A 70,669-nucleotide genomic window follows, 5' to 3' on the forward strand; every position below is an offset into this window, starting at 1 on the left:
CTCCTTGCAGTCATTCGTGGCATGGGTGAACAAGTGGTGCCACTTGCAATACAGTCTTCCCTGCAGCTCTTTTGCTGTTGGTAGCTTGTGATTCTCTGGGAGCTTCAACTGCTTTTCCTTGAGCAGTAAGTCAAATATCTGCTCTGCCTTGGCCACGTCAAAGTCAAAGCCCTTCACAAGCCCCTTCTGTTTGACCCACTTGCACGGGATGGGGTTTGCTCCCCGGGTCCACTCTGCTACGGCCACTTCTTGTTCCTCACCAGAATCATCAGAATCACCTGCTTGGGCCACATTTACGTGGCGCTTGAATTTTTCCTGGTACAGATCAGGGTGGTAGTGTTCATACGCCGTGAGCTTCTGCACCATGTGTGCCAGAGACGTGAATTCCAACTGAAAAGCCAGATCCTTGATTGGCTTAGTGAGTCCCAGAACTACCAAATCGACTGCCTCCTTTTCTGTGATGCACGAGGAGTAGCATCAATTCTTAACCTCTCTGAAGCGTTGTACGTATTCTGACACACTTTCCCCTCGCTTCTGCCTGACTTGGGCGAGGTCAGCAATCCCTGCTTCAGCAGCCTCTGAATGGTACTGGGTGTGGAACTGATCTTCCAGCTGCCTCCAAGTCCGGATCGAATCTGGGGGCAGTGATATATACCACCCAAAGGCTAAACCCGTGAGAGATTGGGAGAAGAAATGGACCCTTAGAGGATCCGACACTGAGATCATCCCGAGCTGCGTTAAGTATTGGCTCACATGCTCGATAGAGCTGGCCCCTTCTGACCCGCTGAACTTGGTGAACTCCGGAAGCCGATACTTGGGTGGCAATGGGATCAGGTCGTAATCACTTGGATACGGCTTAGAATAGCCGATCGCCTTTCTCTTGGGCAGGAGCCGAACTGGTCTCTTAATATTGCACTGATCTGATCCACACTAAGAACTCCTGGGGCCGAGGGTTCAGCACTCGGCCCGGTAGCGTACTTTGCCAACCATGCCTATTTCTCCGCGTCTGCTCTTGAGGCTCCAGTACCCACCAGCTGTCCTGCGCGCGTTGCACTGATGTTGTCAGGTATGTACAGGCACGTGTAGCCATGCGGGATCTCCTTAGGCGGCTCGTTCAGGAACTGGCCTTCTCCAAGGTCACCGCCGATCTTGTATACGACGTAGATCGGTGAGCTCTGCTGTCCTGCTGCCGCGAGTGAATATGGTACTGGCGGCCTAGATTGCAATGCAGCCTCTCCCCTGTGGCTTCCTAGGATTGGTCCCGATGGGGAGTACTGGTTCTTGATCACCTCCTGGACAACGCGATGTGCCACGCGCTCAAGCTCGTTCACCAGGCTCTCTGAGTGCCGATGAAGCGTATGAGCCACCATGTAGTTCATCTCCTGGTGTAGGGCTCTGGTGCGCTCCTCTGATGGCACAGACAGATCAACGTTGTCGAGAGCGCCCTCTGGTGAGAACCCCTTCCACCTGATGCCATGGTTGCGGGTCCTCTCGAAGGAGCCGATGAGATCGGCTTCGAACTGAGCTTTGACCTCATCATATTTTTGCTTGTGTTCTGGAGACAGCTCTTCATATGTGACAGGTTTGGTGACCGGCGGAACCGGCGCTTGGTCCTGAGATCCTGTCATCTCTGCGACGGGCGTTGTTGTTGATGATGGTCCCACCAGGCGTGCCAGAATGTGTTGTTGGTCAAAACCCATCGGCGAGTAGCGACAGGCAACACGAAGAGCCAGGAGGTCACCGGGGCGCTGGCAGGCACTGCTTCCTTGGACAACGGCCCGCAATTCGGCACACGCCGAAGATTCTGGAGAATGTAAGGCGTGCCACCTGACCAATACCCGATCAGGAAGGTGCGAACGTGCTTGCGACGAGTTGCCTGCATACACAAACACGTGGAAACGTAAGTCCGAGCCGTGGTCGGCTCCCCGGGATGACTCTTGCATCGGCTTAAAAGAGCCGATCGAGTCCCGGTGTCAGCTTGGATCTGCATCTATCCGGGTATTGATGAATAAAATAAATAATTATGGAAAACTTGCTTCAATTAAATCTAGCTGATCTAATCCATGACGGTAAAAGCCTCACTGCTAGATCGGAACATCCTACACGTAACTAGGCCTAGCGAACACAACAGATAACTAAACCATAACCAAAAACAGAGGCCTAAGAACTAGCGAGAGCCGATTCCAGGAACAATCCCTATTAAGGCTAAAATAAAGCATCTATTACATCACCGGAACATCCAATCCGTTTGCAGGGCCTAACCTAACAGATATTGAGCCAATCCTTATAAAATAAGAACAAACCATAACAGATCGGATCTACTAGATAGAAAAAGAAGCAAGGTGTTAACTCTACGCAACTAACCCTCTGCAACGAGAATTAGCTTAAGATCAAGCATGAATGCATAGAGAAAAACATGATATTCGTAGTTGGTAAACAATAAGAACATGGTAGATCTACTAAAAATCATGCTACGAACATCAAGATAGCTAGCATTACTCGCCATCAAAAACGCTTCAGTACGAGTAATACCAAGGTAAAAGCAAGAACAATGCTGCCCTGATCGCAAGAAGCGATCAGGGCAGCATGGCGCTTATTTGGATGAAACCCTAGAATTAGGGGTGGCGGTGCGCCGAGAGTTGTTGTTGCAAAACGTGATGATGTTTTCTTTACAAATGTCATAAGGTACATATTTATAGTCCGGAGACTTCTTGCCGTGCAAGGCAACCTCTAAACTCTTTCCTAAACGAAAACTAGAGATAGATTACAACTCAATAAAGACTCGAAGATTAGATAACTTGATCTGGACTCTTCCCTCCACCGGTCCAGATCTTCATGAAGCTTCCAAATATCAGCCGAAACATGCCGTATAATTGTGGCAGATTCTGGTCGTCCTATTGTTTCGGCAGTTCCCGTCAACTCCGAGCGAATCTGGACGTGATTCTAGTTGTATTGGAAAGTTTATCTCCTTAGCTTTCCATGCATATCTAGAACATCCAAAACGGAGTCCATATGTGGCCTGGGCATCCATTTTTGTGCGGCCTCTTCCTGCAGTCCGAACCAGCCTCACGAATAGACTGGGCTTCAACATGGATTAGGCCTGTGACCCCATCTCAGCTTGACCCTTGAGTGCCCAATTATCATTGTATTTGGCCAAACTTATGATATAAGCCTGGCTAAGTGGACTCCTTTACCGTGGGCTTCTTCTGACATTTGGCCTACCAATCCTGGTCAAATTCTGGCGATAACACAAGGCGAGTAAGGTGTCCTTTAATTAAGGACTGGAGTAATCCTTAAGGCAAAACTGTTAGGTACGAACCCCGTCGGGTTGTCCAAGATGTAAATGCCAGAAAGATATCCAAAACTTACTCAAGCGAGGCGAGTAAGGTGTCTAACTTGTAGACTGGAGTAACTACTAAGATTGACCTGTTAGCGCGAACCCCGTCGGGTTGCCCAAGACGGACAAAATGTAGTAGTATCCATAACGTACTCGAGCAAGCGAGTAGTTTTGCATTGACAGTAATGCTGGAGTTCCTCATAGTTGACCTATTAAGATGAACTCCGTCGAGTTATCCCAGATGGACAACTAGTAAGGTATCCATTCACCTTCTCGAGCTAGGCGAGTAGGTTGTGCCCTTTAAGGGAAAGGATGCAGTTTGTGTAGTTGTTCTGAAGGAAAACTGTGTAAGCTTATCCTGAACTGGTGATGCTGTCAGATTGCGTTTAATGTAGTCGATATGCCAATAAGAATCCTCACTTTATTAAAGAAATCCACTAACACCACTAGCTGCTTGGATCAGGGATAAAACTTGTGCAAGTGCTCGACGTTCCAGGAATTCGGTATCTCATTGCCATCTGCATCAGTGATTCTGTATGAACCCGGTCTTGTAACCTTAGTTACGATGAAAGGACCTTCCCATCTGGAATTTAACTTGTGCAATCCTGTCTCATCCTGAATCCGGCGAAGTACTAGATCTCCAATGTTGAAGGGTCTTTGCTGGACGTTACGATCATGATAGCATCTGACTCCTTGAAGATATCTAGCCGATTGAGTTAAGGCGTTGACTCTGGCCTCTTCGACTGAGTCTAACTCAAGTTGTCGAGCTTCATCTGCTTCTCTTTCTTGATAGGCTTCTACACTTGGATATTTCCACATGATATCAGCGGGTAGTATAGCCTCTGACCCATAGGTAAGGAAGAAAGGAGATTGTCCAGTTGCTTTGCTGGGTTGGGTTCGCAGCCCCCAGACTACTTGAGGTAGTTCTTGGATCCACTTGCCGCCTTTCTTGGTGTTGGAGTCGTAGAGTCTTTTCTTCAAGCCGTCGAGTACTAAGCTATTGATGCGCTCAACTTAACCGTTTGCCCGAGGGTGAGCCACGGAAGTATATTTGACCTCGATGCAGGAATTGTCGCAGAAATCCCAAAAAGATTGTGACGTGAAGTTGGAGCCAAGATCTGTAATAATGGTGTGAGCAAAACCAAACCGATGGATAATGTCGGAGATGAAGTCCACTGCTCTATCTGATGAGATCTTGACAATGGGCTTATACTCGATCCACTTGGTGAACTTGTCGACTGCAACCAGCACATGATTGAATCATCTTGGAGCGATGGTTAATGGTCCGATCATGTCCAAACTCCAACTGGCGAACGGCCATGATGGAGGGATTGTTATCAACTTGTGTGTTGGGACGTGAGTCTTCTTGCCAAAGAATTGGCAACCAGGGCACCGTCGGACTAGGTCTTCTGCGTCCGAGACAGCTGTTGGCTAGAAGAATCCTGACCTATACGCCTTGCCGACTAGTGTCCTTGATGCAGCATGATTGCCGCAAACTCCTTCGTGTATTTCTCGGAGGATGTCTTTGCCTTCTTCAAGGGTAACACACTTCATGAGGATGCCTAAAGCAGAGCACTTGTATAGGTTGTCGTCGATGAGGACGAAACCCTTGCTGCGCCTGGTGATGCGGGCAGCTTCAGCGCTTTTAGGATCAACATGTGGTGGAACCTTAAATTCCTTGATGAAATCAATAAACTGAGTTCGCAAATCTTCATCAATCATCAGCACTTCTCTGACTGTGGCCGGAGCCTCCGAGTCAGTGGCTTGTTGGCTTTGTTCCTTGACTGATGGGTGGTGAAGTTCATGGACAAAAATTCCTGGTGGAACAGCTGCTCAAGTGGACCCAAGTTTGGAGAGGACATCAGCTCCCATGTTGTTACGATCGACGTGGTGGATTTCCAATCCTGAGAACTTGTTTTCGAGCTTTCTGATTTCTGCAACGTATGCGTCCATTGTATCTTTGTTGACATCCCATTCTTTATTGACTTATTGAACGACGAGTAGAGAATCGCCGTAGACGAGTAGTCGCTTGATGCCGAGAGATACTGCTAGTCGGAGGCCGTGTAGCAATGCCTCGTATTCGGCTTCGTTGTTGGAGACCTTGAACAAGATTTGGAACACATACTTCAATTGTTCTCCCTTGGGGGAGATGAACAAAACTCCTGCGCCGCCTCCATCGATCTTGAGTGAGCCATCGAAGTACATCACCCAATGCTCTGGAATGTTCTGGGGTGCTGGAATTTGGTTTTCTCGCCATTCAGCCAGGAAGTCGACTAGTGCATGTGACTTGATTGCTGTTCTTGGCTTGAAGTTGATTTCTAAAGCTCCCAATTCAACTGCCCACTTTGAGATTCGTCCAGTGGCATCCCGATTGTGGAGTATATCCCCCAATGGGAAGTCAGTTAGGACTGAGATCTTGTATTCGTCGAAGTAATGCCGGAGCTTCCTGGAGGTGATTAGAATTCCATACAGAAGTTTCTGAATTGATGGATATCTAACCTTTGATTCAGAGAGTATTTCACTGATGAAGTAGACTGGTCTCTGAACACCGTAAGCGTGGCCTTCCTCCGGGCGTTCGACTACTATCGCCGTACTGACTACATGGGTAGTCGCAGCGATGTAGAGGAGTAATTCCTCACCGGGTAGTGGAGCTGTTAGAATCGGTGGTGACTGGAGATGATGCTTGAGATTCTCGAGTGCTTCCGCATCTTCTGTAGTCCACTCGAATTTATCTTGTCGCTTTAAGAGTTTGAAGCAGGGTAACCCCCGTTCGCCAAGCCTGGACAAGAATCGATTCAAGGCTGCCATGCAGCATGTAAGCTTCTGGACGTCCTTGATGGTAGCTGGAGCGTCCATGGCCATGATGGCATTGATCTTCTCTGGATTAGGCTCAATTCCTCGGTTACTGATGATGAATCCGAGTAGTTTTCCAGAGGGTACACCAAAGACGCACTTGGTTGGGTTGAGCTTCCAAAGGAATTTCCGGAGGCTGTTGAAGGTCTCTTCCAGGTCAGTAATGAATTGATCCTGGGTCTTCATTTTGACAACGACATCGTCAACATAAGCTTCAACATTGCGATGTAGCTTATCGGAGAAGCACAGTTGTATCGCACGCTGGTAAGTAGCGCCAACATTTTTCAACCCGAAGGACATCGTCTTATAGGCGTATGCCCCGTAAGGGGTGGTGAAGGCCATCTTGATTCGGTCTTCTTCTTTTAGAGCGATCTGATGATACCCTGAGTAGCAGTCGAGCAAGGATAACAGGACACATCCTGTTGTCGAGTCGATTACTTGATCGATACGTGATAGCCCGAAAGGATCCTTCGGGCAATGCTTGTTTAGATCAGTGTAGTCGACGCACATCCTCCACTCGTTGTTGTTCTTCTTCTGGACGAGCACAGGGTTGGCCAACCAATCAGGGTGGTAGACTTCCTTGATGAACCCAGCTGCGAGTAGTTTTGCCAGCTCTTTCTTGATGGCTTCTCGCTTGTCCGATGAGAACCGCCGTAACCGTTGCTTTTTTTGTGTTTCTTTAGGTTCGACCTTCAAGGCATGCTCGATCAACTCCTTGGGCACCCCTGGCATATCCGCTGGTTTCCACGCGAATACGTCTTGGTTGGCCCTAAGGAAGTTGACGAGCTCGAGTTCCTATTTGTCACCCAGTCCTGCTCCGATGGTGGCTGTTTTGGAGTCATCTCCCTCTTGTAGCTGGATAGTCTTGGTGCCCACACCATTGGTTGGTTTAACTGATGATTGGCTTGGCCTCTTGGAAGGCATCGGCTCCTTGAGTGAGAGTTCTTTAGCAGCGGTAAGTATTTCACTGACAGAGCTAGGAACCCGGATAGTGGAAGCATGATCTATTGCTTCCTTGTCGCACTCGAAGGACTTGAGGAGGTCTCCCCGTAGTGAAAGGACTCCTTTGTTTCCTGGCATCTTGAGGAGCAGGTAGACATAGTGCGGCTAGTGCAGATCTTCCCAAGATAGCATGATAAGAGGACTCGAAGTCGGCTACTTCGAATTTGATGTACTCTGTCCGAAAGTTCTGTTCTGTACCAAATGTGGCTGGGAGAGTAACCGAGCCAATTGGAGTAGAAGAATTTCTGGGGACGATGCCGTAGAACGGGGCCTTGCTTAGAGAAAGCAGACTCATATAGTTGAGGCCCATCTTTACCAATGTGCTTGCAAAGATTAGGTTGAGCCACTTCCTCCGTCGATGAGTACTCGAGTAAGCTTGGAGCCCTGAACGACTGGATCGAGTACTAGCGGGAACTTTCCAGGTTCAGAGAAGCTGGTCCACTGATCCTCCCTGGAGAAGGTAATGGGGACCTCGCTATATTTGAGTGGCCTCTGAATTGCTAGTTCGACTGAGAGGATCTCTCCGAGTAGGAACTTCTGAGCTCGCTTGGAGAAGGTAGAATCTCCTCCAAATATGACGTTGATGACGTTTTACTGCTGTTGGAAACCGTCACGGTCTTTCTTGTCATCTTCATCATCTTTGTCTTGTTCTTTCTTTGGAGTAGTTGCAGGTGCTGACTGGAAGGATTTGCGCAGGATCGTGCACTCCCACATCGAGTGGTTGCTCTTGGGGTGGATTGGACATCTTTTGTTGTGAAGTATCTTGTCGAACTGGTCCTGCGGTTTGTCGCCCTTCTTACCGCGCGGTGTGCGATCCATAGTACTGACAGTGTCATCAGGCTTACGCTTACGCGTAGGATCCCGCTAGTTGCTGGGCCCTCCACGGTCATTGTGGCGCTTCCCGTTGTTGTCGCCGTTGTGACGGGGAAAGCGACTGCGTTCTTGCTCCTCTTCATCTGCCCAGCACTGCATCATGTCACGTAGGTCTACCACCGTTTTGGGCCGATTACGCCCAAAGTTGCGGTATAGTGACTGGACGGTGGTGCCGCTCTGGAAGTAGTCGATGACGTCGGCGGTGGCGACGTTGGGGATGGTGGCTCTTGTGTCGAAGAAGCGCTTGACGTAGGATCTGATCGACTCGCCTTGCTCCTGCTTGATCATGGACAGGGCGTGTCGAGTAGCTACACGGTGTAGCGACCCTTGGAAGTTGTCCATGAAGGCCTTCTTGAGGTCGTCCCACGAGTGAATGGACTCGCGCACCAAGCTTTCGAGCCACGTGAGGGGTGCGGGCTCCAGGGCCATCGGGAAGTAGAGGATCTTGGTGTTGGTGTCTCCCCCTGCAACACTAACAGCAGTCGAATATAAACGTATCCATTGAGCAGGTTCTTGCTTTCCGTCGTACTTCTGGATGTTTGTTAGCTTGAAATCCTTTGGGTACTCGACGTTGTCGAAGACACTGCTGAGGGCGGAGAAACGATCGGAGTTGTCTGCAAGCTGTGCTCTGCGTCTTGCGTTGATGATGTTCCGTGCGTCCACAATGGAATCGGCTACTTCTTCCCTGTTGTTCCCACAGTTGTTGTTGCTGCGGTTTGGCTGAGGGCCAGGAGCTTGATTTGCTCGTGGTTGGCCACCTTTGGGACGATGACTACTTGCAGCTTCCTGATCCTCTTGGTTTCTTCGGTTCTGCTGTTCCTGCTGCTGTTGACGCTAGTGGCCTCCAGGGGTACGGCTTGCTTGAGGTATTACTGTTGCAGTAGCCCTTGATCGCGTACCGTGAAGCGAGGACAGGGGGTTCTGTTTCTCGAGTTGTTCAACAGTGCTTTGGTGAGATTTATGACTCGTTCCAACTCGGGATTCTGGGGCATCGTCATGAGTCGCAGGGTTGCTTCTGTCATTGCGGTGATCGGTGTTCTGAAGATGGGATCCGCAGCATTGTTGAATTCGTTGTTGAGGTTGCGTGGCGGGAGATGAGCACGTTCGGCCGCACGAGTCCTGCGCACTTCTTTGCGTTGATTCCTTCCCCTGCGGGCTGTACGAGTAGCTTCATCTTCATCAGCTGGAGCGTCTTGGGTCAGGTTGTCTGCTGAGATATGAAACAAGGCTTCGTTTGGATCATGGTGGCTTGGAGCACCTCCGGGCTGGATGATTACCGGAACCAAATGCTCGTGAGAGAAGCTTTCCAGGTCTGATTCGTAATCAGCTAGGACAGTTCCACCAGAGCTAGTTTCCCTCTCAGTTTCGAGGGGAGTGCCGTGTTGAAACGGGAGGTCATCAATGCTGGCGACTTCTCACAGGTTGTCGAGTAGTTCTGCGAGGGTATGAACTCGGCAAGACTTGAGTTGCATCTTAGCCAGCGTATTGGTGATGAAATCCAGGTTGTCTTGAGGTCACTCGACTGGATCTGGGTAAACGTCAAAAACGAATGCCTCCCGGCTAGCGGTGGCTGATTGGTTTTTGACGAGAAGTAGGCGATCCAGGCTATTTTCATAGGAGGATCTAATCATCTGTTTGTAAACAGACGATGAATTGTGCAAACCAAAGATGGGTTGCGCAATAAGAGTCCCAATCCGAGTGGATTTCGGTTTGTGATAAATCTGAGTCCGAGTAGAACTCGAGTTGTTTTCGAGTTTCGACTCGATCTCCTTGGCAAGGTCAGGAAGCAACATGACGCCGCGATCATGAGATCTGGCGAGCTTGTTGGAGTCTTCCGACGCGGAGCTCTTCGGCATGGGAGTGTTGGTTAAGTAGCTATCGAAGCCGCCTGAACCAATGGCGACGCAGACCCATGAACCGAAGATGAAGGTGGCGCCTCTGGGAGGCGTCATGGTGCTGAAAGCGAAAGTGGCCATCGAACTCGCCGATGAACTCGCCGAGTCCCCTACCTGGCACGCCAGCTGTCGGTGTTTACCGCCAAGCCTACTCAGGGATACCCTTAGCAGTAGGGTTTGTAGGTAGGGATTGACAGCTCTGGAACTCGATGGTGCAACGAACAAAAAGATTTAGACAGGTTCGGGCCGTGAGTTGCGTAATACCCTACGTCCTGTGTGGTGGTTTGTATTGCCTTAGGTGTAGATGTGTTTCGAGCGGGTCCCTGCCCGCCCTTATATATCTGGGGGGCAAGGTTACATGGGAAGTCCTAGCTGAGTACAGTTGGAGTCCTTCTACAACACGATCGGGTAGTTTCCTTGTACTGCAGTTAGTTCTACGCCTATTCGGGTAGTTACAAAAGAGGTAAGTTACATCCATGAGCTATCCCTTACTCTAGAACATTCTTTGTCTGTAAGCAGTCCCGCTGCCCCGGGTCTGACAGTCTGGGCCTCGGAGCCCATGTAATAAGTTAGTACTTGTCGTAATAGTACTTTTGGATTAAGTAATTTGTTATCGTAAATCGACAGTGTGGCCCATCGAGGCCCTGTGCGCTCGAGCCTTCGCTTTTTCCTAATTAACTTCTGTGTTCTCATATGCGTCTTAGATAGCTTTCAGCGAGGAAGTTCGCGTTCACAAATGACTTAGGCGTAGGGAGGTGAGTGGGGATGCCGTATCCCGGAGTCGTTTGCGCCTTGCGTTTAGCTTTCTAAGTATACGAGAAGCTTAGATACGGAAATTTTTTGAAAAAACATTGGCGATTTTTGGGGACGTTCCGGGGTTCCCCCCGTAGTAGCCCCCGAGGGAGGCTTGGCTTTGCCGAGGGTAAAGCCAGATGTACCTCAGTGTTCGTGCGTACCCGAGCCCCCGAGGGTCCAGAAGGTTCCCAAAAAATAAACAAGTAAAGCATACTCCTTTATTGTTTCAGGAAATCTTAAATACGAGTACAAACTATGTACAAATAGCTTCGAATTCTAAGGATAGAAGTGATGTAGCTAATGTATGTTCCAAGCATTGGTGAAGACTTCGACGTTTTCGTTCGCCAGCTTGTACGTGCCGGGCTTGAGCACCTCGGCGATGATATATGGGCCTTCCCACGATGGTTAAAGTTTGTGGCGCCCCCTGTTGTCCTGTCGAAGCCTCAGCACCAAGTCGCCCTTGTTGAGGTCTCGGCGTCGAACTCTCTGCGCTTGGTATCTTCGTAGGGACTTCTGATAATGCGCAGAGTGTAGGAGCGCCACGTCTCGAGCCTCGTCCACTTAATCCAGCAAGTCCTCGCGGGCTTGCTGGTTCTGCTGCTCTTGATAGGTCTTGAGCCTCGGTGACCCGTACTCCAAGTCTGTGGGGAGCATGGCCTCGGCGCCATAGACGAGGAAGAATAGGGTAAAGCCCGTGGCTCTGCTTGGGGTCGTCCTCAGGCTCCAGATAACCGAGGGCAGCTCTGTGAGCCACCTCTGGCCAAACTTGTTCAGCTTGTTGAAGATCCCTGGCTTAAGGCCTTGGAGGATCATGCCATTGGTGCGCTCCACTTGCCCATTCGTCTGTGGGTGCGCCACTTGCCCATTCGTCCACGCGTATGTGGTAGCTGTCGTAGAACGCCAAGAATTTCTTGCCCGTGAACTAGGTGCCATTGTCGGTGATGATCGAGTTCGGGACCCCGAACCTGAAGACAATGTCAGTAAAGAACAGAACAGCCTGCTCGGATCTGATCTTGCCAATGGGTCGAGCCTCGATCCACTTGGAGAATTTGTCGATTGCCACCAACAAGTGGGAGAAGCCCCCGGGCGTCTTCTGTAGCAGGCCAACGAGATCCAATCCCCACACTGCAAACGGCCACGTGATGGGGATGGTCTGCAGAGCGTGGGCCGGGAGGTGCGTCTTTCGAGCGTAGAACTGGCAACCTTCACAGGTCCGCACGACGTCGGTGGTGTCGGCGACCGCGGTGGGCGAGTAAAAGCCTTGCCGAAATGCGTTACCCACGAGGGTGCGTGGCGCGGCGTGGTGACCGCAGATGCTAGCGTGGATGTCCCGGATCAGCTCCTTGCCCTCGGGGGATCGGGATGCAGCGTTGCAAGACGCCCGAGGGACTGCGCTTGTACAGCTCTCTGTCGATCACGATGAAAGACTTGGCTCGCCTAGCGACGCGTCGCGCCTGTGCGCGGTCCGAGGGTAGCACTCCTCGGTTAATCCAGTCGAGGTACAGGTCACGCTAGTCTTGCGAAAGTGGAGCCTCGTCGATCTCCATTGCTTCAGCCTCGTCCATGGAGGAGGTCTCGAAGTCAGTGTCCATGGGCTCGGCCTCGTCCGCCGAGGGGTTCCCGCTGGGGGGCTCGGCGTTCGAGGGGCCCAGTTCCGCCGGATCCTTGAAATCGACGGAGGGCTTGGCAATGTCACGAGCAAAGATGTTCGGGGGGACGGTGGTCCGCCCTGACGCGATCTTGGCTAATTCATCGGCATCCTCATTGTACTTGCGCGGAATGTGGTTGAGTTCTAGGCCGTCGAATTTGTCTTCGAGGCGGCGTATTGCGTTGCAGTATGCCTCCATTTTTGGGTCATGACAGCTAGACTCCTTCATAACTTGGTCGATGATGAGCTGAGAGTCACCGCGTACGTCGAGGCGCTTGACACCGAGCTCGATGGCAATGCGGAGGCCACTGAGGAGGGCCTCGTACTCTGCCATATTGTTGGACGCAGGGAAGTGTAGGCGAATTACGTAGTGCATGTGCTCTCCGAGGGGTGAGATGAAGAGGAGGCCGGCGCCGGCGCCGGTTTTCATCACCGACCCATCGAAGTACATGGTCCAGCATTCAGCTTGGATTTGCGGCGGGGGAAGCTAAGTGTCCGTCCACTCAGCGACGAAGTCGGCCAAGATTTGGGACTTGATCGCCTTGCGAGGGGTGTAGGTGAGAGTTTCTCCCATCAGCTCCATGGACCACTTGGCAATCCTACCCTCGGCTTCCCTGTTGCGGACTATCTCTCCCAGAGGGAAAGACGAGACCACAGTGACGGGATGGGCCTCGAAGTAGCGGCGCAGCTTGCGCCGAGCCAAGACCACCGCGTATAACAGCTTCTGGATCTGCGGATAGCGTGTCTTGGTTTCGGACAACACTTCGCTGATGTAGTATAACGGCTGTTGGACAGGCAGAGCATGGCCCTCCTCTTGTCTTCCGACAATGATCACCGCGCTGACCACTTGGGTCGTCGCAGCTATGTACAGGTAGAGGGGCTCGTCGTCTATGGGTGGGGTGAGAATGGGGGCATGAGTGAGCGATGCCTTCAGCCTGTCGAGGGCTTCTTGAGCCTCGGGGGTCCATGAGAAGCGTTCGGACTTCCTTAGGAGCCGATACAGAGGCAAGCCTTTCTTGCCGAGGCCCGAGATGAATCGTCTAAGGGACGCTAGGCATCCCATGACCCTCTGTACCCCCTTTAGGTCCCGGATCGGTCCCATCCGAGTGATGGCCAAGACTTTCTCAGGGTTGGGTTCAATGCCCCGCTGGGAGACAATGAAGCCCAAGAGCATGCCTCGAGGGACTCTGAACATGCACTTCTCGGGGTTGAGTTTTACCTCCTTAGCCCTTAAGCAATCGAACGCTATCCTGAGATCGGCGACCAGGTCGTCCGCCTTCCTGGATTTTACGATGATGTCGTCAATATATGCCTCTACGTTCTGCCCGATATGGTCCCCGAATACGTGGAGCATACACCGCTGATATGTAGCTCCGGCGTTTCTGAGGCCAAAAGGCATCGTGACGTAGCAGTACATGCCGAAAGGTGTGATAAAAGAGGTCGCGAGCTGGTCGAACTCTTTCATCTTGATTTGGTGGTAACCGGAATAAGCATCAAGAAAGGATAAAAGTTCGCATCCCGTAGTTGAATCAATGATTTGATCAATACGCGGCAAAGAAAAGGGAACCTTCGGACATGCTTTATTTAAACTAGTGTAGTCTACGCACATCCTCCAATTTCCATTCTTTTTCTTTACTAATACAGGATTAGCTAGCCACTCGGGACGGAATACCTCCTTGATGAATCCGGCCACCAAAAGTTTCTGCAGCTCCTCGCCGATCGCCCGGCGCTTGAGCTCGTCGAAGCGTCACAGGCGATGCTTCACCGGCTTGGAGTCGGGTTGGATGTCAAGGGAGTGCTTGGCGACCTCCCTCGGTATGCCAGGCATGTCCGAGGGGCTCCACGCAAAGATGTCTGCGTTGGCGCGGAGAAAGTCGACGAGCACCCCTTCCTATTTGCTGTCGAGGGTGGCGCTGACCTGCAACGCCTTGTCGTCGAGGTGATTCGGGTTGAGGGGCACCTTCTTGATACCTTCGGCGGGTTCGAAGCTACCCGCGTGCCGGTGCGTGGAGTCTAAGGCCTCGCTTGCCACTTTGTCGAGGGTGGCTGCGAGGGCCTCGTCCTCCGCTTGAGCCTCCGCGTGCTTGACGCACTCGACGTCACACTCGTAGGCGTGCTCGAACGAGGAGCCGACGGTGATGACACCCTTTGGACCCGGCATCTTCAGCTTGAGGTAGGTGTAGTTGGGGATTGTAACACCCTAAATTAAATTTCAGTATTTAATAATAAATATAATTAGTTTATTTAATTTTCTAAAGATTTAATTGGCTTAGCTTGCATTTAATCTAATTTTTGTTCCATAAGTAGTTAAAATTTATCATAGGTATAATTTTGGTGTTGCATTCATGCTGGAGCATAGTTTTAATTATTTGAGTGTGGTTTGAATTCAAATGTGTATTTGAATTCAAACTTTGTTTGTTTGTTTTAGAAATAGAAATAGAATAGGAAAAGAGGAAAGAAAAAGAGAAACCAGCCCACATCCCAAACCCAAACCCAGTTGGCCCACCAACTCCCCCTTAGAACCCAACCCAAACCCACCAGGCAGCGCCACCCCAAACCCTAGCCCGAGTTCCGCCTAGCTCCGCCGTGCCGAGCTCTTTGCGTCGCCGCGTTCCCAGCACTCCAGGGCACCCCGACCACTGCGAACTGCAGGAGGAGCTCCGCCCGGAGGCCACGAGCTTCGCCGAGCCCTTCCTCTCCGACCTAGGCCCCGCTGCACACGGGATTTCCCGTGGAGGAGCTCCGTCGAGCCGCGCCCGCGCCGCCGGAATTCTGCCGCAGCGCCGCACCACAGTCTACCCCGAGCCCCTGGTGAGCTTCGCCATGTTCCCCTCTCTCTTTTACTCTAGAACCCGAGCCCAGAACCGCCAGACGCCCGCGCCGGCGAATGCGTCGCCGCGCCGTCCGCCCCTCGCCATGGCAAGCCCTGTCCAAGCTTGGGAGCCCTGTTCTAGGTGCACAGGTGGATTACGCGTGGTGCGTAGATCCTCCCTGGCCAAGATCCGCTCGTTTTTGAGCCCGGGAACGCCAGTTAGGCGAGCTCCGGCGAGCTCCCAGCCGCGCGCCGCCGCGGAGAGCTCTGTCTCCGGCGTCAGCGCCGCCACCCCGCGCGCACCGTCCATCCTGGGCCGCCCGTTCTTGTTTCAACGCGCTAGATTAGATTAACTTACCCCTTAGATCTAAACCGTTAGATCCAGATCCAGCGGCCCACGTGCGTGGATACCGGTTCGGCCGATATGTTTTGCATAAGAGCCCCTCCGTTTCTTTGAATTCAACCCGCCATCCTAGCCAGTGTAAAAGTAATTACGTTAAGGTCCGGTTTTTAGCACTTAACACCCTGAGCTTTCCAGAAATCAAACCCGCCGTCCAGGGCCGTAGGTTTTGCACGTTAGCCCTTAGATTTAATGGTTAATTTCATTTAGCCCTCGATTTTTACAGAAACCCCCCTGGAACTTAGTTTTTCTCGCAGATAGGTCCCTGAACCTTGTTTTTAGCCTAGATTATGCGTTTTAGCTCCACTTTAGGCGTTCTTTATATCCACGCGATCGTTGTAACGCGTAGAATAGTTTAGGCTTAGTTTTTCTTGCTATTGTTATGTATTGATGTACTGTTTCTTAGTTTTTGTTAGTGTTTTCTTGTATGCTTATTTTTGTGCATTGTTTTGGCCATGTGTTCGTGAGTAGACGTTGATCCATCTGAGGAGCCCCAGTACCCGTACCAGGAGCAGCCGTCTTCTAAGCACTTTGAGCAGCAGCAGGAGCAGTACGAGGAAGGCAAGTATAACATGAACACCACCTATCACTTTAATTACAATTTCATACTTCATTTTAATATTGTATACCTATAAGGATTTCCTAGCCACTTTATACCCTTTATATATATCCTTTGGGTTGCATTATGGTTAGTTGTGCTAGGTGCCATGCTATAACACACTCTGGTCCTTTTTAATTAAATTGATTAATGGTTTACTTGAACTTAATTCTGAGAATGGCCCTCTGTGTTGTGATGAGTGGCTCACGTCTCGTTAAAAGATGGTTTTTGTAGAAACATGGTTTAGGGGGCCAGCACGGTGCTTAGTGCTTGGTTGGCCACTCTCCATAAGGACCGGTTCATAGAGCGACAACCTGGGACAACAGCGCTACCACAAGGCTAGAATGGGATAGACTTGGCTTACTAATTAGGTCTTTTTGGTTTGGAGTAACTTACCTGCGGGGCAAGAGTAGTAAGCTTCAATGGTCCCTGCTCCTCCGGCTTGGTCTGTGCTAGGATTGCGCTCTGGTGCTTGTACCCCTGGAGGTGGGCCCCATCATCGTTGACCTAACTCTCGCGGTTACGCCTTACCAACGAGATTCTTTGTAACAGCCTCGTAGTGAGTCGCTAGCCATCTCACCTAAGGAAGTGTGATGAACCTCTAGCGTAGCTCACGACTTGTGGGTAAAGATGTGCAACCTCTGCAGAGTGTAAAACTGGTATACTAGCTGTGCTCACGGTCATGAGCGGCCCAGATCCTCCTTTTGATTAGTGGGGTTAGCTCCTTCCGACGAGGGGGTGCCTCTCAGGGTTTTGGTATGGTTGTGGTTTGGTTCTCAGTAGTAACATGATTAATTCTGATTAAATACTATGTAACTGGGTTAATGGTAATTCATCAACTCGTAGTAAATAGCTTTAATAAAATTTTGCCAACACTTAAAAGCTAAGGCAGTCAGTCAGCCAACCTTAGAGCCTCATAGTTTGTGTTATACTTGTTGAGTACAAGTTGTGTACTCACCCTTGCCTCTTCTCTACTTTTTCCTCTTGGATACGCTACTGCTGCTCAGTTCCTGCCGACGCGAGGGAGTTCGCTCAGCGCTACCAGGACTACGAGGACTTCTAGGCGTTCGTCTCCCAGTCGACGTCCCTGTGGCGCCTGGCTCAGCTTCGGAGAGTTTATCGTATTTTGTACTTCGCTTCCGCTGTATCAGACATTTTTGTCATTAATGTAATAAATAACATTCGTATTCGCTTTATTATATCTTTTTACGTGATATGTGCTGTGATATACTGTTCATTCTGTTGTATATACGTGTGACTTGATCCTGGCACGTATATGATTGCTCGGTTTATGTCCTTTTATAAACCGGGTATTATAGGGATGGCCATGAACTTGGTGTAGCAGGGACTGCCATGGATGGCGTGGTAGGCTCCCCGAAACCCCACCACCTCGATGGTGAGCACTTCCTTGTGGAAGTTGGTTGCCGTGCCGAAGCAGACGGGTAGGTCGATCTGGCCGAGGGGTTGGATTCGCTTCCCCGGTGCAACGCCATGGAATGGCGACTTGCTGGGGCGGAGCTTGTTCAATCCGATCCCCATGAGCTCCAAGGTGTGGGCGTACATGAGGTTGAGGCTGCTGCCTCCGTCCATGAGCACCTTGGAGAAGCGGGTGTTGTCGATGATGGGGTCGACAACAAGCGGGTACCGTCTCGAGTGTGGGACGTAGTCAGGGTGGTCCTCACGGCCGAAGGAAATGGTGTCCTCCGACCAGTCGAGGTAGGATGGCATGGCCTTGGTGATGGAGAAGACTTCCCGGCGCTCACGCTTGCGCTGTCGAGAGGTCATGTTCGTCGTCGGCCCTCCGAAGATGAAGAAGGCGTTCTCCACCGGGGGGAACTCGTCGTCTCCACCTTTGTCGCCAGCCTCCTTCTTCTTGTCCTCATCGCGATGCGCAACGCGGTTGTAGTACTTCCGGAGCATCTCGCACTGCTCGAGAGTATGGTTGACCGAGCCCATGTGGTAAGGGCATGACTTCTTGAGCATGTCGTCAAACAGGCCGCCACCGCCTCGAGGGGGCCTCGAGGTCCTTTGCGGTCCGGGGCAGCGACGAAGGCCTCGTCGGAGTCTTTCGCCTGTCCCAGTCCGTGCTGGTTCGGTGGGGCCGGCTTCTTTCCTTTCTTCCCCTGCTTTTGTTTCTTGGCGGGGGCGTTGGTCTTGGCGCTGCCGCCCTCTGCGGGCGCATCTTCCTTGCACTTGTTCGCCTTGTCGTCAAAGAAGGCATCAACTGCCTCCTCGCCTGCGGCGTAGTTGGTGGCAGCATCGAACAGCTCGTTGGTGCTGGTGGGATGGCTTCGCGCAAGCTCGTGCACCAGGTTCCTGCACGTCGTGCCTTCAAGGAAAGCGTTGATGACCTCGACGTGGGTGACGCTGGGGAGCTCGGTGCATTGCTTGGAGAAGTGCCGCACGTAGTCGCGTAGGGACTCCTTGGGCTTCTGCCGACACCCTTTGAGGTCCCAGGAGTTCCCAGGGCGCACGTAAGTGCCCTGGAAGTTGCCCACGAAGATCTTGACTAGGTCGGCCCAGTCGTGGATCTGGTCCGCGGGCAAGTGCTCAAGCCATGTTCGCGTGGCGTCAGTGAGGTGAAGGGGAGGTTGCAGATGATGACCGCATCGTCCGTCGCACCGCCCAACTGGCATGCTAGGCGGTAGTCGTTGAGCCAGACTGCGGGATCGGTCTCGCCCAAATACTTGACGAGGGTGGTGGGCTGTCGAAAGCGCGGGGGAAAGGGAGCGGTACAAATCTCCCGGCTGAACATACGGGTGCCCGGAGGCTCCGGTGACTTGCCCCTGTCGTGCTCAGGGTCGAAGCGACCACCCCGTCGAGGGGTATACTTCCTGTTGTTGATGATGTTGCGGGCGTCGCCGTCGCCGGCGTATCCGCGCGTGTCATGGAGACGCTCCCTTGCGGGAGTCCTTCCGATGCGGTCATGCACCGAGGGTGCCTTCGCACCGTCTACTGCGGTTGCCTTGCCCTTTCCTTCTGAGGGAGAGTGTGTCGTGGCCTCGCGGCTGGTGTGCTACACCTCCGGTCTTCGGGACTGTCGAGCGCATGCGAAACGCAGAGCTCTCGGCCTGCTGCACAGCAGCCTGCACGATGAGCACCTGTGCCTCGTGGCGCAGGTTGCGACACGAAGTCGTAGATGGCTCAGGCATTGCTTGGAGTAGGTAGGCCACAGCGACGAGTTTCTCGCCAGTCGTTTTCAGTTCCGGTGGTCTGTCGACATTGTCGTCGGCTAGGATCCGCTCCCGGGCAACGCGTGCCGCCGCCTGGGCCTGTGCGCCACGTGCGGTGCGCAGCTGTTCAAGGGCAGTGCGCAGCTCCTGCGTCTGCCGGCGCTGCTCGTCGAACCTGGCTTGAAGTTCCTTGAGTTGCGCCAGCTGTGCCTGCCGCGCCGCCGAGCTTGACGAAGAAGAAGGGGTCGCGATAGGCACCACTGCTTGGTTTGCCTGCGCGTCTGCCCCTTCGTTCCCGTCATTGCCCGGAGCGCCGTCGTTTTGCCCGTCCGCGAGCTGGACCATGAAGCACTCCCGAGTGGGATCGTAATCCCCCTCGCTGGAGTCCTCGGAGCAGGTGAGGCAGTAAGCCGCCGCGAGCTGGAACGAGCGAAAAGCGTCAGGGTCGCGGATCCCGGAGTAGTTCTCGGTCTCCTCGGCCGTGAAGTTGTACATGAAGAAGCTGATGTCATCGACGATCGAACCCACCGTCTCGGGGTAGGAGTCGTCAGGAGATGACACGATGAGGTTGCGGATCGAGAGGAGGTGATGACCCAGCAGATCCTCATACTCGGTGAAGTTGGTACTGGACGAAGAAGCATAAGTGGCAGCGTTGCGCATCCCGAAGGAAAAGGGCGACGGCGCAGTCGCGCCCTCCCTGGGAGGCACTGGGGCTGCAGTCGATGATGGTGCCGGCACAGATGGCGCCGGAGCACGTGATGACGAAGTGGTGGCTCCGTCGGCTGCGACGCTGAGCTGCGACATGCCAACCTCAACCCACGTGGGGGAGCTGAGGCGTGCCGCCCTGCGCCGTTCCATGCGCGCTTGTCGCGAGCGCTGGCCCGAGCGCCTGTTGTGCCGGGCTGGTGAAGTTGGAGCGTCGGGGTTGTGTCTGGGCGAGAGGAGCTCCATGGGGTAACCGTTGCTGGATGCCCTGAACTCAAGACTCCCGAATCAAATCTCGTATCCCGCTGGGAGCGGATCCGAGGCGCCCATGGGAAATGGGTTGGATCTTCTCGCCATCCCTGGAGAGCAAATGGGATGGTGCTGTGTGTTCCTCGTCCCAGATGTTGATGCAAGAGGCAACACAGTCACACACGGGTTTATCCTGGTTCCGGCCGTGGGGCCGTACATCCAGCAAAGGGGTGTGCAGGAGCACTGTACTGTCTTGCGCCGGGGGTAGTTGTAGTAGGGGGTACAAGCGAGGCGAGAGAGGGAGGGAAGCTCCCAGGTCTTTGCTAGAGGAGGAGTTGATTGAGGCGAGTGCCAATATCGGGGCTCAGAAGAGTGTTTGGGCTCTATGAGTAATGCTGAATGTTGTGTGCTACCGGATGGCCCGACCCCCAAGACAAAGCCCGCCTCCTCCTTTTATAGACACAAGGAGGGGCGGTATACATGCACAGGAGATCGTGGAAGTCGTCGTCTTCTCCCCGAATCGTGGGGGCGCAGTGGTCGAGCACTGTGGAAAGTATAATGTGGGGTATGGCGTCTGGCGTGGCAGTCGTCCTGGGCGTCGTCCTTGGCCTTGCGGAGATCGCACCGGCGTTCTTGTAGCTCCAGCGGGCAGCGTGGTCGTTGCTGTAGAGGGTACCGTCCTCCAGGCGTGGCGTGGCGACGTTCTGAGGGTCCTGTCCTGGTCAAGGCCGGAGCCACTTTCGAGGGACGTGCCCATGCCGTTCGAGGGCTCCGCGGAGGGGAAAGTTTGAAGGAGGTATGGGGAGTTGGCAGTACAGTGGCTGGAGCAGTGCCTAGCACGTCTTGCACTACGTCGCAGGTTCCCACAGTATCGCCACAGCGTCCGGAATGGCGGAGCAGTGACCGGAGTTGGCGAACGGGACTCCGGTCACATCCACTGTGGGGAATGGCGGCCTGACGCCGTCTGACCCGGGCGCTGTGGAGGAGTGGTTGGCATTTAATGCCTCTGTACGGCGGGCGGGTGAGCGGAAGGGCCGTTTGTCCTTCCCGTCGAGGGGTGGCCTCGAGCGAGGCGGAGTCGATATGCTCTCTCGAGGGCAGGCTCGCTACCCTCGAGCGAGGCGGAGACGCTCTGCTCCCCCGAGGGTAGGCTCGCTACCCTCGAGTGAGGCGGAGACGCGGGGCGCGGTCGAGGGCCTCGACGAGGAGTCCTCGAGCGAGGCAGAGATTACCCCGCGGGTTCGATGGGGGTGCGGATGGGGCGTACTGTGTATGTGGGCCGCGTATTGAGCTTCTTTGAGTCATTTTCTTTCTTCCAGATTGGAAGGAGGCTGTAGGACTTCGTGAGCCCGGTTGGCTAACATGAGTAATTTTAGTCCCCTGGTTAGGGTGCCCCTAATCATGGTACCCGACAGATGTGCACCGCTCAAATTTTTATTTAGGTTCGAGTCCGTGTCTCATTGTAGTTAACTGCTACCACAACATCCAGTACAACATCTATCATACCAGGTGGCCATTGCTCATAATACACACTCTCAATTCAATGTTCAATCAAACCAGGGGATATTAGCATATGTAGCTTTGCGAACACATTAGTACTACTGAGTGTCTTCTCAAGATAGCTTCGATAGTTCGATACAATGGGATAATGTTGTGATGACTAAAATTAGGTAGGCGGTTGAGGCACTCGATAGAATACTGTAGGATATTATAGGATCCACATGGTGTTTTGAAGGTAAGGCTATGTTGCTACGGCTTTGAGCAACTTGGCACATTTACTCTTTTATTGCACTAACACATCCAGGTGCATGGGTGATTATTGCACATTTTCATATGCATGATTCATCTGTTTGCAAACATAACATAATATGAGAAATTAGTTATGATGTAATTGTAAGTTCATGTTACAAATTATGACCAATGCTTCTTACAATTCAAAATGGATGTATTATTTGGTGAACCAATAAATTGGATTTGCAACTATTATATCTATCTATCTATTCGTGTGAGTAAATTCCTTGTATACCATTGGAATTTAACCAATCCCCTCTATGCCATTGAAATTTAGTAGATTCCTTCAATGCTATCAGTTATATTAAGGAGAATATCCACAATGACGCTTTAAAACAGTTCCGTTAAACTTCGTTCTTCTATTTTTACCTCTACCCAACCTTAAACTCAATCACTGGGCACATCTCATCTACCATCTTCACTTTCACGGATACAAGCTACTATCATCCCTAAATCGCTGCCCACCAATGCTCCCACCCTCCCACGTGCGCGGGCCCTCCTACACGCACCCGATCTAGTGCAGCCTGTTGCGCTGGGCGGTACTCTCGCCGCTGCCGTTCATCCCCGCGCACTGGCGCCAATCTTTTGTTCTTTATTATTACTAGTGATGATGTACACACAACATGCACATGTTTAAAGTCAAATTATTTAAAAATAATTGGATTACATCGAACTACTATTAAAAAATTATTATTTGTTGCGTGTATACTTGCTATCTAAAAGTCTAAAAGGGAAGAAATATTTAGTATCTATATAAGACAATCCTTGATTAAATATGGAAGCATATTGTTTTTACGTTGATGTTTATGGAATTAGTTAGTCAACAAATTAGTAAGGGACGGGGTGATCCAGCTTAATAGGAAGGAATGACTAGCCTAATTTGTTACCAATTGAACTTTACATGAGTTTATTTGAACCAATCAAATCTATGGACGTAGGCAATATTTAATTCCATAAATCTAGAGAAAGAAAAGGAATCAAATATTTAATTCTATAAACATAAACATAGAATAATGAAAGGAACCAAATAGAGAAGAATCGCAGATATTGAAGGCCGCTAATTTGGGAAACATCAGACTCCGATTTGCTCCCTTCGCAGGCTGACTTGTCCGTGTCCTTTTTTATGTGCCCCAATTAGCACTCATACCGCCAGGGGTATCAACATTAGCACATTGGTCGCAAAATAATCTGTAGAGGAAAAAAGAAGGCTCCAAATTGATGGGTAAAATAACTAAATAAATATTTATGAAATATTGTGTGTATACCTAGCAATCCCGATCAAGATAATATGCTTGGATTAGGATAGGTGACTGCTACTAACTTAACGGGTGTTTGGTCCGACAACCACGCAATGTACGATATTAGGAGGGTAGAAAGAATGAGGGAACGCCGATGGCGATGACCAACGGCAACGTGGACGATGGAGACGCCGGTGACCTAAAATATGATTCCAACGCCCTGATAAATAATACCTCCTTCCTCACCAACAAAATAAAACTTCTATCACAACAAACTTGCAACATTGGCAGGAGGCAAACCTTGGTGTTGGATGCGATGACCTGCTGCTTTGTCTGGCATCAGATGCTTGGCGCAACTTTAGCCCCCTTTCGATCGGCTGAGAGATCCTATCTTGAAAGGAAAAATCAAATGGTAGCAGCTTCTTAGCGCGACAGCACCACCAATAGGTGAATGATTAACCATAGAAGTGTATGGCTTTATAGGTGTGGTGATGGAAGGTAAGAAGAGATCATGCTTTTTGAAAAAGCTTCCTACGGTAATCAGAGCACTTCCAATTATCCCTTTGATTGATTGGTAAGATATTTTAATTTATTTAGTATGAAAAGAATTTGTACAGCTTAATTATGCTCTTCTATTTATACTATCTATTTCCGGTTTGTGCATAAGGAATGAAATGTGCGGATCAATTTTCTCCCTTAATTGTGCGCGTGAGTGTGCTCCATGCAGCGGATAGACCGGATGGGTATATGGAAGGTTTTGGTGAAAATGTATTAGCTTTTGTGTGGAAACATTTTTCATCTATTAAAAATAGGACTCCATCTTTCATCAAAACTTTAGACCTAACAAGTGGGACCTCTATGAGAAATATAGTGGGCCTAATTTTAGTGAGAAAGGGTTTAAATTCTTTCAACTTTTATAGTATAAATTCATTCCATTACTATATACATTGTTCCGTTTTTCAATCCTTTTTCCATATCTTTTAATACACGAATATAAATTTCTTGTTTACTAGGTTATTTTAAAACATGTGCGTATTGCATACTTGCATCTTCATTGGTCAAAAATAAAGAAAAAGTGTCCAATATAATATTTAGTGTGTTTCATTTTGAACTTGTTTTCTTCAATATACTTACATGAATAAGCTCAATTATGTTAGAGAACTGTAACAGTAACACTCTAGACTAATCTTGGATCAGTTTTCTCCCACTAATTACCAGATATAACGGCTTTACACAAGAAGCGAATGGAGTCAAACTCAGTTATGTTGTTGTGAAGAAATATACTTATCTAAGCTAAATTTTGTATTTTTGGTCAATTGTTGAGGCAACGTGCCCAACACTAAATAGACATAATTAATCTTAAAGATCTATATATTTAGTCTCTTAGTATGCATGCAAGTAGGCTGACAATGGGTGATTACCGCGAGCAGAGATTCGTGGGAACCCCCGTTTAGAGATTCGGCTAGGGGTATAAACTGCGCAAGGATCTCCTTTAAGGAAGCGTGTTGAGACGGTGGTTTTTAGACACGTTCAGGCTGCCCGGAGGTGTAATACACTACGTCATGTGTGTGTTGTGATTGGTTCTTTGGTGATCCCGAGTTGGGGAGCCCAAGCCCGGAACCTGTGTATCAGTTAGGTCCCGAAGGGGATATCTATACCACACCCGGGTATTTTTCCCCTTCTCCACACCCGAACTTTTTTTACCATCGGATGAAGATCTGACGGTGGTGGATCTTCCTTGCACTGTTCATCTTCTACCTCCGACCTCCTCCTTCCTCGGCACTGGCGCCGCGCCCCCGCCATGGTCGTCATCGCCCCCGCCCCACCCTGGCCCAACCGGCCTCCTCCACCACCCGCCCGGCGGCGCCACCGCCGCTGGCCTCATCGCCCCGCGCCCGCAACCTCCGCCGGGCCGGCCTGCCTCCCCCGACCTTTCCTCTAGGTTCGGCAATGGAGGATCCCGCCGGACCCCACCCCCAACCCCCAACCCCGAACCCTAAATCTCGCCGGAGATGTCACCGGGGATGGAGAAGAAGGCAAAAGAAGAGGAGAAACAAAAATTTGGGTGTGAAAGCTCTCCAAAATGCTCGGATATAGTATAGCTTTCCTGGGTCCTGAAAGGATCGGTCCCTTCACATGCCCTGGGATCTTTCTATTTATAGACTATTACAGTCTTCTCTATTGCTTCTCTAACTAGTGTGAATGCCCCCCCCCCTTGCATGGTAGGCACCGTCTTTCAGACTGCCCTGCCCCGTCAGGCGGGCAGGCGTCCTGTCGGGCCTGCCATAGCAGGCTTCTAGGGTCCCGCCAGTGTCAGAGGCGTCCCGGGGTCGCCGCGGGGTGCCCTGGGTGGCCGTGGTACTGACCGGTGGGGTCTTCTCATCCCGAGGTGTTCTGGGGCCTTCCGTTTGGTCCTCGCGCCCCAGGGTGTCCCTGAGGGCGTCCGGGGTGGCGCGAGGGCGACCACGTGTTGACCTCCGGGGTCGTCCTGCAGACCCTCCTAGTCCGGGGCGACCCCAGTCAACCCCGGAGCGTCGCCCGGGGTGGCTCTGGCTTTACCGTGGCGGGGGTACGGTAAATGACGGTGGGCCTCGGCCACCGTCCATCTTCAAGCCGATGGGACAGGTAGCTCAAGGATAAGCTATCCGCCGCCTGTCGTCTTAATTTCTGAGCGCACGGCATTCTCGTAATCATGATATTCTTACGGGAAAGCCACACACCCCCTCAGGCTCTGTATGGAGTCCGGTGGCGGGGCGCTGTAACCGCCTGGTAAAGATTTTTTTACCAAGCGGGTGTCTTCGACGGGAAGGAAATGTCCCCTTGGGCTTCACGCGCCGGGTCAGGCCGGGCCCGCTTTTGGTGGGTGCCCACCTCATGTGGGTAGGTACCTCCGGTGGGGGCCCACAGCTGCGCCCGGCTCACGTCGCCGGCTGACGCGGCTGGCGGGCCCCTCTTTCCTTAATCGCGCATAAGTCCGGAGTTATGGGACCCGTCCTCATTATGCTAACATAGGCATACACGACTTTTGAGTATTTCTACGAAGTTGCAAAGAGAGCTAATAAAGAGCATACTATATTGATTACAAGAGTCTTGGTAACATCTCTGATTCTGGATTCAACTCTCTGCAAGAGCGAATATTATAGAATTTAATAACGTTGTGCTTTGCAACGTTCCCGTCGACACCTAAGCGTTGTGCTGACTTTGTCAATCTCGAGAATTTGACGACTCAGTCTTTAAAAATGCTTATAGGGATAGAGTTTGCGTAGTGCGTTCATAGAGATGAGTGTGCATACACTGTGTGTATGAGTTATACTGTGTAATTTAAAAAATAAGTTGTGAAAAGAAAAGGTTTACAATTTTTTTCACCAAGTCAAAATGTTACGGTCCTGATGACAAAAGGTTCACTATAAATTTTACCCACTAAATTTGTAATATACTTCTTGTATCTGAATCTAAGTAAGTTAAATAATTTAGTTTTTTGTAAGAAAAATCTACTAATATTTGACCATCTAAATACCCACAATAACGTCAAACCTAATAGTACTATATTATTGGGAGGTATTAAGACATATATAATTCACAATAGTATATTCTAGAGTCCATACACGATGGATCATATTGATGTTGCATATACATATGATGAATTTGGTAACTGCCATAAATGAAAATTGAATTTTTCGAGAGAAAAAAACTGCTGCTCAAGATTTGTGTTCGTAGATCGGTCGGTTGTTGTTGGATCTTCTCAACGAAGCGTCTCCACCGGTGCTCGCCCCCCTCAAACTTCCCCGGCGCTCGCGATGCCCGCCGCCGCCGAACGCCTCGCCGCCCAGTGGGTCGTGGACGCCCTCGCCGCTGACGAGACCATCGACTTCTTCGTAATAAAGGGTAAGCCCCAGGCCCTAATCGCTCACTTCGCGCCCTCGGTTCTCCTTCATTCCTTCAATCTCTCACCTAGGGTTCCTGGTGCTCCACCAGCGCTGGTGGGAGATTCATCGGAGTTCCTCGTCGGCGCCCCGGATGCTGCGCGGGAGCGGGTGGCGCTCCGGTGCCTGCAGGAGCTTGCCGCCTTCGCCGTCTCGGACGAGGATGGTGCGGCGGCGGCGCCGTCGGGGATGCTTAGGGTTGACGCCGCCCGCTCTTGCGAGGACTTGCTGATTGAGCTCACCGGGCAGGTATTTAGTGTCTATGCAACCATCTGCATTCTCAGTTGTGGGTCGTTCTGACTTCTGTTTGACCTATCCCTGTTGTCAAATACTAGCAATGTTTTTGTTTAGCGAAGAACACGCATTTCTGTTCATGTGGATTAGTAGACACTGTCGTTCTGTAAACAATTTGAAGGAACTTAGATAATCATTTGTAGCTGCTTGGTTTCTCGTCATGTGGCATTTTGGGAATGAGGAGCCTAGATAATTATTTGTATAGCCCCTTGCTTTCTTATTCGGTTGAAATTGTCCTGGTTTAGTTGTTACTGGTAGAATCATAGTGAGAGAGCAGTTGGGGTTGAGTGGTGTGTTAAAGAATGGATATATATCTGAACAGAACATCTGGTCGGAAGGTTAATCCAAATCTTAAACATGGACTGCATGTGCACTTTAAGCTAAACGGATTCACAGATTCTCTTCAATAAATAAATGAATCTGTAGTTTTTATTGATGATTCAAGAGTGATCTTATGGTGCGTAGTCATTTTCATTTGTTCGTCATTGTGGTGCTAGTTAGATTAAAATGTTATTCAAATTGTGGAGCATACTTTTATCTAACGATTCAAAATTCATCTAAGTTTTGAAGCATTCTTTTGATCTTCCAATAACTATAGACCAGCTGCTGCATTTAATAATTGGTGATGACTGACAGAGTTCTCAGTACAACAATAGACTCTTTTCACGAATGGCTTTCTATCGTATTTATTTTCTGTATTTCTTGTGAAGTTGTTGCATTGTACTAGTTATTATGCAATTTGTCCCTACGGGCTGCGGTCAACTGCGGTGCAACTCCCAATAGGAAAATATTGCATATTATTGTGCATAAGTATATTTATTTATCAACTTATCCAATTGTTACTGTGAAATATGAATGCTAAATCTCTAAGAGACGAACCAGTATTGGTATGTAAGTCTATACTTAGTAAAAGAAAAGAATCTTTTGAGCTATTGTGCTCTACATTCAGAAGTTGGTTCAAATCTACAGCTACCGTAAGTAGATAAGTGGTCAAATATGCCGTTATGCTCCTGTTAAGACCATAGTTATTGAAACCAGACTGGCCTAGCAGTTCGACCGGTAAAACCAGGAACCAGAGCCAAGCCCGCCTGTTGGCATTAAGTGTTAACAGATCAGTGTTCTTAAGGAATTGGAGTTTGGCCACGTTTTGGTACCAAGTTGTGCCGCCTGCTAACTCATGGGCCTTGGAGGGAAAGTGAGATAAAATATAGATAAAAGAGCTGGGATTGAGAAAATGGGTGAGACGGTTATTTGAATCCTGGTCTTGGGGTTGGGAGGCCGTTACTCTTAACCACCAACATTTATTGTCATGATAACATTGGCATTTACAAAAATAAGTATGTTTTGAACCGGCGATTCTACGTTTGGTTGGCCGGGGAACCGTGAACAGACAGCCTTACCAGTTCAATGACCAGTCCAGTCTCAATAATGTGGTCAAGAGTCAAGACTATCCAATTGGTTGCAACCTTGGAACCAATTATTCCATTAATGCTGTGGCAGTTGTGACATGCTTTGCCATTTGCCTACTGAATAAATGGTTGTGAGGTTGAAAGGATTACTGCATTGCCTTACAGATAAGTTGTTTGAATGCTTTTGTTTGTGCTGAAGACTAATATGTTATCTTATATGCCATTCATCGCATAAGCATGCACACATAGCTAATGCGAAAATTTATAAGTATGCACCTTGTGTTTATTGGTGCTGCTCGATGATTAAGTGTACACGTGTAGCTTGCTTATCAGTTGTTGAAATGATCTTCGTGTATTTTTCAGTTATGTTTGTTTCCTTCCAAAAATAAGACATGTTGCACTTTGGTTATCATCAATTTATTTCCAGATTCAGGCTTGTGTTACATGAGCGTAAAATTTGCAGGTTGGAAGCTCAATAAGTTTTGAAAGGGACAGAATTCTGCCATTTAGACAAGCTATTCAGGACTTTATTTGTATCAAGAAACCTACACTACCTGTAACTTCTTTGGAGTTGGTAAGTTAAAAGGATATTTTCAAATGGAAAATCAAAGTTCTCCTCAAAATGTATCAAACTGCCTGTTTTATATGCAGCTCCGAGAAGTTGATCCAGAGATTCAATCTGTGGCTGCACCATCCCCAGTAGATCAGAGTGGCATCAAGAAACACGACAACAATCAGTCCCTGTGCAATGTCAACCATCTCCACTCAAATGTAGATAAGCCTAGGCCCCCTACAGTCAGTACTGAGCTTCAGCCTGAAAATTTAACACATGTAGATAACGAAACTGAAATAGGTGATTTCCAGCAGTGTCCAATCAAACCAACTGTTGATTTTGACCAACCATGTGCATCAGACATCAGGTTCTACAATCAACCACGAGAAGATGCTATAAATGCTGCTAGTGTTGGTGCAAGTACCACAGAAAAGAATCTTTCTAATGTGGATAGTGACATGTCAGTAGCTGCTCTGTCTGCTGATGTACCTGCATCAGCTAGCTGCAATGCGACTTCACAGGGCAACATTGTGGAACCCTTGTCAAAGAAGGATATGGTAGATAAAACTACCGTGGTTCAACCACAGCTTTGTAAAGGAAAATCATCAAATCCAAATGATGATGGCACCTGTGATCAATCATTGAAGGATCCCAGTCATGAAAACCAAACTGTGCAGGCTACAATGGCTCCAGCTTTTGACAGAATCAATGATGTTTTACCAACCAATACATCTGAAGCAAGCCACTTGGTAAACCAGAATCTGGATGGCAGTGCCAGCATTCCACCTGTAGAAAAGGATCCTGTTCATGAGGAATTGACTCTGCGAGCTGCTAGCGGTATACCATCTGTAACCTGCAATAGTGCTATGCAAGAAGACAAATCTGGGACTAACCACCCATCTACAGAGCATACTACAATGTTTGAAGAGCATATTGGTACCAAGTCTCAACTGGAAGTTAGTTCTGCTGACAAAAACAAGCACACTCTATATGATGATGTCACCATGTTGGAAAAGAATATGGTCTGTGGTGGTCCGAATGTGCAGAATGCTCCAGAGCCTCTTAGCTGCAATGTAACCTTGCATGATAAAATTTCAGAAGCCAACTCTTTATCTAAGCAGAATATTGAAACAAACACAGCTGAAGTTCAGGAATGTAGTTGCAGTATATCTGTTCCAAACTCTTCTCATGATGGGGACAGAAAAAGAGCTAAACAAGATTCAAAGAAGCAAACTGTTGGGAAAACTGTGGCAGAAACATCACATGTCCATAGCGCAGATGATAGTTTCAGTGGATTTGCTGCTGCTCGTCTGCTGTCAATGACTGGAAAAATGCCATTCTGTAGTCAGGTTCAAGAAGCCAATGATTGCCTTGGGGTCTCCCAAGAACAAGATCTATGTATAAAATGTGGTAAAGATGGTCAGCTGCTGCAATGCAGCAGCTGCTTTTTATCTGCTCATGATAGCTGTTTTGGTTCGTCAGTGACATTTGAAGACTCTGGACAGTTTTATTGCCCAGTATGCATCTGTACTAAAGCCACTGAAGCATACCAAAAGGCAAAGAAAACATATATTGAAGCTAGGAAGAATCTATTTGCTTTCCTTGGCACAGAGAATTTGCTCAAGCATCATGATGAGCTGCAAACCAACGGTGGGGATCAATTGAATGTACGAAATTCATTAAAAAGGCAAAAAAGCTGCAGCCAAACCAAAGATGATGACCTTGCTCATCAGGGTGAAGAGTCTGATCGGCAGAGGAAGAACCAGAAAATAAATGCTGCGAGTGATGCATGTAATGGGGTAGTCATTGAAAAGGCATTTTCTGTTCGGAATTCTGATGTGGCACCCATGAATAAACATTCTGTGCTCCTGAACAATAGCAATCAACCTCATAATTCTGAGAAAGACCATCATGTGGAAAACACAGAAGCTCGTGAAGATGCTGGTAATGGCCACTCATCTCATGAGAGAAGAAATTCATATCAGAACAGATGCACTCCTGCTGCAAATCCGGAAGTTGAGGCTGGCAAAGATGCTGGTAATGGCCACTCATCTCATGAGAGAAGAAATTCATCTCAGAACAGATGCACTCCTGCTGCAAATCCGGAAGTTGAGGCTGGCAAAGATGCTGGTAATGGCCACTCATCTCATGAGAGAAGAAATTCATCTCAGAACAGATGCACTCCTGCTGCAAATCTGGAAGTTGAGGCTGACAAAGAGGATATCCCTACAACTTCTCACCAATCCGAAAATTCTGATGAAATAGAAGCTTCATCCTCAAATGACTCTGGCAAACGATCCTCACCCCCTTGGCGTACTATGAAGCACCATAAAGCAAAACTACAAGAAAGGGAAGCAACTGCAGCTAGTAATTCTAGAAAAGCATTTGGGCAGCAGGATCAACACATGCCTTCACCGTCAGGGAAAAGAAAATATGCATACCCACCCAAGCGTTAGTAAGTATTTGAATGGAGCTTTATTAGCACTTCTTTCCTTATTTTATGTGTGTTTTCTTGTTTGACTTAATATTAGCGCAATATATGATTAGTTTAAAGTCAAATAACATTAAGCCCGCTGATTTAGATATGCTATAAATAAACCACCCTAGCTTCCATATATGTAGATAAGGGTCTGCCATGGATGTCGAGTTCCAGCGCTCATGCTTAAATAGTTTCCAATATTTGGCACTCTTAGTTTAGCCTTCTTAATTGATATTATGAATAAGAATAACATTCTGCAGATCGGAAGATTATTTTGGCTTGAATGTCTTAAGTTTTCTGATATCATCATAATGATATGATGTAGTCTTTTCAGTGTTCACAAGTGATTTCACATTCATGACACCATCAACAGTAGTAGTTTTTGCAAATCACCCTTCATTTTAGTGAAGTAACTGAGGAGTTTTTGTGAATTTATCATTCACTAAAATGAAAAGTGAAATGTGTCTTATGCTACTGTAGTTAGGTAGACTTAATTGCATATGTAGCCAATGCAATTTTTTTATCACTAAGTTGCTATTACCCTCTGTTGTGTGTCAATGACCGTTTAAATTTATCCTGCACACATGACGAAGTATTGAACTTAACTAATTTGGAGTACCAGTGTTTATTGCCATTTTCCTTGATAGCCCATTTATTATAAAAAAATCAAACATTTGAAATTGCACCATTTTATAGTTTCTGCTTTATACCCAATAATTGAGCATACCCATCTGGCAGTTCCAATCCTGTTGCACCCACTGGAAGGCGCTCGAAGCTCTGTTGGACAGAAGAGGAAGAAGCAGCTTTAAGCGTAACCATTCTTTCTTTGTGAATGTCCATTACATCTGCTGCTTGGTTGGCTTAGATATTTACAATATGCACTGTGTTATCCAGGAAGCAATGGAAAAGTTCACCCCACGGGACAACGGGGCTATTCCATGGGTTCAGATACTAGAACAAGGCAGGAATGTGTTCCACAAGACACGCCTCCCGTGTGATCTGAGGGTCAAGTGGAGGAACATGAAGAAAAAAGCAGGCTCCTGACGCTAACGATTTCACGCCTAATGCTACCATCATACCATGTCAGTCTAACCCTTTCCTCACCTCTGATCATCCTCTTGACCTCATGTAAATGTAAATGGTTTGTGCTATCTTCTTGCGCAAGTAGGACCTACAAAGTTTAGTCTGATGTCATATATAGTAGCTTTCAATCATTAGGAAACTATAAGGGCGTTTGGTTTCTCTGCTGTGAAGGTAGTCGATGTAAATGACCTGTATTATTTTTTCGACAAACATCTCCATTGTACATTTTCATCCGCCGTTTTTCTTTTTGAGCATATTTGAAGCCTAAACTCCCATCGAGCGGTTAAGACCACAAGAAGGGCGGTCTGAACAGACAAACACAAGTTTTGTAAAAGACAATTTCCTTTTTCTAGAAAAAAAGTCTTTCCTGTCAAGCATGAATTGTTCGTTTAGTTGAATGATCTTCAAAATTACCTCAAACGCACATTCAGATTCACGAAGTTTTCTAGGGATTGAGATGACTGATGCGTGGGCCTGACAGGCGCCCGGGCCCGCGTGCAGTGACGGTGACACTCTGCATCTTCACCGTCGCCCTTTCCCTCCAACCCGTCCCGCCAAAATTGAGAGCATTTCCTTTCCCTCGTCTTCGTCCCTTATCCCCCGCCAAAAACCCCGCCAAAGCCCATAAAATTCCCCCACCCCCTCCAAATCCCCCATTCCCAACTCCTCGTTTCCCTCCACCATCGCCTCCCAACCGCGCTCCAATCCTCTTCGGCTCTTCGCCGGCGTCTACTCTCGTATCCTCACCGCCGACCCGCCGCTATGGCGTGCGACGGCGCGGGCCTCCCGGTATCCGCGGCGGTCGACGCGCTCAGCCACTGCGACGGCGACAATGCCGCCGCCGCCGACCGCGATGGCGGCGACGTCAAGCCGGAGAAAGGTCCCACTGGTGCTGCCGCTCCGGTGCCTGCTCTGAGGGGCGATGGCGGCGCCGCCCTCCCCCCGCGGCCGCCGCCTCCGGTGAAGGTTGAAGCCGTGGGCGAGGTCAGGGTCGAGGTCAAGACGGAGCCAATCGATGCCGATCCCGACGAGGTGAAGGTGAAGATTGAAGCTTCCGAAGAGGTTGAGGTGAAGATGAAGGTTGAAGCTCCCGGCGAGGCCGAGGTCAAGGTGAAGATGGAGGTTGAAGCTCCCGGCGAGGCCGAGGTCAAGGTGAAGATGGAGGTTGAAGCTCCCAGCGAGGCCGAGGTCAAGCAGGAGGATGAGGCCGTCGAGGTCGATGTCAAGGGGGAGGAGCCGCGCGGTTCGCCCATCAAAGGTCAGGTTTTGTCACCGCGCCGTGTGAAGGAGGATGAGAGTGACTGCAGCGAAGACGAGGTGGAGATGATGGAACCTCCGGCGAGGTCCAAGAAGAGGCCCCACGAAGACGACGGCGTGGTCTTCATCGACCTGACGACGTCCCACCCCGCGCCGTACCTGAACCCGAAGCCCATCCGCGCGATGCCGCCGCCGGGGGCCATCCCGACGAACGAGTGGAGGATGGTGGTCGCGCCGCCGCCGGCGGAGCTGGACGAGTACCCGCCGGACCGCCGCGAGTGGTGCTTCTTCAAGAAGTCGTACGCCACCGGGCTGTCGACGTGCCGCGGGAGGAAGCTGCTGGACGGCGGCGAGGTCGTCCACTTCGCGTTCCCGTCGCACGACAGGCTCGGCGGGATCAGGATGTCGTACAGGCAGGAGGCTGCTCTGATGGAGATCGTGCGCTTCTCGACCAACCGATCTGGGGAGGTTCGTTCTTGCAACTTTACTCACAATCACTTCACTTATGATGCACATCGCTGCATGTCTGGAAGAGATCGATGCATCTGTGCAGAGTTAGTGCCTCAATTTTTCGACTGTTTGATGGTTATAATTGTAGATTGGGAAGCTGTCTCCAGTGTGGGCAAAGTGCCTTGCCCCGCTGGTGAATTCTTCCACGATCATGGTCCAGGGGAAGATTGTGTTTCCGATGATGGAGCTGAGGCTGATGCAGGAAGTTTTGCTGTATGTCAGGTAATGAGCGGAATAGGAAGTTCATCTGGGATTGCTGTCTGATTTGTCACCTAAATCCTCCATTGCCCCATTGTGTTGTCCAGCCTGATGCTGAATTTGTTGGCTTTTGCAGCTTCTATGTCCACCGCTCATCCATGGGCCTGATTGCTCCTCAAAACGCTCACCATCCAGACAATCCTCTTCGTGGCCTGTTCAAGTTGCTCCGGAGATTCGGCGTACCTGAAGTCTGAAGCCCCTGTGCCCCAGTCGACATCGATGGCTGCGCTTGCGAAGGAAGGGCAAGTTTGCCATAAGTTTTAGGAACTCGCTAGGAATAGTCGAATAGAGTAGTGCATCGGTTCACCGTGCTGGCTAATTTTGCTCTAATCTTGCTGCACGGCATCCTTGTATCTATGCCACCCCAAGTAAACTCTGATTTCTACTCCTAGCTCTGCTAGGCCAATGGTGTCGTCCTGTGTTGAAATGTTGAGCTTGAGCGATGGTGTCGAGTTCAGTGTTTCCAAGCATCATGCACTTGACTGGCTTATTCTGAACATGGAACAACGATGTGACGATCAGTCCTGAAAACAAGTTGTGCCCCAACTTGCATTTGTTTGCTGCCCTCCCTTGCACATACAAATCTAAACTGTACATACAAATTGCCTGAAACCCTGTAAGTCTAATGTACAACTAACTTTTAGCTGTAGGCTAAATATTGATTAGAGTAGACAACTACCTGTTGTGGACGCTTTCATAGGCGTCCAGTACTACCCCAAAAAGAAGAAGCAGAAGCCGTCGGCTCCAAGTTCTAGTGGCTAAGGTAGATTAGAAATTCAGTTGATCAGTGAGTCAGTTTGTTAAAGATCCACTTTGTTAGGAGTTTGTTGAGGTACCTCTGCTTTATAAAGAGGAGAGTAGAAATTGTTTAGGTTAAGCAAGGATTAATCTAGCCACTTAATTTGGTTGTTCAGAGCCTCCGCAAGGAGGGTGAGCACGCCTCCATCTACCTTGCCTCTATCTTCTTCTACCTCTGATCTACTACAACATCTTTGGTATCAGTGTCTTGCTGATCCTGCGCCTCTTCCTCACCCATTCCTTCCCTCCCTGCTTCCCATCATGAGCGACAACATCTCCGCGGCGGACATCAAAATCAGCATGGACAAGCTCATCGCCGAATGGCCTCCATCAAGGTGGACGTGTCCGTGGTGAAGAGCACGATCACCACCATCAAGGGTGACCAGAGCCGGCTCACGGTGGCGGTCAACCGCATCCAGTCCGATAAGATTGGCACCTCCGACTTCGGCAAGGGGAACGGGGACGACAACGAGCGACCCCACTGCCACCGCTTCCGACGGCACCACCAACACACAAACTCCGCTTCGCCAAATACGACAGCGTCGACGACCCCCTCGGCTGGCTCCTTAAGTGCGAGCAGTTCTTCAGGAAGCTGTGCACGTCGGAGGACGAGAAGGTGCTGATGGCCTCCTACTACATGGAAGGCGCGACAGAGCAATGGTAGTACCGTTTGGAGCAGAACCGCGGCGTACCCACCTAGCCACAATTTGTGGATCTTGTCAACAAACGTTTCGGGCCACCAGTGCGCAGAAACCTGCTCGGCGGACTCACACATCTCCATCGCACGGGCACCGTTCGGGAGTACGAGGATCAGTTCCTGCAACTCCTGGCTTGCTGTGACAACGTCACCTGGCGCCAGCAGATCGACATCTTCACCGCTGGCCTATGCAACCCCCTGCACATCGATGTCGAGCTGCAGCATCCTGACTCCCTCGAGGACGCCATGGGCCTCGCCAAGGCGTTCAAGCATCGCCTGGAGATCGAGGATGACACCTCGTCGCCGGCAACGCGGCCCCTCCCACGCGCTTCATCCTCGTCGCGCAGGACACACCCTCCGCCATCTGCTGCTCTACGGATGCCCCCCACATCGCCGGCGACAGTCCCGCTGAAAGGATTTTGATCACACGATGTCGTAGCCTATAGGGGGAGGGGGTGAATAGGCTTTTCTTCAAATTTCAACCCTTGACCCTGCTGGTTTTGTCTGGACCGGTCAGACCGGTGCACCAGACCGGTCTAAATAGACAGGCAGTCACCAGCAGGGAAAATGTAAGGATCACCGGGGTGTCCGACCCTAGAGGGGGAGGGGGTGAATAGGGTCGCTAATCGCTTTCTATCATATGGCTCAATCTATTTGCATAAGATAAATCTAACACGTCCTACACATGCTAGTTATGACTAAGGTTTATCTATGCTACTCTTTTACTTACCCCTAAAATACTTGCAACCTATAGCCAATCCTAATCAAACTAACTAGGAAAGTAAAGGCACGCAAGAGAGAGTAAATGCGAAAACGTAATACGGTAAATAAAGAGGTAAGGGAGAGAATATGCAAACTCCCGTGAAGACACCAAGACACACGATTTAACGTGGTTCGGTTATGACACCAAGTCCCTCCCTATGTCCACGGCCACTTGTCCAACAAGAACAAATGTGATGCCAAGTCTCTTCGCTTGATCACCGTCTTTCGTTCGCCACCAAGGCTCCCGGCAAGCAAAGGATAAGTGACCCCAAGTCACCAAGACAAGGCCACCGCCACCGTCTCTCTCGAAGCGTCACCAACGGCACCGTCTTCACTATTGGAGCTTCTCACCAAGAGGGGTCTCCTTCCCCGCACAAAGTGACGTTGCCTCTCCACACCAAGTCGGAGGGTCACACGACGAGTACACAAGATGCTTGCCGCAGCAATACTTTCAACCGACGTATTCAACTTCCCTAACGTCGGTTCAACCGTTGAAATCAAAATTCCTGGTGTGCTCCAAGTCAATGCACCGACGTATGTCATTTTCTCAGCGTCGGTTCAACCGGTGATACTAAAGTATCTCTGTCTTGATTTCTTTGACTTGGTTTCTTTGAGGTCTCTTCAATTCTTGTCCTTTGGACCGAAGAGGTTTTCAGGGCGCTGCCCTGAGACCCACGAGGGGCGGCTCCCCCTCGACCCCCGTCCGCTAATCGGTTAGCGGAACCACCGTAGGGGCGGCCCGCTTTGAGTTAGTGACTTTGAATCTTCAATTCTTTGAGTATACCCGCTTTGAGTTAGTGACTTTGAATCTTCAATTGCATAGGAATGAAATCCATCATTGATTCTCAAGTCACCTTCTTCAATTAAATAATGACACTCTTCAACATAGAGTTCTCCATGACTCTAGGATCTCCGGCCTTTGACCTATATCGGTTTCCTTGCTCCCCCCAAGCCGTCGCTTGTGTAGCCTCTTGAAACACGTCTTTCGGTCTTCTACCTTTATCCTAACCATCTACTTTGAAATCTCATTGATTTATGTCATACATGAAATCTTCTTTATCAATTTTGAATTCTCAATTCAATCTCACATGCAACCTTCCAATTTGAGACATTTTATATGCATAAACTCATGTCTCATTCACCTTTTCTTTGCTTGCTTCCTTTGATAATAATATTCATTACATATGACAAGTTCCACCAAATTTGAGATTATACATAAGCATATCATGTCTCATTCACAAATCATTTACTTGTCATTTGAATCCCATCACAAGTCGAACAAGCCTTAAATGTTAGAGCCTTCATATTAAACATGAATCCCTTGCTCTAAATCTTTCTTTCTCAATTTGCTTGTTACTTATACAAAATGTCAATGAGATAAACACACTTGCTTTCAATACATAAGCCTTCTAATTTAATATTAATTTCTTAGCTGAATTTCTGCTCATAATCTCATGCAAACAAGGTAGTCCTTTAATCATGTTGTCAATCAATACTCCAAAACCCACTAGGGGCCTAGATGCTTTCACCCACCCCCGACACCACCCACCCCAACCAAAGGCGCCACGGCGCCGGGCACACGCTTCAAGTGTTTGTCACCGGAAAAGATGGCCCTCCATTCCAAATTATAGGTTGTTTGACTTTTTCAACCCTAAATTTGACTACTCGTCTTATTCAAAAGATTTGTGCAAACATAGCCAAATTTAAGTCATTTTTAAAGAACTTGTATTGATAAAGCAAGCCACAATAAAAAAAGTGATATCTTGTACAAATTTTTTAATAAGATGAGTGGTCAAACTTGAGATAAAAAAGTCAAATAACCTATAATTTGGAATGGATGGAGTAGCTTGTTGGTGTATAGAATCAAATCCATCCCTCACCCTATGAATTTAGGATAGGTTTATATCTAAACTTTGGAAAGTGGTGGGATGTCAAATTTCTATGCTAAATAGTCTAATTTATTATGTAGATTTCAAATTTATTCAAAATGAGAGGATTCAAACGGCCTATTCCTCAAAGAATCAATCTTGCCAAATTTTGTAGTAGGATGAATGATGCACCAAACAGATTTGCGAGAGGAAAAAAAAGGAAGAAATCCTGAGTGGCTCTAACTCGTGGCCCACTTGCAGAGATTGATGTTCGTTAGACCCACTACCCTCCGCGGTGTGTGTTTCCTCCCACGGAACCGAAGCCAAGCCGCCGCCGCCTCCGGGGTGTGTGTGCTATCGCCGATTAGCCTGAGATGGCGGCGCCACCGGGAGGAGCTGGGATCGTGTGGCAGACGCCGGCCAACCCGCCCGAGCCGCACGACTACGTCATCAGCAACGGCAAGTAACTGCAGCCTCCTCTCCTCTTCTTCCGTGGCGCCGCGCCGTACGGGAGTCCCCGGCACTAAAACCCTAACCCCTCCCTTGCTGACGATTTCTCAATACCCTCTGCAGGTCGGCGCTACGTGAGGCCTTACTACTTCGAGTTTATCTCCCATGTAATTCCGAACCGCCACTTCCTATACTTAGCTATGCCAATGTGAGGACATCAGGTGCTGTAGTTGTCGATATGCTATCCAACCGAAAACTGGGACTATATAATGGTTCATACCATCACACACATGCAATTCCTAAAGGTTCAGTGTTCGGTTTTCATCAAGATCTAATATTCTATCAATTGTGACAAAAGTTTTTCATGCTTCACTCGGTGTCTGTGCTTGTTTCTGTTCTGAAGAAATGCTGGTTTAGTTTGCTGTGCTCCAATGATAGATAAAAGCAGAGATGCATTACTTTCTCTGTGGATCTAAGCATTTTGTCAAATTTCTGATCCATTCATTTGGTTTTGTAGGTGAAGAACAGATGGGCTGGAAAGACCATTGTTGACCTCTTCACTGATGAGTTCAAAGGGCGTTCTCGTGAATACTATGTATGATTCATGCCATTATAACCTTTGGAGTTTATGTATCATATCACATAGTTTCATTACACTTATTTATCCTTACATCATAAGTGGTTTGAGGTACATTCATAAGTGGTTTGCTACTGAATGCCATTTCTTGAATTCTGCATATCCATCCATAATTTAACATTTGTTCACATTTTGAGAGACTCTGTTCTATTCTTATTGCTCCAGTAACATTTGCATTGCTGCATCTAAGTGAAAGGTGAAATTGCTAGGTTCGTGCAGTGAAGTGTGGGAGGCTTCAGGTGGATGGGCAAATGGTTCACAAAGACTATGTCGTGAAATCATCACAAAAGATAAGCCACTTCCTGCACAGGTCAGTCATTTTAGTTGATTTTGAAATTACTGCCCCACTAGAAAATGTGTGATAATTTGGCATAAAAGAATTCAACATAGATTGCTGCATAGACAAATGGTCAAAAAATCAGGAGCAGCCTAAATACAAATTAGTGCACATTATATCCTTTACATGCTTGTACCATAAAAATGCCAAGTAAATCGACAAATAACTAACAGATGTTTTGGTAATGACGTAATGTCTTAGTTTTCTCTTGGGATCATTTAGATAAATGATAATCGACATAAAGTGTTTGCTATACTTTATGAAAGTCTAATGACAACTTAGTTAATGATTATATTTAGTTTTACATCATGTCCCATCTTACCTTTATGTAGTTCTCTTGTCAAGCACATGCTTCCAGTTGCACTGTTTCCTGATTTGATGAAAATGATTCACATGTATTTTCTCACCTACAATTTTAATGGAGCTTTCTCAAGGTGATTTCTCTTCCAGGCATGAGCCACCTGTCTTGGCTGGTGATATTTCAATACTTCAGAATGAAGTTGATGTCGTAACTATTTGCAAACCACCTTCTGTCCCAGTAAGTTTATATTGACAGTGCACATGAAAGATGTTATACTAAATGATGTAGATAAATGTATCGATCCAGTCTTATTAGTAGCACAATCCTATGCTGTTCTAGTTTTTACTTGTTAAGTCTTAAGAATGTCCTCCTTATTCTTACTAATCAAGCCTATTTTTGTTAAATATGTCACCTGAACTAAAATACATTAGGTTCAGTAGCAACACAAATTACATATGCTAGTAAATAATCAATACGGTACTCTCAAAGTTGTATCTGATGGGATTTCCAGGTATTGTAATGGCAGAATCTTAGATTTTTTTCTGGTATTTTTTTATATGATCAGATGGTGCCTGGGTTATCAACTAATCATAAAACAGTTTTCTGGGATGGCACTAAATTAAGTTTGCTAGGTTATTCATGAACTTGTGATGAAATGCAGGTTCCACTTCAAGAAAAAGGTTATTCAAGAATCAAGACAATTTGGTTCATTAGTTTGTTAAAGATGAAATCAATTTTTAGAATGAAGTAACTATATAAATACTAGAGTACCTAGGCCAAATAAGTTATCGTTGTATTCAGAAGAAAATAGGCTCCCAAATTTTAACCAAAGAAAACACAAGCTTAGGTGGTGTCTACGCATGCACCTCCTGCCAACTGAGCTAAGTTTAGTACCTAATGGAAATACTTAATTGATAATTAGTATAAGTTTGGTTTAAGTCGTATAATGTGATTTACTTCAAGCAAGCGGATCCCATTTTGTAGGTTCATCCATGTGGCCAGTACCGTAAGAATACTGTAGTTGGGATTCTGCAGGCTGAGCATGGGTTGACACCCCTATTTCGTATCCTTTGCTTTAATTATCCATTCATTTGTCTGTATGATTTATACCTTTATTCATCAGACATTAGAATTCCTTGACTACCATTTATTTTCGCAGCAGTGCATCGGTTAGATCGATTGGTTTCAGGCCTCCTTATATTTGCAAAAAATGCTGAGAGAGCTGAACGTTTCAGGCAACAGGTGATATTAGAGACCATGATAGTATTCTCCTTTTTATCATACTGTTTATTATGTGCATCTGCACTCTTAAGGTGCGATTGTATCCATTTTATCTGTCTGCACTCATTTTGTAATTCACTTATTGACATGTCTTATCCTTTTTACACATGTTTCTTATTTTAACACTGTTACAGATTGAAGCTGGTCTCTTGCAAAAAGAATATGTGGCCAAGGTTGTTGGTGTATTTCCTGATGGTGAGGTATGCCGTTTATGTAGCGTTCACATTTCTTTCTATCCACAGATAAATAGCTGATTCTTCCGTGAAGTAAATCCTATGGTAAATCTTTAACATATTAGATCTTTAATTTTTCTACTTATCGCCTATGTTTTCGGATACCAAGTTATCTTACATTGCATACCCTTTCTTTTGAAATTTAAAGATCCAATTGAGTTTAGGAGCTATATCTTTTTGTTATTACATCCAACCAAAAAGAAAGGAATCAAGGTGGAGCTTTAGCTGCACAGTCAAGCAGCTAAACCTTATGCTGTGGGCTTGCACAAGTGCATTTGTATTTTTTGTGAATACAAGCAACTATAGTTACATGGAGGGTAACATCATATACTCATAAACTAAGGTTTGTCATTTAGAAGACACTTAATGTTTAGAGCATGTCTTGTGTGGCCATAGACATAAAACTAGAACAATTGGTGATTAGGATTTGGACATTCTGTATTGGAAGGCGGCTGCATACCTTGACTAGGTAGGACATGCCTGCCTAATCGGCAAATCAGGCAATATGCTATGCCTTGTACAGTTGAAAATTTTCCTTCATGAATTTTTGCAGAAAATCTTCGTTTAGGACCTGAATAGATTGCTGGAAAGTTCTTGCCAGTGTTCTAAGCATTTCAAATGTACTTGTTGTCATACAACAACAACAACAACAACAACAACAACAACAACATAGCCTTTTTTCCCAATCAAGTTGGGGTAGGCTAGAGATGAAACCCGAAAGAAATAAGTTCAAGGTTCAGGCACATTGATAGCTAGTCTCCAAGCGCTCCTATCCAAAGCTATCTCTTTAGAGATATTCCAATCCTTAAGGTCTCTCTTAACCGACTCATCCCACGTCAGTTTAGGTCTACCTCTACCCCTCTTTACATTATCGTCCCGCTCAAGAACCCCATTACGCACCGGCGCCTCAGGAGGCCTTCGTTGGACATGTCCAAACCATCTCAGCCGATGCTGGGTAAGTTTCTCCTCAATTGGTGCCACTCCGACCCTATCCCGAATAACTTCGTTCCGGACTCTATCCCTCCTTGTGTGCCCGCAAAACCACCGCAACATTCGCATCTCTGCTACACTCAGTTGCTGGACATGTCGCCTTTTTGTAGGCCAACATTCAGCACCGTATAACATCGCCGGACGAATTGCTGTCCTATAGAATTTGCCTTTTAGCTTTTGTGGCACCCTCTTGTCACAAAGGATGCCAGAAGCTTGCCGCCATTTCAACCAGCCAGCTGAAAATACATAATTGTCCTACTTGCCGCCATTGCACCCTCTTGTCCTACTTGTTGTCATACATAATTGCTAATTTGGCATGAATATCTATCTGAACAAGTTTCGTTTCAGCAAACTGTTGATGCCAACGTAAATTTCAATGCACGGGAAGGAAGGAGTACTGTGGAGGTCTGTAAGCAATTAAGATTTTTGTTATGCATGTTTTTTCTGTGAAAATATGTTGGAGCAATGACTGAATCTCTTTCCCTCCCTCTTTCAAAGAAAGCATATTGCTGCTAGGGCAATCCTAGGCTAGTACAGATTGGTTTGTAGTTGTTCAACTTCAACAATGTTATAATTATCAAATAACTTATACCAGAAATATCATTATTTTTTATTACTTCGTTGAAACCCTGTGTGTTCTTTATCATGAATATAAAATAAGTAAAGAAATGTTACGTTATCCTTATAAATAAATAGTATTTCTTTTACCACCCTAATCAAAGACATACCACTATTTACTTAAGCAAACAACATGGCAAGATTAGGGCCCTGTTTGGTAGAGCTCTACCAAACACCGAAAACCAGAATGGCTCCTGTGGAGAAGCTTGCAAATCCCACTAAGAGGAGCCATTCCACGGAGCGGGAGCCAAAAAAAAAAACTAGCTCCCTGCAGCGCTTTCCATGTTTGACTTAGGGAGGGGCATCAGTCGGCTGCGGGGAGGTGCGGCCAGAGGCGGGGAGTGCAAGGTTAGGGCGGTGGTGGCCAGCGCACAGCTGCAGGGAGTGAGAGAGAAGGGCGGCGGCGGGAGCGCGAAGCAGGGGCAGAGAGGGCAGAGGCGGAGACAGAGGCAGTTGCTGGAAGGATGAAAAGGATAAGGAGGAAAGAGAAGATAGGAGGGAAAGAAAATGAGAGGAAAAAAACAGAAATAATTTTTTTTAAAAAAGTAAGGGTATTATGGATATTTGACAACTGAAGAAGCTGTTTTACCAAACATTTTCTCAACCATACTATTTGGAGCTAAAAAAAGCCGCTCCACCAGAGAAGCCACAACCAGAGCCCTACCGAACTGGCCCTGAATAGAATTACATGTGTACTTGGCAAAAGAAATACTGCTCTCAAGCAGTGATCTGAGTACAGTTTCTGAAATGCAGATTGGTGGTGGTGCTGGTAAAGAAGCAAATGGAAAACAGGCACTCACGAGGTTTCAAAGGATTTGCACTGACGGGACTCACAGTATTGTCTTGTGCAGACCTGTAACTGGTCGAACTCATCAGGTATATTTACTCTCTGAATTTTGTACATTGCACTGCTTTGAGTACCATTATGGTCAGATGCATCTTACAGTTGAACGACATTACTTGACACTTGGTCTAGATATTTCTAAGAAATTAGTAGATACCCCACCTACCAAATTTCATGATCAAATCAATATGTAAAATAGTGTACTAAAAAGGCAAGCGTTGCATCATCCATCATTCAGATGCAGTTTGCCTCTTTTGTATACTATACAGTACAGATGAAATCAATATGCATAGTGAAATATTTTTTTATTCATGCACCCACCTCCAACAATCATACACAGATGAATTTTTTTCTCAGTTAGGTTTTATGTTTGGAACTTGGTATTGCCTATTTACAATTCATTATAAGCATATTTTACCTTCCAGTAAAACATGCAAAATGCAGAATTTCACTTGCTATCGAACCACAAGCCTTCATCCACTTGCTATCAATTGTTATAGGTACTCAAAGCATCAAATATCACCTCTTGTGTTGATTCTTCTCCTTATTTAGACAAGTTTCATGTCCAATATAGTACTACTTAATTCACCGACATGCGTCAGTCTTACCACCACCCCTCCTCCCGTCCTTGCTGCTTAACTCTTTGGACCTATAAAAGTGTGTTTTTTAGGCTTTTACATGTATCTATATACGGTTGATGCATTTGTGCCACTTACCTAATCTCCTGATATGTTAAAAAATGTAGATAAGGGTACATCTAAAATACACTGGTTATCCAATAGCTAATGATGAGCTGTACCTTTCGGGGGACTTCTGTCCACGATCAATAAAAGGAACCAGTGCCGGTACAGAAATGGCACCATCAGACTCAGACAATAGTGCGGCTGATCATGGCAACAAAGATGCAGAAACAGATGAGGGTTTTGATACCGATCCGATGTGCACAAACTGTCCAAATCTCGCTCCAGTAGGGTGAGTGTTTACTTTTGCTTAACATGTTCATAGTATTTGATATTAAGGGTGGCCTATAAAGGATTTGATTAGAGAATGAATGTTTTCGAGTAGATCTGCCTTGTAGAGACTTATAGATTGTGTATTCACTTTAACGTTTGTCCGTTTGGCAGTTACGATGGAGACGAGGAAGGACTATGGTTGCATTGTGTGCGATACACGGGTCCTGATTGGAGCTATGAATGCCCTTATCCTGACTGGGCGTTCCTTGGTAGTGTGTCAACGAAGAAGATGAAGTTATGATGTTGTAAATTAGTTCATGGTGAATAGTAATCCCGGAAAACTGAACAACCTATATTGTTTTGGCGTGCCCTATGATAGAGGTTCCTATGTTTTCACTCAGTCAATCAAACAAGTCAGGTCCAGTTTTCCTTCCTTCTGATTCAGCCAATTCACGGCTCAGCCCTCAAACAAGTCAACTTAAAATTCAACATACATTAGCACACCCAGCATTATCCAGGTCCATGCAATTCCTGTGTGATATTGCTACAAGTTGCAACTTGCAAGGACTTCTATTGTTGGTTCTGTTCTTGTTGCATGCATATTGCTAGATTAGATTAGTAACATGGAACATAACACTGCTGACGGCAGTAACCAAAGGGTTGCGAAAATGCAGTGGAAACCAGGCGACGCTGTAAGCTAATAAGTGTTTATTTAGTCTTTAAATTTTATTCTACAAAGAGTGTTCTTTTATATTGTAATAAAATCCATATAATTAAAACTATATTAAATACTAAGAAAAATTGGAAAAGTGAGTGTAGTTGGCCCATGTATCCCTTTATAGTAGTTGGCCCATGTAGCGCAGTGGTTGTAGTGTGGTGACTTAATACCACCTTTGGAAGCAAGAAAATTGCACTTCCTATATTTGTCATTCCAAACATCATCATCATAAAAATAGAACTCTAAACATCAACCACTTGATTATATTGTCATTAGGTGTATTTTTTCTCTTTTCTTTTTCATATATTTAGGATGTGGAGTTTCTCTTATACCCCTCACTTATGCAGAACATGCCGGAGCCTTAACACACGTTGGCCGCCGCCGCCGCCTTCGCCTAGGCAGGCACCTGCCGCTAGCCCTGCCTGGGCTGGCCGCCGCCGCAGCCCCTGCCAACTCTTATGGAATGTTTATTGGCTTCACCTCTTGTTTAGATGTAAAATTCAAAATTTTAAAACTATCACATAGAATGAAAATCTTACATGCATGGAATATTAAATCTAGATAAAATAAAAAATTAATTGCATAGTTTGTTTGTAAATTACGAGACGAATCTAATAAGCATAATTAAATCATGATTAGACATTAAATTGTTACAGTAAATATATACTAATGATGGGGTTAATTAGGTTTATTAGATTCGTCTCGCGATTTACGGACGAAATCTGCAATTAATTTTGTGATTAGTCTATATTTAATACTTCAAATGTGAAAAAATTCTCTTTTAAAAAATTTACGGGGTGCATCTAAACGAGGGCTCAGTTCCAACTGATAGAACTTTGAAGTCCAGGAACCGTGCCATAATTGAGTTTGATCAACAGCTCCAGTGCACGGTGCGAAGCAGAGCGTCCCCCTCTCCTATCTTGTTTGGTTTGCATTACAAAGAACGCTGCACAGTGTCATTTTTTTATGTTTAGATATTCTGAGTTTAGATGAAGACGAGTCCATATCTACAAGTACCACTGAGGATTTCGTTATTAAAGACCAAAACTCTGAAATTACGTGCGGATTTGATTGTTTGATCCAGGGGAACAAAGGGCGACATGATCCAGGGGCTGCGGCGGCCAGCCTGCCAGTGGCAGCGGCTTGCCAGCCTGCCAAGGCGGCGGCGGCCAGCCAGGAATTTTTTTTATTTTTAATCTTTTTTAATAATATTTTAATTTTAACCCGACTGCCGCTTTATTTGCATGTCGCGCCAGTACGGGTGGCGCGACAGGTGTGCCATGTTGGCAGGGCGGTTGCGGCGAGCCACGCAGGCAGGTGACGTGGGCACGGCTGTCGCGCCACATGCAATGGTGCGACAAGATTGTCGCGCCGCCCCGCCTGGCGCGACAGGCGCTATGTCCTGGGCCCGCGCGGGCCCCCTCCTCCCCACCCATCCTTTCTTCCCCCTCCTGCCCGAGCCGAGAGGCTTGCTCAAGCCGCCGCCGGCCATTCGCCCCCCTAGATCCCTCTAAAATCCGGCGTTTTGTGGAGAGAAAAGTGGGGGAAATCGTTCCCCATCTTTCTCCGAATGTATTGCCCCTATTTTTTTCTTTATTTGACCATGTACATTAGTGGTTCAAGGTGATTAGAGTTTGGATATTGATTTGTGAAATGATGTGGTAGTTGATAGTGTTGTCATGATTAAAGTTTTGGATGACACGTAGATGGTACTCTGCTCGCAATTTGGACGTGAGGTAGTACGTGCATGCACCGATTAATATCTGTTCTAGGATTGAGTAGAGGGAATGATATTAGGATTGAGGACCTATTAATATGAGTTTCATTCATGGATAATAGGCAACATGGAATTGTTTTTGTAGTTGCTTTCTTTGTAGATAGATGATTTCGCTCAATTGTTGCACGGAGTATGTATAAAGAAAATGGAGAGTTGGAGAAAATGAATGTGGATGTCTAACATTTAGATACTTCTCCATCGTGGTACTATGTATTGTCTTTAGGTTGATGGCGGAACGCAAGTGTAAGGTTGAGATACAGTATCCTACAGTAAAATGCGAGGATGCCCCAGTTCCTCCAGCACTACCTGTCCCAAATTGTGAATGTGGTATTCCGGCAGAGGTGAAGCAATCTAGGTGGCCGACCACAGCTGCTAGAGCGTACTACATGTGTTCTGTTAAGTCGGAAATACACACTGTGAGTGCCGGAAGAGATACATATTACTGGACAGAGCCGTTTATGTTCTTTCAATGCATTGATGGACCAGACAAATTTGACTCTAGGATCCGGCTTTTCCCATATGATAAGGACGAGACAAAGCCACTCAATGAGTTCAAAAGGTGGGTGCCTCCTCCACCTAATCCTCCTCCAATGACCAATGAAGAAAAGCAAGCGGCAGCGTGCATCCGCATTGAGAACCCTCCCCTTTGCTACTGTGGACATCCTTCCAAGCTGCAGCATCCCAACCTTGAGCTCCCTAAAAAATTCACTCCATTCTTCCGTTGCAGGCTAACCACTCATGTAAGATTTTTTAGCAATGGTTTTGAATTGGTTTAGCATGACCTAATATTTAACCGAGTATCTTTGTACTGCATATCCTTTTTTCATGCAGGATGGATGGCCTTTATGTGACTTCCAGGAGTACATCTACGGCCCCAAGATTAACTGGTACTACACTGAAGAGCAAATTAAAGAATTTGAGAGTGGTAAGGAGAAATGGCCGTGTGAGCGGACTCCAAGACCTCGTTGCAAATGTGGCATTTTGGCTCGAAGGGGTGTCGTTCCAATGGAGTTGGGCTACGGTTGGTATTATGGCAACTCTTTTGGTCTCTTTTGGGTAAATGACATTTTTCCCTTCTATGCTTGTTTAAATTTTTTGTTTGTCATCCAGTTGGCCAATACATTTCATGTTGTGCAGGAGGGAAGAACCTGTGACTGGGAGACCTTTCCTGGAAGGGAGGATCTTATGATTAAGTTGGATCATAGTGCCGAACCGTATAAGACGAGACAGACCCTTGAAAAAAGGACAAGATAAGGCATGAGTACAAAGTTCCTCTTCCTGACGAAAAGATAATTTTTGGTCCAGTTGCCATTGACTTAGTTGCCAAACATGGAAATTCGGGCAAGCTTGGTCTTGAGTGTCTAGAGGAACTCATCACTTTTTGGAGGAAGAACAGAAGCAGGTACTCGGAAGAAAAGATAAGTGCGGCTAAACGTCGTGCATGTGATTTTACGAAGGTTTTTCCTAAAGAAATGTGGGAACACCACTTTCAGTGGAAAGAGGCTTCAAGAAGGGGTGTTGACGTTGATGCGGTAAGGTTGAAAGCAAAGGAAGCCAAAATTGCAAAAGAGGCACAATTGGAGGCAATGAAAGCACTCGTTGCTGACTTGGCTGGAGTGGAAGTACGCGTGAGGCCTTCTCAGATTGAGGCAATGAAGACAGTGGTCCAAGACTTGTCCATCGACACACATATAGTCAATAACCAAGGGAATAGTGCAGTGCAGGACAAAGAGAAGAGTGCTTCTGACCATGACCACGTTCCTGATGATGGAGATGATGACGAGTGGTGGGCAATGAATGCAGCGGAAGTAGAGGTCATAGTGTCCCAAATTGAGGCAAGAAAGGGGAAAGCTGTAGTCCAAGATTATGGAGATGATGATGATAATGATGATGATGATGGTTGGGGAGAGCTTTTGATTAAAGGTGACTCTGATTAGGTAGTTTTATTTGTGGATGTATGGACTCTATGTATGGCTCGACTATGTGTGTGATGGACTATTTTTATTGCTGGACTATTTAGGTGCTTTATCTATTCATGTGGTTGTCGTATGTGTATGAGACTTTATATCTAGTTTCGAACATTGTATGGTTATGAAATTTAGAATTTACTTAGTTTGTATCTTATGCAATGTAATGATGGGTCATCTCCATTGTTTAAAAACTATTTTAGGGTGCAACATGACATGTTAGATGGATCACTACATATCAAGTGACAGAACAAACACATATTACATGGACGGATAGTTCCGCATTGCAATTAAAAGTACTAGACACCTAAAATATGGATATAGAAATACAAGATGGATAATTTGAGATTACATTCGCAACTAGAGATGCATAAGTTGATAGGGCCACATAAATCCATGTCCACTAACCATAATAGTTCCGCCGTCCCGAAACTGTCGGTGGCATGAAGCCTAGTGACTGAAAAGGCTGGGTCATCATCTGTGCAATATATGTATTTGGCACGGAAAATAAAAAATAGCGTAACAATTTAAAGAATGCCGCCCTATTTTAACCAAACGAAAATCACAAGGATCACAACAGGGGTCTTGTCTATGCATGGAGGTACTATCGCGCCACTACCATTGGCGCGACAGCACAGTTCTGCCGCGCCAACCTGTCGGTCAGCCCAGAATCGACTGCATTTGTGGGCCGTTGGCGTGGCAGGAAGGTTTTGTCGCGCCATTCCTAGTGGCGCAACGGTGCCTTATTGTCGCGCCACTATGAATGGCGCGTCAAGGGCGTTCTGCCACGCCAGCTTGTGTCGATGCCCAGAAAGGCCTGCATTTGTGTCCCGGTGGCGTGACTGCATAGATTTGTCGTGCCATCCAGGGTGGCACAACAAGTGCCATCCAGAAACGAGACAAGGCATTGCTGTTACTTTCCTTCTCCCTTCCATCCTTCCCTGCTGTTGCTTTGCTACTTCTAGGCCAGTGTATAGTATGCAGAAATCGATGACACGATTTTCACAATAGAAAGCAGAAACCATAGCTGTGAAGTCACAAAATGTGAAGCCATTAACACAACTAGTAGGAAAAGCACTAGTAGTGCCTTACAAGCACCAGAAGTTCATGACAAGCTCAAATATTCCATTACAAGCACCAGTAGTCCATCACAAGGTCAATAGTCCATTACAAGCACCAGTAGTCCATCACAAGGTCAATAGTCCATTACAAGCACAAGTATTCCTTACAAACTTAAATAATCCATTACAAGCACTAGTAGTTCATCACAAATTCTAGTTGACATGTTTAGAATAACTCGAGGCACATAGTGCAGCTATTGCTTCATCTCCGGCGGCGGCGCTGGTCAGGAGGGCTGAAAGGATCATTGCGGCGCCGTTGCTGTCCAGGGGCTGTTGGGAGCACGTTCCCGCTACCAACGTCGGTGTGGTCACGAGAGCGGCGTTTTCGGCGAGGCGGAGGAGCATCTTGTGGTGCCTACAACAATAATTTAAAGTTCTGAGGAATCTTAAGAGCAATGTTTTGTACATCATGGAGTCTAAGTTATATGGTTTGAATTAATCATGCTGACCTGGCTCGATTCACCCTGAGTCTGCGTTGCTGGGGGAGCGTCAAACATCTGTGACATCCTGAGCACCTGGTAGCTTGGGTCATCATCTTCTGAGTTCTCTTCCTGGTCAGACTCTTCACTGGATTGGGGTGATTGGATAGCTTTTCCCCTTGATCCTGCACGTGACGCCATCCTCGAAGTGGACCGTGACTGACTTCTGGAAGCAGAAGGCAAAGGAGTAGTAGTGGTCACGTTACCGTAGTGAATCGATGTCCGTGTGCTAGAACTAGGGCCACTTGCACTCGAAGCTCCTGCACCAGGTGCCTGTGGACCGAACTCCTCGTCAGGGCGAGCCATGCAATTAAGCTTCGCGGCCATCCGCCTGCAACTCCGGCAGACCCTCTGTGTTCAGCCGATAAATGTAAGACAATACACATACGAAAGTATTACAAAGATGGTGACAATATGAGTAAACAAAAAGACGGTTACCTCGACAAATGCCCAAAAGTGGCCCCCTCCATTGTCTCCTTCACTTGCATGAGCCATTGCCACGCCTGCCTCGTTAGCGAGACACCCGAGTTGTTGTGCCTGATACGATTGAGTTAGTCCTAACATAATTGAAACTGTGAATATATTTGTAAGAACCTAAAACATTGAAATAGCATTATGTACCATGTAGTTCAGAAAAGGGCCCCTTTCGGGCTGCACTCCACCACGAGTGATGTCATCGTCGGTGTCTGCATGGTCTTCTATCGGCTCAGTTGATCGTGGCGGCTTGATTGAAACTCTGGTGACTGAATGGAACCAACGAAGGTATTCCTTGTAATGGTTGTGCCTATGTGCTGGCCCACTTTCCGGATCCATCCTTTGCCTCTGTTCCCACTGCCCCAGAGGCAGTGCGTGTTTGACATGCCAATCATTCTCTGTGTACTGTTTCTTCCTGTCAATTCTGACATAGGAGCGGTATATTAGTGACATCATATTTGGTAGGACAAATATAATTCGAATTAAATACAACATATCGATGCAATGCCTGGGATGTCGAAATAGCCTCCGGAGGGAAGTCTTGCAATCTTGAGAACTGCCTCTTAACATGGTGCGGTAAGTGGAGCTCAACTACAAAGTAGAAAATCAAAGGCACACAAGTCTTCCACAGTTCTTCATCTCTTCTGCAAATGTCACTAAGTCCCAAATCCTCCAGCTCGTCTCGACTGTACGGTGTCCAGAATATCTATGTAACACGCAAGCATTAGATATTGTGAGGACTAAAGTATTTATTTAAAAACCCAGGATGTAGATTAGTACCTGATTTTGTGTGAGGCAGTCTAGGTCGTCCATGTAACGCATGTAGCGGCGCAAAGGATCCCCTCTGACAGCTCCAATGTTCTTCCAACAGTAAGCAACGGTGGGCCTTGACCCTGGATCATGGTGCGGCCACTGCTGCAAACGGAGAAAAGTTAGGGTTAAGAACAACGAATAATGTGCACTAAACTCAAAATTAAATTGTAAGCCAAGAATTACCTCTAGTTCTCCACGGTATGGCCGGCCGACTGGAAACCGCTCCCAAATCCAGATTTGTAGTAGGTATGCACAACCTCCTAGGTTCGAGTCGTTGCCAACACGCCGACATGCGTCACAAAGCTGCCGGTAAAGCCAAGCTAGTCCTGCCGACCCCCAGCTGTACTGAGCGATATTCTCCCACTGCTGTCCCAGAATTGGAAGGACCATCCATGAGATGGTGTTTCCGGAACCATCAGGAAATAGGAAACCCCCTAACAGGTGCCACAACCACATGCGAGCATACCGCTCTTGTAAGGATCGATGGACCAAGAGGGGGGGTGAATTGGGCCTTTTTCAAATTTCTAAGATAGATAAAACAACCTTAACCTATGCAATGCTAGTAAGGCTCAATTCACCAACCGGCTAAACAAAGCTAACTACACAAGCTAACAAAGATAAGAAACTAAGCAAGGTATAGCTAAGCTATGATCTCTAAGGTCAAGTACATGAAAGAAAGCATGAAAGTAAGTGCTTGAAATGAAAGAGAGTGCAAGAGACAACCGGATTTTTCCCGTGGTGTCGATGTGTTGGCACACACCCTTAATCCACGTTGTGACACTCACTAAGAGTCTTGTCACCTCCCATGTCACCGAGACTTGGGCGCTCACTAAGAGTCTCCGTTCACCATCCCGGCGTGGTGGAGCTCAAGCCACGTACAATCTTCTTCTCCGGGCTCCCACAATCCTTGGCAAGCTCCGCGAGAAACACTTCGATCACCAAGATCGTCTAGGTGCTGCCAAACACCAAGAGTAACAAGCTCCTAAGCCTTCACTTGACCTACACTCAGTTGGCCCTAGCTCAAGCACACTTGCAAAGGATGAGTTCTTCAAAGTTGAAGCACAAACTAAGCACTAGATCTTCTCTCTTTTGCTCAAAGCTCTTTCTCTTCTTCTCAAAGGTGGCCTCAGGTTTTCAAGGTGTCAAAAGGCAACTGAAATGAGCCAGGGGGTACCCTTATATAGAGTGGAGGAGGTCACATAGCCGTTGGAAGCTTTCTGCAGAAAAGCCGTGACCACCGGAAGAACCGACGGTATAGAAAATATGGGCATCGGTTCAACCGGTCTCTCTGTGTCAAAGAAGTAGCCATTGGAGTTCTGACACAGTATCCACGCTTGCGTCATTGCACCGGTGCATGCTCCGTAGGGGCATCGGATCAACCGGTGCTGAAGAGGTTCACTGATCAACTCAAACAAGCGTTCTGGAACAAAATACATCCAATGCACCGGTGCTTTGATTCTGAAGCATCGGTTCAACCGGTGCTGAAGAGAAGTTGGAGTCCACCAAAATATGCTCCCTGGAACAAAAGACTCTCATTGCACCGGTGCTTTGATTTCGGAGCGTCGGTTCAACCGGTGCTGAAGAGAGGTTGAAGTCCACCAAAACATGCTCTCTGGAACAAAGGACTTTCATTGCACCGGTGCTTATCTTTTTGACCATCGGTTCAACCGATGCTAAACTTGATTTCTGCCTTCATCCAGAGAAGATAGACCGACAGGTCATCGGTCCTTCCGCCATGCATCGGATGCTCCGATGCTAGGGCACCGGTTCAACCGGTGCTCCTGATTTTCTTTGTTTTCAGCTGTTTTGACTTGGATTTGAATGTGACTTTGATTGTTTCTTCTTCCAAGAGTTATGTTGACTTCTATTGACCATCTTTTGCTATTTTTGAGTGAGTGTGCAAGATTTCTAAGGCCAACTCAAGTTTGATCAAGCTACTAACTCATGAACCCCTCTTAATAGTACGATGAAGAACTAGAAACTATAAAACCTAACTAAAACAAGTGTCCTTCAACTCCTTGTGACACTTGCGACTAGAAAGGTCCTTAATCTTTCAAATTGAGTCCTTGGTACGCATGATTGTTTTGAATTGAGGGGTCTCCTTTCATATTTCATATGAGACTAATCCAGTTATTGAGCTTTCCTTTAAAACACACGTTAGTCACATACGGTTGTCATAAATCACCGAAACTTACCATTAGCATCTATCGGCCTAGATGCGCTACAATCTCCCCCTTTTTGGTGATTGATGACAACACAAAGTAGAGATACATACTATAAGAAAAGGAAAGAGATAAACAAGCATGCATTACTTGAAATAAAGCACATGTAGGGACATGTCAACTCAGAGCATACACAAAAACCAAATAACATGTCCATACACAAAATCCATGAAGATCCAATCACGCCACAAACCACCAAGCTCCCCCTATCTCTACTCCCCCTATCTATCTCCCCCTTTGGCAACAAAGCACCAAAAAGGAAGGCGATCTAATCCTGAGCTGGAGAAGGCGGGGTCTTCCGGCTGGGTCCGGTGGAGAACTGAGCGGCGGAGACGTCGACATCGTCGTCCGTCCAGTCGTCGTCGACCGAAGAGGACTTCTGCTCGACCGGAGTCGTCGGAGCAGCAGAAGTAGCTGGTGTAGCGGTAGAAGCTGGCGCGGCGACGACCGTGGAGTCCGTCGGAGGAGCAAACGTGACGGGAGTCAGGTCTGGCTAAGTGACGCGCACGACGGATGGACGGAGCACCTCAGGCTGAGAAGGAGAGTCAAACGTGAGTGACTGAGCCGAGGGGTGCTGGAGCTGGTGTAGGATCTGCTGCTGTCTATGAAACTCTGCACGCTGCTCGGCTGTCCAGACACTAGGCTGTGGAGCAGGAGCTGGAGCAGCAGTAGGAACAGGACTGGCAAACAACCCGGTCTGAAGAAGTGGTGACATCGGGAAAGATGATAAGGGTGTCTGCACAAATCCGCCAACAGGTGGAGGGGGAGCAGTGGGGTCGAACTGGAGCTGCTGGGGTGTAGGGAGCTGAGGCTCAGGCAGTCCAGTGTGTCGGTACAGCTAACCGAAGCATCCCGAGAAGAATGTGAACATCTGCTGCTGTATCTGGGACTGCTGCTGTAGCTGTAGCCTCATGGCCTCCTGCTGCTGCCGAATGCCCTCAAGTACAAGTGTCTGGGCCTCCTGCTGACGAGCCTGCTCGGCCTGCATGCTCAGCTGAGCTGCAGCAAATCTGTCCTGCTTATCTGATAACCGAGTAAGAATGGTAGCGAGTGCATCGGGCTAAGTGACCCGAGCAGTGGAGACTGGAGGAGCGGGGGCTCGTGCTGCACCAAAAGATCCTGCCTCATCATCATGAGCTCCTCGAGGGACGGTAACAGTGGGAATGAAATCCTCGTCATCCTCCGAGTCCTCTGAGTCAGTGAGCAGGTAGTGTGGGAGCTGGGCCTCTGCTGCTGCTAGTGAAGCGTCCTCGGCTGCTGTCGGATCATCTGCAACTCTGCCCTCAGCCAAGAAACGCTCATCCAGAACCCGCTGTGCTCGGCGCTGGCCTCTCGAGCCACGACGACCGTCTCGAGGAGTAGCAGGTGAGTAAAAACTGAACTATGTCCTCGAGTGCTCCAGCTCATCCATGTGCTCATTCTAACTTAGCTGAGCCAGAATCCAGCAGATCCAATGAGCAAATGGATGGCGACGGTGAACTGTCATCCCATCCAGAATCACATCCGCTAGCTCGCAGATAAAGAAGTCGACTAGGTCAAAGTCACGACCTGTCATGATATAAAGTAGAAGCCACTGCTGCAGAGCTGTGATCCCCTCATTGTATCCAATCCGAAATAACAGACTCTTCCTCAAAGCTAGATGGATAGAGTGTGCCACGTGAGTCAGCCTGTCCGGAGTCCTCGGTGTGCCAGGCAGGAAGGGCTGCTGGAAGAGAACACTGATCTCCTCGTCAGATGGTACGTGAGACTCATGAGGACGTCGAGGAGGTACCGTGCTGCCATACGCCTGATAGTGCACGAAGTGTGGCTCATCGGCAATCTGAACTCCAAGATAGGTAGCCAGTCGTGCTCGGGCCAAACGATAGTGCCTTTCTTGGAACATGAAGTCAATAAACTGCCGGTCCTCCTCAATGAATAGAGTGGCGTAGAAGATTCGAACCCACTCTCGAATGTACCTGGACCTCTCACTGAGTAGAGCAGGCAATCCAACATATCTCTCGAAAAGAGGAAGCACTGGAGTCCCACCTGCTGCTACACGCATAGCTACCCAGTGGAGCATCTTGTGCTCACTGATCTTGATGTCCAACTGGCAGTAGGTATGGTAAAAGGACTCCTGAAGCAGAGTGTAAAAACGACGATCAACTCCAACATCCCTCTGCTCGGGAAACCACTGCTCCGGGGTCACATAACGCAGTCTCTTGACCCTAGGTCCTGGAATACCCCTGAGATCAAACAACTCAACCTCGGGCAGCTCCTTACCACTATCCTGACCACCTGTCTGAGTCTGACTGTCGGTGTGCTGCTGCGGTGCACGACCTGCTCCCCTCTGTGTGCCACCACCTCGAGTCTGTGGACGTGAGTGGGACTCAGGTGTGGCCTGAGCTGTCTGAGTACGTCCTGAGCGACGTAACTGCTGCTGTGGCTCCCCCCTGAGCCTGAGGATCCCTGATCCTAAGTGAGCCCTGCCTGTCAGCTGCGTCTGCTACTGCCTCAGCCTGCTCTCGCTCGCGGTCCTCACGGGTGCGCTTCTTCTTCTTCTGCACAACCATCTTACTCTTGCCCTTCTTGTCACCAGCCATCTGACAGAGCCAAAACATGGATTCGATTTGAGCTTATGACAAGAAATCTAGTGGATAACCTTTAAACGTACAAACTAGTAGAGATCACATCGAAACAAGGGCCAAGATGTGTGTGTGATAGGCAAGAGTCATATGTGAACATGTGTGTCAAGGATAAGAAAACTAAGATACATCACATGCTCAATAGTGTGTAGGCCATACCCTTGCAAAACGGGAATGAGAACGACGAAAACTGCCTAAGTGGCAATTCCTCGAACACTTGGCGTGCACTCGGATTAAGAGTGGAGGGAACTCAAATCGATCTTGAATGCTTGAGCGTGGGAGGCTGATCGGAGCAGGGGAGGCTGCGCGTGTGTGGAGAGGGGTCGTCGATAGCGGTGAGCGGCGACGCGTGGGTGGCACAGGCGCGGCGTGGGCGCGCGAGCGACTGCGGAGCAGCAGCGCAGGAGAGGTGGGGTCGCGCGCGGGCGGCGGCGCAGTGGAGAGCTCGGGCGCGGCGGCGGCTTGGAGTGGCGAGCAGGCGGCGTGCGAGCGGCGGCGGAGGGACAGCATAGGAGTGGCGGCGGCGGAGCGGTGTACGGGCGCGGGTGTAGGGGCGGCGGTTTCGCGAGGAGGAAGAGACAAACGTGAGAGACTGACGCGTGGGACCCGCGGAAGAGTTAAGAGAAAACAGAACGAGCGGGCCCGCCAACCCTAAGCACCGGAAGTTCCGATGGTTCAGAGAAAAGAGCATCGGTGTAATCACCGGTGTAACTTTGACCAGATCTGAACGAAAAAGAAACGTGGTCAACAGGGTCACTGGAAGATCCGCCACTGAGGCACCGGAACATCCGACGGTGTCGGTGCATCGGCAGGAGTAAGGTCCAGAGGCTATGTAAGGGCCATTTACTCCACGCAGTAGCACCGGTTGAACCGATGCTGAAGCGTCGGTTCATCCGCCAACCATCGGAAGCACCGGTGGTCATCGGTGTAACAGTCGGAGGTTGTTCCAGAGGCGATGCAGAAACCGAGCCACGAAGACTTTAAGCACCGGTTGAACCGATGCAGAGAAAAACCAGGCGTCGGTTTAACCGATGGTTAAGGAAATTTTCTGCTGAACTACTAACTCTACTTCTGATCCAAATTTCCAAAACCAAAGCCATAAACACTCAATTTGGATCATTTTCGAGAGACAACCTCACCCCTTAAACACTCATTCTAAGTGCTCACAAGCTTTTATATTAACATAGGCAAATTAAGAACCAAGCGAGGTTTAAACACAAAAACCAAATGTATGAGCCACTTTGCCTATGAACTTAGAGATAGAAACTTTAAGTTCGATAGGGCGTGACTCAATAGGCATGAAAGCACAACATTGATCTTATCACGCTTGTAGAGATGATATATCATATTTAGCATGAATATCTTTCTCGAAGTGTGATTTGCTCCCTTGTGATGCTACTAACGAGATGCAATGCTAGTGCAAAGCGAGAAATTAAACATGGATGCATTCTATATGACAAGCACATGCATTGCAAAATTTAAATCTATCTTGTCAAGTTTGAACCCTTGTTAAGCTTCTTCATGATGAACCATTCTTCATGCCATGAGCGAAACCAAGACCACCGGCTCATGCAAGACCCATGTTCATCACTATCTTAACAAGGTTAGACAAGCCCCTAGCACATGTACATATGAAATGCATCTATATGACAAGACAATTACATGACGTTAGAAGCATCTAGAATGTTAAGCTCACTCCTTAGCCTAACAAAAGTACTCTCGTCTAAAGGTTTTGTGAAAATATCCGCCAATTGCTCCTCGGATCTCACACCTTGAAGAGATATATCTCCTTTGGCTTCGTGATCACGCAAGAAGTGATGGCAAATATCAATGTGCTTTGTGCGAGAGTGTTGAACCGGATTTTTGGCAATTTTTACGGCACTTTCATTGTCACAAAGGAGCGGGATCCTATCTAGTTTCACACCAAAGTCCAAAAGGGTTTGCTTCATATATAGGATTTGGGCACAACATGCACCGGCCGCTATATATTCCGCTTCCGCGGTGGACAAAGCCACGGAATTTTGCTTCTTACTCGACCAGGAAACTAGAGAACGCCCAAGCAAGTGGCAACCCCCGGAGGTACTCTTGCGATCCACACGGCTTCCGGCAAAATCCGAATCCGAGTATCCCAAGAGATCTAAACTAGCGCCTTTGGGGTACCACAAGCCTATGCTAGGGGTGTGCTTGAGATACCGAAGGATCCTATTCACAGCCGAAAGGTGTGATTCCTTTGGGTTAGGTTGAAAGCGGGCACACAAGCACACACTAAACATTATATCGGGCCTAGATGCGGTAAGGTAAAGCAAAGACCCTATCATAGAACGATAGAGGGATTGATCAACCGATTTACCGTCCACATCCAAGTCGAGATGCCCATTGGTTGCCATGGGAATCTTGATTGGCTTGCACTCATCCATCTTGAACTTCTTCAGGATATCTTTAGTATACTTTTCTTGATGGATGAATGTCCCTTCCTTCATTTGTTTGACTTGAAAACCAAGGAAGAATGTCAATTCGCCAATCATGGACATCTCGAATTCCCTAGACATCATGGTAGCAAACTCATGGCTTAGTAAATCATTAGTTGAGCCAAAGATAATATCGTCAACATAAATTTGACAAATGAAAAGATCCCCGTTGACGTCTTTTGTGAACAACGTGGTGTCCACCCTCCCGATCTTGAAGCCTTGCATGATTAGGAAGTCACGAAGCCTCTCATACCAAGCCCTTGGAGCTTGTTTGAGTCCATAGAGTGCCTTGTACAACCTATAAACATGGTTAGGATTCCTCGGATCTTCAAACCCGGGAGGTTGCTCAACATAAACAAGTTCGTTAATAACGCTATTTAAGAATGCACTTTTCACATCCATTTGATACAGCTTAATGTTATGATGTGAAGAGTAAGCAAGAAGGATACGGATAGCTTCAAGTCTTGCGACCGGAGCAAAAGTTTCACCAAAATCCAAACCTTCGACTTGAGAGAACCCTTTTGCCACAAGTCTTGCTTTGTTGCGTATCACTACCCCATGTTCATTTTGCTTGTTTCGAAAGACCCACTTGGTGTCGATGATGTTCTTGTCTTTCGGAGAAGCTTCGAGGACCCAAACTTCATTGCGGGTGAAGTTGTTCAATTCTTCTTGCATAGCCATCACCCAATCCGAGTCCTCAAGTGCTTCCTCTATGCTAGTGGGTTCAATACAAGAAACAAACGAGTGATGTTCACAAAATGAAGCATGCTTAGAGCGAGTTCTTACTCCCTTTGAAGGACTACCAATGATTTGACCAATTGGATGATCCTTGGAGATGCGACCATGCTTTACTAGCGGTATTTGCGTGGATGCTTGTTGGGGTGGATCTTGTGTGACTTGTGCTTGTTGTGGAACACTTTGCTCTTCTTGTTCTTGGACTTGGGGTGTTGGTGTTGGCACATCTTCTTGAGGTAGTGGATCATCTTTTTCTTGATCTCCATCCACTTGGGGCGCCGTGGAGGTGCTTGGTGTAGATGAGGAAGGTCCTCCCCCTTGATCATTGCCTTCATGCACCTCTTCCGGCTTGATATCCCCAATGGACATATTCTTCAAAACTTCATCAATCCCCTCATCACCTACATTTTCATAGCCAACAACCTCCTCTTGGGAGCCATTAGATTCATCAAACTCCACATCACATGTTTCTTCAACTAACCCGGAGGTTTGATTGAATACTCTATATGCTTTGGAGTTTGATGCATAACCAAGAAAGAAACCTTCATCACATCTACTTTCAAACTTACCGAGCCTTTTCTTCTTGTAGATGAAGCATTTGCAACCAAAGACTCGAAAGTATGATATATTTGGTTTCTTCCCGGTGATGAGCTCATATGGAGTTTTCTTGAGGAGTCGGTGGGGATACACTCGGTTGGATGCATGACACGCCGTGTTGATTGCTTCCGCCCAAAACTTCTCGGACGTGCCATAATCATCCAACATTGCTCTTGTTAGGGTGATGAGTGTCTTGTTCTTTCTTTCCACCACTCCATTTTGTTGAGGCGTGTAGGTGGCGGAAAACTCATGCTTGATGCCCTCTTCATCGCACCATTCTTCAATCTTCATATTCTTGAACTCGGTGCCGTTGTCACTCCGGATCTTCACAATTGGGGAGTTGTACTCCCTTTGAGCTCTTCTTGCAAATGTCTTGAAGAGTTCCGGAGTTTCACCCTTATCGCCTAGAAACGTAACCCAAGTGTAACGTGAAAAATCATCAACTATTACTAGGCAATAGAGGTTACCACCAATGCTCTTGTATGTAGTTGGACCAAAGAGATCCATGTGAAGTAGCTCGAGCGGCTTGGAAGTAGACAACATCGTCTTGATGGGATGATGTGTTGCGACTTGCTTCCCGGCTTGACATGCTTTACATAGCTTGTTCTTGTCAAACGTGACATCCTTCAAGCCGGTGATCATCCCTCTCTTGTGGGCTTTCTTGAGGTTGCTCATGCCAATATGAGCAATTCTTCTATGCCAAAGCCACCCAAGAGAAGACTTGGTGAAGAGGCATGTCATGGTGCTTGTTTGCTTTGAAGAGAAGTCCACTAAATAGATGTTGCCATGCCTAAACCCCGTGAATACCATTGACTTGTCTTCTTCAAGAGTTACTACAACACCATTCTTGTCAAAGGTACACGTTAGTCCAAGATCACACAATTGAGCAATAGAAATGAGATTAAAACTAAGTGCTTCTACAAACAAGACATTAGATATGGATAAATCTTTAGAGATTGCTATTCTACCCAAACCTAAGACTTTCCCCCTTGAGTTATCACCATAGGTGACATGTTCATGATCGCCGGGGTCTTCAAGAGAGGTGAACATGTTATCATTGCCGGTCATGTGTTGAGAGCAACCGCTATCAAGTACCCAATGTTTTCCACCGGCTTTGTAGTTCACCTACACACATGAGAATTCACTTTTGAGTTTTGGGAACCCAAACAAGCTTTGGGCCTTGCACATGTGTGACAAGAGCTTTTGGGACCCAAAGTTGCTTGGGGAGCTTCTTCTTTGACTCCTTAGCAATTTTGCCAATAAATTTGGCCTTCACCTTGCCCTTCACTTTACTCAAGAGAAAATGGTTATTTTGAAACATTGATGAGTAATTCTTAGGTAAAGTGGGAAGAGGACGTGATGGTAAGGTGCACTCCCTAGTGTGGTGCCCGGTGACTTGGCAATGTTGGCAATATAAACCAACTTCCTTGATGAAGCTAATCTTGATCTCCGGAGAAGGAGTAGTGCCTTGATTTGGCTCCGGAAATGAACCAAGACCTCTCTTGCCATAGTCACGTGCATTGTTGAAGAGAATTTCCTTGTGGATGTATTCTCCTCTTGAGAGCTTCTCCACACTACTCTTGAGGCTTGCTACTTGATCCATCAACTCCTTTTCCCTAGAAGGAGCAAGCTTGGACACAATATTAGTGGCATTTGCATTAATGAGTAGGTCATCACATGAGGTAGAAGCATTGACCTTTTCAATAGTTTCATGAGCAAAGTTCTCAAGACTTGGGTCAATTGCTTCATAGGCAAATTCAAGTTCTTGATATTTGTGAGCCAACTCCCTATGCTCTTGTTTAAGCTTTTTGTGGCTCTCTTCAACTTGCTTAGCAAGTACAAGTGACTCATTGTGCTTTTTGAGCAAGTCATTGTATTTGCCAAGCAAATCGGAGTGGGCAAGCTCTAACTTGGCATGAGTGCTCTCAAGAACTTTGACTTTGCCCTTTTCCTTCTTGATGACGGATGTATACTCATTAATGAGGTTAGTGAATTCATAAGGATCAAGCTCTTCATCACTATCATCTTCACTATCTACCTCACATACCTTGGTGTTACCTTTTTCCATTAGGCACATAGGAGGCGGAGGTAGTGGTGGTTCTTCATTGGTGAGGGCGATGGTGACGATGTCTTCTTCATCACTTGAATCTTCGCTTGATGAGACATCGGTCACCCATTCTTGTTTTTCCACCAAGAAGCTTCTCTTGGTGTGCCCTTTCTTCTTTGGGAAGAGCTTGGTCTTCTTGTCATGGCTCTTCTTCTTCCCAAGCTTCTTGTTCTTGTTCTTGTTCTTCTTCTCATCTTCATCATCGTTTGAATCATGGCGATGTTTGCCTTTGTTGTCCTTCTTTCTTTTGTCCGGCTTGGGGCAATCGGGAGAGATGTGGCCTTTTTCTCCACAATTATAGCAAGTTTTGTTCTTGACATCTCCCCATGACCTGAACATTCTTCTTTTGGGGTCAAAGTTGAAACCCTTCTTGTTGATCTTGTCACTCAAGCGTGTGAACTTTCTCATCATGAGAGCAAGTTCTCCATCATCTTCTTCATCGGATGAGCTCTCATGATGATCTTCTTCTTCATTGCTTGAGCTTGAATCTTGCTTGACCATCTTGAGCTTGCGGTGCTTGTTGGCCTTGGTTTTGAGAGCAATTGACTTGCTTGTTGTTGGCTCTTCGGTCATACCAAGGATACTCATTTCATGAGCGCGAATTTCGCCCACAAGCTCTCCCACTTCCATTGTATCAAGATTCTCCTTTTGAAGCATAGCATTGATAATATTGTACTTGGGCTTCGGAAGGAGCATGAGAATCTTGCGGTTGATGGAGCCACTATCAATTTTGGAAACTTCAAGAGCATTAATGTCCTTGACAATGACATTCAAGCGGGAATACATATCATTGCAATTTTCATTAGCAAGCATTTTAAAAGAATCATATTTTGCTCTAAACAAGTGATATTTTTGTTCACGGACTTTTGTGGAGCCTTCATGAATTTCAATTAGCTCTTTCCATATATCACTTGCTAAGTCCATGCCATTTACTCTAGCAAAGACTTCCTCACTAATGGCTTCGAAAATTGCATTTCTAGCCTTTGCATTCCATTTTAATTGCTCCGTGGTGGGAGTTTCGGTGAACCCGGTCTTTGTTGCCAACCACACTTCGGGGGCAATCGCATCAAGGTATGCGGCCATACGAACTTTCCAATAGGCAAAGTTCTTGCCCTCGAAGTGAGGCGGCGAACCTCCCATCTTGGCCATAGCTCTAGGCGGTGAAGCCTAATGATCCAAATGAGCAACGAGGCTCTGATACCAATTGTAAGGATCGATGGACCAAGAGGGGGGGTGAATTGGGCCTTTTTCAAATTTCTAAGATAGATAAAACAACCTTAACCTATGCAATGCTAGTAAGGCTCAATTCACCAACCGGCTAAACAAAGCTAACTACACAAGCTAACAAAGATAAGAAACTAAGCAAGGTATAGCTAAGCTATGATCTCTAAGGTCAAGCACATGAAAGAAAGCATGAAAGTAAGTGCTTGAAATGAAAGAGAGTGCAAGAGACAACCGGATTTTTCCCGTGGTGTCGATGTGTTGGCACACACCCCTAATCCACGTTGTGACACTCACTAAGAGTCTTGTCACCTCCCATGTCACCGAGACTTGGGCGCTCACTAAGAGTCTCCGTTCACCATCCCGGCGTGGTGGAGCTCAAGCCACGTACAATCTTCTTCTCCGGGCTCCCACAATCCTTGGCAAGCTCCGCGAGAAACACATCGATCACCAAGATCGTCTAGGTGCTGCCAAACACCAAGAGTAACAAGCTCCTAAGCCTTCACTTGACCTACACTCAGTTGGCCCTAGCTCAAGCACACTTGCAAAGGATGAGTTCTTCAAAGTTGAAGCACAAACTAAGCACTAGATCTTCTCTCTTTTGCTCAAAGCTCTTTCTCTTCTTCTCAAAGGTGGCCTCAGGTTTTCAAGGTGTCAAAAGGCAACTGAAATGAGCCAGGGGGTACCCTTATATAGAGTGGAGGAGGTCACATAGCCGTTGGAAGCTTTCTGCAGAAAAGCCGTGACCACCGGAAGAACTGACGGTATAGAAAATATGGGCATCGGTTCAACCGGTCTCTCTGTGTCAAAGAAGTAGCCGTTGGAGTTTTGACACGGTATCCACGCTTGCGTCATTGCACCGGTGCATGCTCCGTAGGGGCATCGGATCAACCGGTGCTGAAGAGGTTCACTGATCAACTCAAACAAGCGTTCTGGAACAAAGTACATCCAATGCACCGGTGCTTTGATTCTGAAGCGTCGGTTCAACTGGTGCTGAAGAGAAGTTGAAGTCCACCAAAATATGCTCCCTGGAACAAAAGACTCTCATTGCACTGGTGCTTTGATTTCAGAGCGTCGGTTCAACCGGTGCTGAAGAGAGGTTGAAGTCCACCAAAACATGCTCTCTGGAACAAAGGACTTTCATTGCACCGGTGCTTATCTTTTTGACCATCGGTTCAACCGGTGCTAAACTTGATTTCTGCCTTCATCCAGAGAAGATAGACCGACAGGTCATCGGTCCTTCCGCCATGCATCGGATGCTCCGATGCTAGGGCACCGGTTCAACCGGTGCTCCTGATTTTCTTTGTTTTCAGCTGTTTTGACTTGGATTTGAATGTGACTTTGATTGTTTCTTCTTCCAAGAGTTGTGTTGACTTCTATTGACAATCTTTTGCTATTTTTGAGTGAGTGTGCAAGATTTCTAAGGCCAACTCAAGTTTGATCAAGCTACTAACTCATGAACCCCTCTTAATAGTACGATCAAGAACTAGAAACTATAAAACCTAACTAAAACAAGTGTCCTTCAACTCCTTGTGACACTTGCGACTAGAAAGGTCCTTAATCTTTCAAATTGAGTCCTTGGTACGCATGATTGTTTTGAATTGAGGGGTCTCCTTTCATATTTCATATGAGACTAATCCAGTTATTGAGCTTTCCTTTAAAACACACGTTAGTCACATACGGTTGTCATAAATCACCGAAACTTACCATTAGCATCTATCGGCCTAGATGCGCTACAGCTCTACAGCCTCCTGAGGTGCTCCCTGAGGACAATGGTTAAAATTCTGCTTCAACCAAGCCGAGCTAACCCCTGAAGTCTTCCTATCCTTGACTCCCTCAGGTGGTTCTGGAGGTCGAATCCCAATGTGTGCCTCCACCATATCCCTCCAACCATCAGTCTGAATCATGCCGATCACTGCATTGCCCTCTAAAGGTAGCCCGAGAATCATCGCCACATCTTACAAAGTGATGCCGACCTCCCCGCAAGGTAAATGGAATGAATGTATCTCTAGCCTCCATCGGTCCACAAAAGCAGTCAGAAGAGGGGCATCCATAACTAGGAGCCCCGCACAGACAACACACGCAAGAGGAAGCATCCCGGCCCGGCGAAGGTACGGCACATACCGCTCATCCCACCGAAGTGGGGAGTGGGTACGTGCGCGGAGGGGCTGCAGCGCCTGATAGCATAGCAAACGAGTCGTTAGAGGGCAGGAAAAAATTATATAAATTGAAGTACTTGGTAAAACAAATACTAACCTCCCCACGGTCAACTAGGACGTGTGCTCGGTGCTTAGAGTCATAGAACGTCTCCAGTAGGGGGAACCTAGGGTGCGCCATCCTGTAGTGACAAATCAAAACGTGATCAGTTAGAACCAACAGAAAATGAACTCTATTTTAAATAATAAATATAGACGATCAATAAATATTATTGCAACAACGATTGTAGAGTAACAATAAACTCTAATTAAACTTGTATTGCTAATTATTATTCATACTAAGCACAAACCTGTGTTCTATGCCTTCTTCTCTTACTCGGGTTAGGTTGGGCCATTCTTTTTCTTTTTGATTTCTATTTCTTCTTACACTTGCACTGAAAACAAAATCTATGGCACTTGGAGCAACGGTTCTGGCTCCTGTCCTCATCGAAATCACCGGTGCCATAGTCCGCACTAGCCCGACCTTGCGACTCGTCCATGTCACCTTTGAGCCTTTTCTTCCGTCTCCTTCCTTTTTTAGGTTTCAATAGCGACACATCCGGCACGTACTCTAGTCCCTTGTACTCGGGCCATTGGGACGGATCGAGGTAAGGCTCAAAATTGGACTCCCATATGTTGATTGTGTTCGACCGAGCGTAGTACGGACTCAAATAAGTGGGGCTTTTGAAACAAAGTCCTCGAGCTTTACATGCCGTTATTAGGTGGGAGCATGGAAGGTGTAACAGCTGTGGTGTCATGCAAGTGCACTCGCCAGATCTGAGGTCCACTTTGTAATGGCGTCCTCCATGACTCTCTCTCCTCCAATATTTGTACCACCTGCACCTCTAACACCATAAATCATTCTTTCAGGGCCGTAAGGTGCTGCAAGTTGGTTCACTGATCTATCCTCAGCATCCTTCAGGTGTTCCTCCGCTATTAGTCCCCATTGTTCACCCTTATCCAACAAACTCTGGCCTTTACCCCATCTATCGATGAAGTACTCATTCAACTTCTCGAATGAGTACTCTACAATGCCTGCAACAGGTCTTGACCGAATACCCCTAAATATATTGTTTAATGACTCAGCGTTGTTTGTGGTCATGATACCGTATCGCTTCCCCCCTTCATCATAAGCAAGAGCCCATTTATCCTTGTCAACCATCTCGCCTTTCAGCTACTCCTTAGCCGTGTCATTCATTTCCTTCTCCAAATCTGCAAGTTTTTCTTCAAAAGCTTTCTCCGTGCGCACTGAACAAAGCAACTTTAGTTTCCCAATTAGTTCCTTCTTTTTCTAATGCCTCCACATGTTTGCTGCAAAGTGTCGCATGCACCACCAATGCACAAGAGGGGGAAATCCATCCATGTGCTCTTTAGCGCAGTTTAGGAGGCCATGGTGCCAGTCAGAAATCATACAAACTTGCTAGGAGGGACCCAAGACATACCGCCACACCAGCTTCATGTATCAGGACCAGTTGTCGTTGTTTTCTCCTTCGGTCAAAGCAAATGCTAACGAACTAGTTGTCTCTCTGGATCCACCGCAACTGCCATCATTAGTGTCCCCTTGTATTTACCCGTCAAGAATGTGGCATCCACGAGGATCACAGGTCGGCAATGCTGGAATGATTCAACACACTGGGGAAAGCACCAGAACACCCTTTGTAAAACGTGCTTGTACGCTCCGTTGTGAGGAAGCATCATGTTTCCCGTGTGTATGAACCATCTAATCCCTGTATTGTATAGGGACATGCCCATCAAGACTCTGGGCACCCTTGCATATGACTCTAGCCAATCTCCCCAGCAAAGAGCTATAGCATGCTGTTTTGCACGCCATACTCTCGATTACTTCACCCGGTAAGAACACATGCCGAAAATTGACTCCATAAGCGAAGGAACTGATGTGTCGCTGTCCTTCCGAACAATACCAAGAATGCGATGTGCTATGTAACGTGCCGTGCACTACGCGTGAACTTGCTTCGGTCTCGAGGATGCACATGTGTGAGGCTGTATAACTCTGGTGATTTTCCAGTGACCTGTGCCCCTAACAATCCATGACCATACACCCCATAGGCACCCCTGCTTGCATAGCACATCGTACTGTACGCTCTTGTCCGAATGAACCACATTAAATGGACGATGATGACGCACTGCATAATCAGCCAAGAAAAACTGCAAATCTGGAAGTGAATTGAACTTCATGCCCTTGCGAATCTCTGGACTGTCTCTATCAATTACAGACTTGTTTTCAAAGATATATGAGTCACAAATGGCTCTATGGATCCTACTAAGATCCTACTCGTTTTCAAAGATATATGAGTCACAAATGGCTCTATGGATCCTACTAAGATCCTTAGCATTTGAAACCGCCAGGACTTCAACGTGGGCTAGCTTCATCATGCGCAACTCTTCAGTGGTATAACTAAATCATGCCTCAGCATTATTAACAGCCCGACCCATTGCCCCATCCCTACACTCCTCATCACCACTTATTTCCTCATCACTAGGGCTGGATCCGTCGCCATCATCATTTTCCTGCTCTGCTTGGGGCGCCCTAGCATTACCCTCCGGTTCTTCTTCCCCAGTGGCTTCATCATCGTTCTCATCATCACTACTATCGTATTCATTGTCCTCTGAACCTAAAGAAACATCATCATCATCATCTCCAGCACCCATGTCATCCTCCTCCTCGAAGGTACCATTGTCGAAATGATCGCAAGCGACGGCCATATCATAATCCGCAACAAATTCACTAGCACAAGTGAGATTTGGGACATCTTCTACAACAGTTGACTCTTGAGTTATATTCTCAATACGAAATAGAATTTCATCTACTATCCCAACTGGTTCTTGTGATTTAGATGTACGGGTTATTTCAACAACAACCTCCCAACAAACCACATTTGCACGCGCAACCATATCCTTGTACTTCCTCCAATGCATCTCCGATTCCAATGTCAGCATAATATAATGTGCTCTAGCTTTACCGCAGTCAAATCTGCCCCTCATAGTTATTTCATCAATGCCACAAGAATGCTTTGAAACAACTCGGTCTACCAAATCATTGAACGATGGAGAACTATCGAAAAGTTCTACATCCTCTATCATATTCTCAAACTCTCCATTTTCCTTAACCATACCCCCGTGAAAGAACCGAACTAATTCATCCATGTCTAGGTATATTCAGAGATCTAAAAATATGAGACAAAGCCACTATTAATTACAGCAGCAACAAGTACTCTATAATACTATGTGC

At 47.3% G+C, this 70,669-nt stretch overlaps 3 protein-coding genes across 7 annotated transcripts; all 3 read left to right on the forward strand.

The window, feature by feature from the left end:
- Nucleotides 1-27,096: 27,096 nt before the first annotated feature.
- LOC120655842 lies at nucleotides 27,097-33,343 on the forward strand. 2 transcript variants are annotated; one of them, XM_039933805.1, is made up of 6 exons: nucleotides 27,097-27,254; nucleotides 27,345-27,541; nucleotides 29,459-29,569; nucleotides 29,647-32,003; nucleotides 32,766-32,838; nucleotides 32,922-33,343. In XM_039933805.1, exons 1-6 carry the CDS (start codon nucleotides 27,167-27,169, stop codon nucleotides 33,069-33,071), a joined length of 2,976 nt encoding a protein of 991 aa, XP_039789739.1. In that variant the 5' UTR covers nucleotides 27,097-27,166; the 3' UTR covers nucleotides 33,072-33,343. The 2 variants fall into 2 exon arrangements, with proteins under 2 accessions (XP_039789739.1, XP_039789740.1); XM_039933806.1 differs by having other exon boundaries at nucleotides 27,113-27,254; nucleotides 27,325-27,541.
- Nucleotides 33,344-33,483: 140 nt separating this feature from the next.
- On the forward strand, nucleotides 33,484-35,669 carry LOC120655843 (DNA repair protein RAD5B-like). Its single transcript, XM_039933807.1, has 3 exons — nucleotides 33,484-34,835; nucleotides 34,966-35,099; nucleotides 35,212-35,669. Exons 1-3 carry the CDS (start codon nucleotides 33,873-33,875, stop codon nucleotides 35,327-35,329), a joined length of 1,215 nt encoding a protein of 404 aa, XP_039789741.1. The 5' UTR covers nucleotides 33,484-33,872; the 3' UTR covers nucleotides 35,330-35,669.
- A 3,852-nt stretch (nucleotides 35,670-39,521) lies between these two features.
- On the forward strand, nucleotides 39,522-46,488 carry LOC120655844 (RNA pseudouridine synthase 7-like). 4 transcript variants are annotated; one of them, XM_039933811.1, is made up of 12 exons: nucleotides 39,522-39,719; nucleotides 39,834-39,877; nucleotides 40,228-40,305; nucleotides 40,557-40,657; nucleotides 41,135-41,222; nucleotides 41,970-42,048; nucleotides 42,145-42,227; nucleotides 42,401-42,466; nucleotides 43,838-43,894; nucleotides 44,861-44,983; nucleotides 45,785-45,923; nucleotides 46,076-46,488. In XM_039933811.1, exons 1-11 carry the CDS (start codon nucleotides 39,635-39,637, stop codon nucleotides 45,920-45,922), a joined length of 942 nt encoding a protein of 313 aa, XP_039789745.1. In that variant the 5' UTR covers nucleotides 39,522-39,634; the 3' UTR covers nucleotide 45,923; nucleotides 46,076-46,488. The 4 variants fall into 4 exon arrangements, with proteins under 4 accessions (XP_039789745.1, XP_039789744.1, XP_039789743.1 ...); XM_039933809.1 differs by having other exon boundaries at nucleotides 39,526-39,719; nucleotides 42,148-42,227; nucleotides 45,697-45,923; XM_039933808.1 differs by having other exon boundaries at nucleotides 39,527-39,719; nucleotides 45,697-45,923.
- Nucleotides 46,489-70,669: the final 24,181 nt, after the last annotated feature.

This window comes from Panicum virgatum, chromosome 1N (genome assembly GCF_016808335.1).
Source record: "Panicum virgatum strain AP13 chromosome 1N, P.virgatum_v5, whole genome shotgun sequence".
NCBI lineage: Eukaryota > Viridiplantae > Streptophyta > Magnoliopsida > Poales > Poaceae > Panicum > Panicum virgatum.

Coding starts and splice junctions, on each gene's coding strand:
- LOC120655844 (XM_039933808.1), top strand. CDS start 39,635: ATGGCGGCGCCACCGGGAGGAGCTGGGATCGTGTGGCAGACGCCGGCC. Junction 40,306..40,556: donor GGCGTTCTCGTGAATACTAT/GTATGATTCATG, acceptor TGAAATTGCTAG/GTTCGTGCAGTGAAGTGTGG. Junction 42,467..43,837: donor GTGTATTTCCTGATGGTGAG/GTATGCCGTTTA, acceptor GTTTCGTTTCAG/CAAACTGTTGATGCCAACGT.
- LOC120655843 (XM_039933807.1), top strand. CDS start 33,873: ATGGCGTGCGACGGCGCGGGCCTCCCGGTATCCGCGGCGGTCGACGCG. Junction 34,836..34,965: donor CGACCAACCGATCTGGGGAG/GTTCGTTCTTGC, acceptor TTATAATTGTAG/ATTGGGAAGCTGTCTCCAGT. Junction 35,100..35,211: donor GAAGTTTTGCTGTATGTCAG/GTAATGAGCGGA, acceptor TGGCTTTTGCAG/CTTCTATGTCCACCGCTCAT.
- LOC120655842 (XM_039933805.1), top strand. CDS start 27,167: ATGCCCGCCGCCGCCGAACGCCTCGCCGCCCAGTGGGTCGTGGACGCC. Junction 27,255..27,344: donor CGACTTCTTCGTAATAAAGG/GTAAGCCCCAGG, acceptor GTGCTCCACCAG/CGCTGGTGGGAGATTCATCG. Junction 32,004..32,765: donor GCATACCCACCCAAGCGTTA/GTAAGTATTTGA, acceptor CCCATCTGGCAG/TTCCAATCCTGTTGCACCCA.